The sequence below is a fragment of the Haliotis rubra genome, unplaced genomic scaffold (genome assembly GCF_003918875.1).
Source record: "Haliotis rubra isolate DU_JTF1 unplaced genomic scaffold, ASM391887v1 Scf910, whole genome shotgun sequence".
Lineage (NCBI taxonomy): Eukaryota > Metazoa > Mollusca > Gastropoda > Lepetellida > Haliotidae > Haliotis > Haliotis rubra.
Genome location: NW_025767647.1, coordinates 14,771 through 84,662, shown reverse-complemented (window position 1 = coordinate 84,662; position 69,892 = coordinate 14,771). Strand labels below are relative to the sequence as shown.

Here is a 69,892-nt window from a genome sequence, read left to right as displayed (position 1 = left end):
TATCTGTCTGTTTCAGATAAGTTTCCTGCAGACAGAATGCTGATGGTGCCAGATCCTGGACTAATAACTGTAATTCATTAAAATTAGTCCTTAATCCTCTACAATTCCACTGTACTATATTTTTAGAATACATTAACTTTTTGGTGGGTTGATTGGGGATCTACCCCGCACTTTTCTTGAGGGCGACAAGCTATGTGCCCTAGTTTGGATGTTTTCGGACACATCAATGTCCTCTAAGGATCCGAACTTATTAAATTGTTGGATTTTGTTATTAGACCCCTTTGAGGCTCTGCCACTTTGATTCTTTTGTGAAGATTCACATCTAGATTTAGGCTTGTTTTTACCAGTTTCTTTCATATTTGATTGAGAAGTAAATTTTGCATTGACTGAGATGATTTCTCCGTAGTACAAGGTGCATCATGAACACATGTGGCCTCTGGAATGACTTCAGCAGTTTGAGTGGATGTTTCGGGTGGCAAAATCTGAGGAGTGTCAGTATAAACCCATGTTAAGTTGGTTTGACAGCATGCACAAGATTTGACTACGGTCAAGGTTGGTTCAGGTGATGTTCTGGTGACGGAAGCATAAGTTTCTGTTAGGTCCGATCTTTGGACAAGTTTTTTTTCGCATCTGCAAAACTAATGTTTTGAATAAATTTAATTCTGTTGATTTCCATGTTCCGTTTCCAAATTGGACAGTCCTTTGAGAAAGTTGAGTGATTTCCAGGGCAGTTAGTGCAATGTTTAAAGTTGTTGGTACAATCTTCTGTTGTATGTGTCTGCTCACCACAATGGGCGCACGTGACAGACAATGTACAAGTGTTCACTCCATGACCGAATTTTTGGCACTTGAAGCACCTTAATGGGTTAGGAACATAGGTATCATCAGTGATATTACAGTAGTTCCAGCTTTTAATGATTTCGGAGCAATTGGAGATGAAAAGGAAAACAAATACGTGTTGGATGGAACAGTTTCTTTGTTTTTCCGTCTTATCATGAGTCTCGATCACTATAAAGCGTGGCCAGTAATCAATTGATTAGGGCGGTCTGTGTTCATCATCTTCACGATCAATGTCTAGTGGACGTTTCGTTTTCTTAAGGGGGGTTTCGTAGCCATGGTTAATGTAAAATGAATCATCATCCGAGCTCCCCACCCACCACGGAGTATCACAACGACAATGCTAAAAACAAGAGGATCGCCGACTTGCAGCACCAAGGATACCCGGATGACATACTCCAGCCGAAAAATTAAAACATTAATGATTCCACCAGATTGGCCCATGAGCCACCGCCTTCTGAGCATACGACTCTAGGCAAAAACAATCATGAAATTGTGCAGTTGAAATTCAAAAATTCAAAGTTCAAATATTGCCAAGACTTAAAAATATCACCGAATAATTCTCAAATTTTGTGCAACATTTTACAGTTGTAGCACAGGGCTTGGCGTAACCAGCCGATTGATAGAACCGGGCCAGTTCTACCACCCGTCTAGGTGAAGTAAGGGGCAAAGTGGTGTGTTGGGCAAAGGAACGCTGTTCCTGGAACCAGTGCCCTCAACCACCAGACTCCCGTCCTCCACCGACACAGGGGCGCCACCCACGGCAAACGGGTTGGCGGACCAAATATACCCCCGGGTCCACAACGGGGGGTTGAAGAGCGCTTAGCGTTACCCAGCACATACCACGAGGAGGTGGCTCTTCACGGCTGCCTCATTAGAAATAAGTTTATCATAAAAAATCCTGCAGCCTTTCGATGTTTTTACTAAATAGATCTGGCATTGGTTAATATTTAAATCCCTGACTGGTATTAAATGACAGTGGTTAAGAGTATTTTCCCAAGAGTCAGGTAATACGTACATGTATGGAAAAGATACAGATTATGGAAAATAACTAGTTAAAATTCAGTAAGCTTTAAATTAGTAAGCTAAATTATGTCTAATCTATTCGAGCTTGTATAATTATTTGTGTTTATACATTATGTTTCATTATATGAAACATGACAACGTAATAATACCTGAAAAGTAAATTCAAACTATTCTATTGTGTTTGAATTCTTTGTATGTCCTTGAAATTTCGTATATTGTTACCTATTTATTAGGAAGTTGAAGAAAATATAATCTTCAGTAACCTCTAAACCATTACATCTAATTCAATCAATGTGCAAAAGAAAATGTTTAGTATCCATTCCCAATGAAGAGTACCAGACACTTACCTCTGTAAAAACATCATAACCCCCTTTCTTGCCGACATGTGTTCATTTGCCAAACGCTGTATAAGCCTATGATAGTGAATAGCAATTGCTATCAAAACGCTTTAAATATTTCTTCTGATTGACACTAAAGGTAGCATCTCTCGTAAGAAAGGCTAATATTTGCTCAGTACTACTAAATTGGTTGAAATAATAGCTACAGTGCGATTTTTAAAAGTACGACACACATGTGCGTCTCTCGCTGAATAAGAGGTGCTTTCTGTTGACGAATATATGTGGCTCTCGCTGTGAGAAACTGCCAGTTACCTGCCCCATAAACACGTCTCTCGCTGTGAGGAGCTGATTAATTTGCCATATATATGCGGCTCTCGGCCTTAATGAGTTAAAAGAATTGACAGGTCGTACGTTCTTACCGTTCACTAATAGCTGCACTTTGCTCTGTTCTTCCTGTGAGGACCTGTGAGGACCTGTGATGCGTCTATGTAGGCTGTGATCTGTGTTGTATATACCTCTGTTTGATACAAGTTTTTATTATACAGCTATGGTGGGGCGTGGCTGAGGGGGCGTATTTTCGATAATAATTCCAACCATTTAGAGGCATTCGACCACGTGACGTCACGAAAGACGCGATGCCATAATAGATCCGATTATTTTTTTATCTACTCGGAGCGAAATGGATAGCGTCCCTTTTACCGAATGAAAAATCGATACATATGGTTTTCGATCATAATTCCACCAAAGGAGAACAATAGAATAATAAAAGACTATAGCGTCCCCACGCCATCATCATTAGCGATATAAACGTTTGAAACATCGTTCGTCGGTCGCACGAAAATCAAATATTCAATCGAGGTAAGAAGTGAAGTAACTGAGTAACTATGACTTTACCATACAACGCGATTGTAACACGCACTTAAAGATCAACCATTAAGGATCAGGAAGAAATATCAAAGGAAACCCAAACCTTTAATAAAAAAAACCAAAAACGATTTAAAAAATGAAAACTGCACACAAACTAATCATGATTCTCTGTTAAATTAATATGATTTTCCAAAACTAAATGCCGCATCTTTAGAGGGAAAACTAACATATGGAAAAACACTAGAAGCACTGAAAACAATACAAAATGAAAAAAGGCCAGGACCAGATGGTTTTAATTTTTTTAATTCTTTTGGATTGATTTAAATGTATTCTTGATAAATTCTTTAAATTATGCTTATCAAAATGGAAATCTATCAGTTACCCAGATACAAGGATTAATTACATGCCTACTAAAAGAAAACAAACTAAAACCAGTTTTGAAAAATTGGCGGCTAATTTCTCCTTTTAACACATCATATAAAATGCCATCAGCTGTTATAGCCAATAGACTGAAAATGATACTACCGCTAATAATAAATGAAGACAAAAAAGGTTTTGTACCAGGAACATATACTAGGCACATAAAGAAACTGTGCATACAAAAGTTTAAATCTAAATTTATCAAACCTGTGTAGACACATAAGGATTCAAACTCAGAGATTAGTGACATGTATCCAACATGCGTTCCGTGACGTCAGTGGGTTCGTCCTTGAGACGTGCAATACGTTGTTGCACGTGCATTCCGGGAAAGAGAAACAGAGCAAATGAATGCCACACAATACTGTCACTTTGGAAAGCTCAACCCCTGCCCTTGCGATCGTTCAAAAATTAAACGGCTATTGAAACGCATAGCATGTCAAGGCTCACGTCTGCACAATGTCATGAGGCCATTGGGATGGTCCGTGGGGGAATGTCAACGACAAGTGGCTGCACATTTCCACTGCCACCGGAACACCATTTCTGCACTGGTGAGACGCTACCAGAACACAAATGACGTCATCGATCGGCCACGTTCTGGACGTCCACGTGTAACAACGCCAAGACAGGACAGATGGATAAGGGTGACCCATCTTCGCTACAGGTTTCAAACTGCAGTGATGACTGCCCGAACCATCCCAGGACTTCGCCGTATCCACCCGAACACAGTTCGACTACGTTTACGTCATCACGGGATCAGACCACGACGTCCCGCCATACGGCCTATCCTGACACAACGTCATCGACAAGCTCGCCGAATGTGGTGCCGAAATCATGTCCGCAGACCCTTGTTTTGGTGGAGAAATGTTGTTTTTACAGATGAGTCAGGTTTAACATTTCCCATAGTGATGGACGTCAACGTGCCTATAGACGCGTGGGAGAACGTTATGCACAGGCCTGTGTCTTGAAGAGGAATCGCTTTGGTGGTGGTTCCGTGATGATTTTGGGTGGAATAACAGCACGCCAAAGAACTCCTTTGGTGATTGTTCAGGGCAACTAAACTGGTGTGGGCTACAGGGATCAGATTCTTCGACCTGTGACAATTCCTTTTCTGCAACGTGATAGGCCTGGGTTAACATTCCAACAGGACAATGCCCGCCCTCATACGGCAAGGGTTGCTATGAATTTCTTGCAACACCACAACGTTGACTTACTGCCATGGCCTGCAAATTCATCGGATCTCTCCCCGATAGAGCATGTTTGGGACGAGATGGATCGACGTCTACGCCGTCTTCCTCATCCGCCAGATAACGTCCTTGACCTTGCAACAGAACTTGAGAGAATCTGGCGTGACATCCCACAAGCCTTCCTTGCACGTTTGATAGGCTCTATGCGTCGTCGATGCACTGCTGTTCTCAATGCCGATGGTGGACATACCCGTTATTGAGATTGTGACATGGTCGTTCGACCCCTGTCCCGCTTGTGGACTCGTGACGTCATTGTGATTGACTTTTCAATTGAAATTCTCCCGACTTGTTATGGTCTCATGATACCTCTATTAAAGTTTATTTGTACCTTTGACATTGTTATCGTACTTATCAACTGGGATAATATTTTGACAATGCACAGTTTCTTTATGTGGCTAGTATATATAGGCTGATATATACAGTAGCTGATCTAATGGAGTATACAGATCTTTTCAAATACCAGGACTATTAGTTCTCATTGATTTTGAAAAGACTTTTGATTCATACTAAATGTGTTAAGAGTATTATATTTCGGACCTATTTTTCAGAAATGGACAGACACTTTTTTAAATATGAAATCAAGTGTACTTGTAAATGGGTTTGTAAGCACCTTTTTTCCTATAGCCAGATGTTGTCGTCAAGGAAATCCTGTATGACTATGTATATTTATATTATGTGCAGAAATTTTGGCTATACGTATAATAAATACTAAAAATATAAAAGGCATTAAAAAAAGGAAATATTCAGTATGTTCTTGCACAATTTGCAGATGATACTTCCCTACCTCTAGATGGCACTGAGAGTAGTTTATATGCCTTGCTGTATACTTTATTTTTTACAAGGTTTTCTTGCTTGAAAATTAATGCAAGACAAAATTGATTTGGATAGGCTCTAAAATATGTGGATATAAGCTCACATTCGGAGAGGACAACAACACCAGACAGCCTAGCAGACAACACACAGATGCCAACAACGAGAACATTCGCAACACCTAGCATCCCGGCCGAGGCCTCGACACATCAAGATCGGAACAACAACAGACCACAACAACAGACCACAACCACAGATTTCATCATATCATGCTGGAACATAAACGGACCTTACAACAAACTAACTGCTTCATTCCAGGAAATATCATCTTTTGTTGCTAAATCACACGAAAGTGCATTTATTGAAACATGGGCAAAAAACGAAACAGACTTTGAGTGAGTGAGTGAGTTTCGTTTTACGCCGCACTCAGCAATATTGCAGCTATATTGCGGCGGTCTGTAAATAATCGAGTATGGACCAGACAATCCAGTGATCAACAGCATGAGCATCGATCTGCGCAATTGGGAACCGATGACATGTGTCAACCAAGTCAGCGAGCCTGACCACCCGATCCCTTTAGTCGCCTCTTACGACAAGCATAGTCGCCTTTTGTAGCAAGCGTGGGTTGCTGAAGACCTATTCTACCCCGGATCTTCACGGGCGGAAATAGACTTTGAACATATATTCGATAACTATACATCATACCAGTGTGTAAGAAACAAAACAAAGCCCCGAGGTCGATATAGTGGTGGCATCTTAGTTAATATAAGATCTGATCTTACGGCTTACTTCCAGAGAATATACCCCGAATGGGAGGACAGTGTGTTCTTTATAGTGACTGATGTTCCATGTGTAGGTACTAAAACGATACTAAGTTTTGCGTACATACAACCTGAGAAACCTAATGTTCCTTCCAATTTTGAAATTCTAGAAGATCGTTTGTGTTTATTGTCTTTTCGTTTCCCACAATGTAGGTTTATATTACAAGGTGATTTTAACGCCCGGACTGGTTCTATGCAAGATTACATTTTCGAAGACAGTCATGACTATGTACCTGTTGACAAAGATACCTACAACATTGATAACTTTAGTTCTACACGTTTGTCGAAAGATACGGTCTTAAATAATTTTGGTCAACAATTACTCAGTGTGTGTTGTAACCATGATATTCATTTGGTACATGGTCGTTATCCAGGAGATTATCTTGGTGAGTTTACGTTTATTGGCACACAAGGTAATAGTGTTGTCGACTATTGTATTTTTTCTTCTGATATATTCCATGCTGTAAATAATTTCATTGTATCTCTAGAACCGCTGTCAGACCACATGCCCATCTTCTCGCGGCAATCTGAAATTGACAACTCCTGCCAGTCACATGACACTACACGTGCGCCGGGAACATGTATTCATAATTTACACAGATACAGTCTCGATGTTGATAGTCAACCGTCCCTTGTTTCTAACTTAAGAAATTCTCTTATAGACAGTTTTGATGACTTCAAGCAACTTGTCAATACGTGTAACATTTCTGCAGGATGTCTTTTATAAATCTCTGGCATCTCTTCCCGCAAACACATATATTAAGATGAAGAGTAGCACCATCACTCAACCCCCCTGGTTTGATAAAGACTGTAAACTGGCTAAACAGATGAAATATAGAAAACTAAATGTTTTCAGGAGAACAAGTGCTAAACACCATCATAACAACTACATTGTATATCAAAGAGAAGGAATCTTTTAAGAAACTTTGTAATGTAAAGAAGGCGGCCTACGAACACAAGATAACCGAAAACATAACTAAGGCAGCTCGTGATAAAGACTGTAGATCTTTTTGGAAATTAGTTTAAAACTTTGGCAATGGTGGATCATAAAAGGTAAATAGTATCTCGCCTGACACGTGGTTTAGATATTTTAACGATCTTCTCAATGCAGTTGTATCCAACAAATAGAGTTTAACCATGAAGTTAAATCATTTTTAGCCATCCATAACATACATACATGTGAAACTTGTGGTGATTGTGATGACATTCTAGGAAGTGAGATAACGCCGGATGAAACTACAAGTGCACTTAATAAACTCAAAACAAATTAATCTCCAGGCTTAGATGAGATACCTCCGGATGCTATTAAAGCCGTATCGGACGCCTTGTTGCCTTATTTGACATTATTGCTTAACAACATTTTAGAGACGGGTAAATTCCCGGACGAATGGAAAACTACTTTAATTGTTCCAATATATGAGACAGGAAGCCATGCTGACCCTGACAATTATCGTGGTATTAGTCTCTGGAACATCATGGTAAAATTATTTACAACTACTATCGATTCGCGTCTCAAACTATGGCTCGAGCTGCAGCATGTTTTATCTGAATCTCAAGCTGGATTTCGTGAACATTATTCCACAACAGATAATATGTTCATTCTTTACAGTTTAGTAATTAAATATTTAAGGAAGAAAGGCGGAAAATTCTACTGTATGTTTGTCGACTTTAAAAAAGCTTTCGACTTGTTTGATAGAGTGAAATTAATGTACATTCTTCTGCGTAATGAGTGAGTGAGTTAAAATTTAAAGTCACTTTGGCAATATTTCAGCCATATCGTGACTAAAACAACATATATATTAACAATAATTAAAGATAGAGTATAAAATGCTGTCAACGAAGGACAGTAAAACAACTAGAATATCAAAGATATAAATGTAAAACTAGTAATTAAATCTAAAACATTTTACCTATAGAGTACAACACAATATAAAAATAGGCTATAGATCACCAGCAACTGAAGGTAGTTCACCATACTAGGGACCATGGGGACTTACAGTACTTTACTACCTGCATGGACCCTAGCTGGATTTACACCATCCCTTCAGCCTCTGGCGATTGTAGAAAAAGTTAGCCGGGAGTTAAAAGAACAAAAATTCTACGATTAAAATGTGGTAAATTTACATTTTACTTTGAAAGTTCTGGGACTTACGTACCCTCTCAGGAGGACAATAATTGTACAGTACTTTAACCTCCTTTGAGGGTACAGCCACTAACAATCTAAGTTACTCATCTAAACTACCAATAATAAAATACATATCTATTTACAAACTATTCATCAAAATTTATCTTGCAATTCTACTCCTTTTTAAAAATTCAATGATTAAATAATAATTAACACTTAAAAGATCTTTCACTGTTTTGACATTAAAATATTTATCCCTTGTGATGGCAAAATCTATACAGTCAAGCAAGACATGTTTGGAATAGGGACAACAATGGCATTACCCCACGAAGGTGGGAAGTTCCCTGTAGTCCATATTGTGTCAAAAATATTTAGAAGTGTTTCCAAACATGATTCAGGTAAATGCTTCTAGAGCTGATAGTATATATTATCAGCTCCTGTTGCTGTATCATGAGCTTGCTCAGGGGCGGTATGTAGCTCATGTGGTGAAAACAATTCGTTATAGTCTTCACCATTGTCTGATTTAAAGTTAATTCTTTTCTTCTCCCGTTGTTTCTGGAATTAAGGAACATAATTGGATGAAGATGAATGTTTGGCGAGAATTTCGCCAAGTTTGTTCGCAATGTCGGTTTTCTTAGTTAAGTGTGTATATATAGAGATGTTGGGTTTTGTAAATAAATGCTCATTTTTTGTGTACAACATTTTGCAATCAACAGACATCATAACATGTCATGTGTTCAAGTATCACACCTGCCTGTCTGTGTAATTACATAATGTAACAGAGACCGAACTCGGGCCATAAATCCATGCATTTTGTTTATAGTGTATAGCCTGATTGGTGTTAAGTTCAAATTGCATGTGGTCAGTGATAGCAGCTGTGTATTGAATATTGTCATTAGCAGACAGGCAGACACACAGGTGTCAATAAAACAATACATTGAGTTTTGTCTGTTGCAACGACATATCTATATCACAGTTAGACATTCTGTCAACCCTAAATAATGACATTGCTTTTAAGTATCGAACTGAGAAAGTGACTCGGTAAGAAGAACGAGTGGTGAAATAGACAAATGAACTTATATAAACAGTTACTTTACTGTCATAACATATAAAAGCTCGCGCCAGTGAGATATCAACAAAACATATATTATCACCATCCTTCAGATGGTGAACAGTAGATTTGGAACCTTGCCCTTAATTCTTTGAATCATGTTCCACACCTTTGAAATCGGTGTGCGTGAATTTATTTTAGAAACATATTTCCTCCAAGACTGACGCTTATTCTGTTTAAATGCACGTCGAGCCTTGGCATTTAAAATTTTAACTTTGTTTAAATTATGAACAGTAGGATGTCGCCATAAATATTTTTCAGCTTTCTTCCTTCTCTTTCTGGTCTGTTTACATTCATTATCAAACCATGGCTTACGAATATGTGGAACTGCAGAGGACTTGGGTATAGTTTGGTCAGCAATGTCATTAAGCATATATGAAAACAACTGTATGGGATCTTCACTGTTCGCAAATGCATTATGTTTTAAGTTATCAGTACATAGTGTCTCATATAATGACCAATCAGCCCTGGCAAAGTTCCTTCTTGATAAAGGTGGATCATCACCAGGTTTGATTGTTTTGAGAATGATGGGGAAGTGATCACTCCCACATAGGTCATCGTGGACCATCCATTCAAATTCATTATATAAGTTCGATGAGCGACAGATCCAGGGAAGAATATGTTCCCGTAGCAGGATGTAAATAAGTGGCTGAATCATCATTAAATATACATAAATTATTATCGGAAATGAATTCCTCAAGGATTTTACCTTTAGTATTGATATGAACACTTCCTCAAAGCGGGTTGTGTCCGTTAAGATCGCCCATGATAACACATGGCTTAGGAAGTTGATCGTACAGATTTTGAAGATCCGCCTCACGGATATTAGAAGAGGGGGGAATATACAAGCTGCACAATGTCAGGGCAATATGCAGAGTCAGGCAAACAGCAACAGTTTGAAGATTCGTATTTAGAGGGATAGGGCTATGTATGACGCTCTGATGAACCAAAATAGAAGCGCTTCCAGTTGCTCGATCTCCCGGAGGAGAAAAAGAATAATAATCACTATAGTGTCTCAGATTAAAGTTATCTGTATTTTTAAGATATGTCTCTTGGAGACAGAATGCTGACGGGTGGTGATCTTGTATCAGTAATTGTATCTCATTAAAGTTATTCTTCAATCCTCTGCAATTCTACTGCAATAAAGTAGACAATTGAGTCATGGTGGCTCAATTGGCGATCGTTCACGTGAATGTGAGGAGGAAAAGCTCTCTGCCTGTCCTGAGAGGACAGAGTGACCTCCATATCAAGAGGTCCAAATTAATTTTGGAGAGGAACCTCCGGAGGTGAAGGGGCAGAATGTTGGTTTCTATTTAATTTGTTTCCTTTCTTTTCCTTCTTTTTGGATTGATCAGCTGATTGGGAATTTGCTGGTTGTGAAGCAGAAGTTTGTGAAGTCTCAGGCTGAAGTTCAGTCTGAGACCCTGACGTAGACTGACTGACTGGGGAAGTAGATTTTAAAGAAGTAGTTTTTGTGGCTGAAGAGACAGGTTTTTCTGACTTGACCCATGTCAAGTCAGTTTGACAAGCAGTAGAGGACACTGCTACAGAACGGGCAACTGCGGCGGAATATGTTATATTTGGTACAGATGAAGACTGACTTGTAAACATTCTTTTGGCCTCAAGGTACGAAACGTTTTTATCACACTTAAGTTTCTTGATTTTTGATTCCCTCTGGAACACAGGGCAAGACCTTGATGAAGCTGGATGTTGGCCGTCACAATTTGCACATTTGTAGTCATTTGTACAATCTGTACTTTCATGGTGATCACCACAACGATGGCACGTAACAGGATTTCAACAGGAGTGAGAACCATGACCGAAATGTTGACATTTATAACAACAGAGTGGATTGGGGACATACACATCCACCCCGATGTTGAGATAACCAGCTTTGATCGACTGAGGAAGGGACGATCTAGCAAAAGTCAGTAAGTAAGTATTGGTATTGGTGATTTTGCCATCTTTCTTGAATGTAAAACGTTTCACCGCCGTAACGGCCTCATCATCAAGCTCTGTAGCTATGGCCTCCTCTGACATGTCAGAGAGACAACGAGCCCTGTCTCGTATAATGCCATGGCAGGAATTGAGAGTCCTGTGCACGGACACAGCAATCTCAACATAAGCAAATGTTCTGATGAACAAAAGATAAAGAAATTGCTGTCTCTTCCCCACATATCCCATGGATAGCTGGTGAAATAGCAAATGGGTTTAGTTTAATGGGTAAGTAGTCAGAAGCTTCGATCACTAGAAATCTAGGCCAGGAATCAACGTTTGAAGAATTTGATTCAGTTGGACAAACAAGTTCTTCCAAACGTCTCCTTTTTTTCATAGCGAGATGAACCGGCTGGTTGGGGTAATTTGTTGAAAGGAAAATGATTCATCACCCCTGTTCCCCACCCACCATGGAGTGTCAACAAGGACAGTGTCAAATGGCACCGGATATCCAAGATGCCGACACCAGTGATACAGGGGTGTTATACTCCAGCTAAAACGACACAAATAGCTGCATGTATCTACCAATCTAATGTCCGACTGGTTCGGCCCATAACAATAAATTGGAGGTCATTTGGAGGTCATTATCACCAGATTGGCCCATGAGCCACTGCCTTCTGGCATAGGACTCTAGGCAATTTAATATAATAATAATTTGTACATTCAGGATAAAAATTAACCAAGGCCCCAAAATTAAGTAAATGTGCAAATAATATATTCACCATGCACAGGGCTTGGCGTGATCAGCCGATTGATAGAACCGGGCAAGTTCTACCACCCGTCTAGGTGAAGTAAGGGGCGAAGTGGTGTGTTGGGCAAAATGAACACGATTCCAGGCTTCCAGTGCCCTCAACCACCAGACTCCCGTCCTCCACCGACACAGGGGCGCCACCTACGGCAAACGGGTTGGTGGACCAAATATACCCCCGGGTCCACAACGGGGGGTTGAAGAGCGCTTAGCGTTACCCAGCACCCACCATGAGGAGGTGGCTCTTCACGGGTGCCTCTTCTGCGTAAACAAATTCATAGACGAATGTATTCTGTTATCAACAATATATATGAAAACGTGAAAGCGTGTGTAAGAACTGACACGTGTACCTATACTGATGTCTTCACGTCGCCAGCTGGTGTCCGTCAGGGCTGCATGTTGTCCCCAGTATTGTTTCTCGTGTATATCGATGAGCTAGTCCACACTATTATTTCCGAAGACACACATGGAATATATATTGATAGTGATATAGAAGAGATTTTCCTACTACTGTTTGCTGACGATATTGCAATGTTTGCTGACTCCGTTATTAATCTACAACGTAAAATTGATATCTTATCAAGTTATTGTGTTAATTGTATACCTAACTACGAAAGACGTTGGTTAGCTGATCCCGAATATATGTAAAAACACATAGAACCTTACATAAAAAATCCTTTTTGGAGAAATGTGATCTCTGCATGGGGATCATATTTACAAAAGCAATAGAAGACATTAAACTGAAATGACATGTTAAACCAATGTATTTGGTTAATTATATCTTTAACATAGGTAGCGAGACAAGTTTCATAAACAGTTGGTACAATGCAGGTATACACTTTATTTATGATCTAATGAATCAATTATATACTTATAAAGAACTAAAATTAATATATCAGATCAAAACTAACATCCTAATATATCAAAGTATCAAATCTTCCATAATTGCCTGCTTAATGAGAAGACAAATCATTCTTCCCCAAACTCCACCATTTTCTCCAATATTTGCATTCAATATATCCAAACTTAGCCTAAGTGATACAGGCTACAAAACTTGCTAGACCCCAGTTACAATAAATCCTATGCCCATATAAAGTGGGAAAGAGTCTTTGAAACACAGTATGATAACAATGTTAAGAAACTTATATTGGATGACAAATCGATGTACAAAACGTAGTAATTTGAAATGGTTACAGATAAGGATCTTATACGATATTACACCTAGAAACATTTTCCTAAACAAAATCAGCCTAAAAGACACTCTTATATGTACATTATGTTCAAAAGAATTAGAAACAATTGTGCATCTATTATGTAATTGTTGTCATGTCAAAAAGATTTGGGAGAGTTTGACCAGATGGTTAATGACTGTAACTGAAGGCAACATTGATTTTACATCAGAAAACATCTTACTTGGATTTAAAGGGGAAAATAATAAATCTTTAAATGCAATATTTCTTGTTGTGAAACAAGTAATGTATACACAGGAAATAAAGCAACAAGTTCCCAATTTCCAGCATGTAGTAAGGGAGATATAAAAATACTATGAAATATATTGCTTACTCTACATGCAGTAACAGCGAGTTCTTTACCTTTTGGTCATCCTTCCACAATCTACATACTGAAAATATTATGTCAGAAAACATATTGTAAAGTTTATTTAATCACTATTACCACAATTGGATATACCGAGATAAGGTATTCAAAACATATTCAAAGATATTTATCTATTGTATGAACAGGGATTTGTGAATGTATATTGATGTGAATGTATTCTATATATATATATTACACTGTAGAAATAAGATGCTAAAAACATGCCTAAGGTCTCAAGCAATACAGAGCGAATGTGGTGGGAAACGCATTTCTGAAAACCCAAACTCCTGGTAATATTAGCATTCGTATTTTGGGAAATAAATATATAGATCTGGGCAAGCAGATTTCCTTCATTTAAAACACTCTGCTCTGCTGATCACAGCTGATGGCTTCATATTGTCTGTTGGAACCATGCTGCTGACTACAGTCTACTTGGTAGTGTTCATCTAGGTGAGAAGTGTCAAGTTTGAAAGACAACGTAGTCATGCGACATACTGGCATCTGGAAATGAACGACAGTTGGTCTTTTAGGCGAGGTCACCCACTAATGTCAATATTTTACGACTGGCGTTGTATTGTTGATGTTCATCAGCGACAGTTGGTCTTTTAGGCGAGGTCACCCACTAATGTCAATATTTTACGACTGGCGTTGTATTGTTGATGTTCATCAGCTGATGAAGATAGTGATTCATGTGAGCCAATCCAATTATGCTTGAAACATTGTCAACACCTTAACACAGTGCTTGAAGGACAACGTAGTCATGCGACATACTGAAATCTTGAAATGAACGACAGTTGGTCTTTATGTATCTATTTAGGCGAGGTCACCCACTAATGTCAATTTGTTTTTACTGGTGTTCTATTGTTGACGTTCATCAGCTGATGACGATAGCGATTCACGTGAGCGAATCCCATTATGCGCTACGTCAATACGTTAACTCTCTGCTTGAAGGACAACGTAGTCATGCGACATACTGAAATCTGGAAATGAACGACAGTTGGTCTTGGCGGCGTCACCCAAAACTGTTAATATGTGTATACGATTTCAAGGTTTTCCGCGCAAAACCAAATTCTATAAGTGTAACTCTTTTGTGTATATCATAAGATATTACTGAAATTGAGGCTGGCATATTTTTATGAAAGATTTAGTAGAAGCAAAATGTTTATATAAATCGTCTCTAGGAATATTTTTGAGTTGTCCATAAAAGTAGGCACTTAATATTTGGTATTTAAATCAATACGTTTCTGTCCTAACATATCTTCATCTTCGTCCTCTGTGACAAAGCTGCACAATAAGTTTAGACTAAATCGTCCCCGTGGACCTTCTTCAGCTTCATATCTGTGCAAGTAAAAGTCAATGTACAGGGAGGTGAAACTGTAAGATGTTGAACCTGTTGTGTACTTCAACACAATAGGCCAGTCAAATTAGCAAAAAGGTCGGAAAAAATACGAAGAAATGAAACTTGGCAGATATGTTCTACAAACCTTCCTACATATCCTACTTGAGCTAAATCCGTAGTGCACGTGCAAACATGCCTTCCCTATGCAACATTTTGCTAACCTAGAAGACCAATAATGCTGGATAAAATAGTCACTTCTTTATTTCTGTACATAAGTACATAAATGTATGACTACTGAGTGAACATATCTCAAGATCGTTGACTTACATTTCAGAAAGAAAAAAAATCACATTTCGGAGTTGTGGCCCTTTTTTGTGCTAAAAATAGAATTTTTATATGTTTTTACCCCTAGGTGACACAACGACCTATAGGTGTAATGATAAGGCTTAGATATGTCCAAAAGACCTTGAAGTCTATTGTTCAATGTCTTTTTCACAGCAAACCACCAAATATAACTTAATAAAATCATATTTTTACATTTTGACTGAAACTGAAAATTCTTAGAATTTTTAGTTTTAGAAGTCCATGAAAACTCAATAAATGTCCCAACAATTGCTATAATTTGATTTTACACCCAAAAACTCAAACAAGTGAAATTTTACAATTTCATAAAAACACATTTAAGTGGCCATTTCCATGCTTTAAAAGGAGTTATCGCCCTTGGATACTCACAATTTCAAGAAAATATCTTAACTCAACCTGACAGTACTTCCGTGACAATATCCACATAGACGCGAACATTTCATCCTGCCTTTCTGCACCCACACATACGCTCACACCATGTTTTACAATTGCATTTGATCATGTTGATCAATGTCTCTGGTGCTGGGGGGTCACCGGTTGTTACTGGCTTGAGCTGGCCACAAACTGTTTGCCATCCCCATTCATTTGGTGGAAGACTTCTTCCAAGTCGTTGCTGCATTTGCAGATAAACCCTCAGACAATGTTCTCTCGCCGCTGCCGATGTAGGCGGCAAGGCAGATAACTGCATTTGTGTGTGAATGGGACACTTGGCAATGGCTCTTGTGAAACAATGATATCTGTGCTTATTCAGGGATTTAACAGACTTAGGTGCTCCATACAATGCCAGTAAGAACTGCTCTCCTAAAAACGCAACCATATCCTTTGTGGATAATTGATTATGGAACGCTTTGACAAGTGGTTGCAAGTCCTGTCGTTTTGTGAACAACATGACAGCTTTTCTCTTTCCCTGTCTGTACAAGGCTGATGTAGTGTCACAACCAGTCATGGCATGGAGAAAGAGCAACCCAGATATGAAGTTCTCTGGCAATACTTGCCGTAACAACGAAATATTATACCGCTCCCAGTTTTAAGGAAGTACAATCTTTCTGAAGCACACAAATGGATGAGGGGCACAAGAAGATCAACATCAGTCCAAACAACACTGGCTTTGTGCCCAGTATCAGCACAATCAATACCTGTTTGTACAATGAGAAGGTCAGCATCTTCACTGGCTTGTTTCACTGGGATATTAAATTCATGAAATTATTGTATCAGAGCCTTTATCAAATGTGACTTGCTTTTACCTTTGGACAGGAATTTATCCTGTTTGATCGTCAATGGTGTTTCAGAATTGAAGACAATGTCAGTGTTCAGATATCTGGATGCTCTCCGACTCTGTTCAACACCTTTTGTGGACACAGACTCGCCATACCCATCAAAGACAATGATGCAATTGTTTCCAAAGTGCCTATTGACATATGCGATATGAGCATCATACACATCATTGTATGTTCTGCTTTGGGGCCATATCACGTTTCTCAGCAAGTATCCACCATCAACTATGTACATAGCATCTGGAGGAACTTCCTCATCATGTGGAAGGCTTTGTTTGCCTGACAAAGAATCAATGACAGAGTACATGACAGATTTTTCTGTTTTCTCATTGAGTACTCATCGAATAGTGATAGTGGACATGGAGAAAGTTCATATTTCAAACAGGATAAGAAGTCATCATCTGTTTTCATGAGGCACAGGATGCGATGAAAAAGCTGCATGGTATTGACAGGTATAACCTCATTCTGTATTTTGATTGAGTTGTTCATGACAAACGGGGGGAGTACTTTGTTTTTTCTTGGAATATGCAGATCTCCAAAGCTTTTGCCAACTATATTCTTCATAGTAGAATCTCCAATTGCAAGTACAGAATCGCAAGTAATGCATTCTTTCTCTACTATCCCACTACTAAAGGAGACCAGTTCCTGTCCTTGTTCAAATGGAGAATGAAGTGATAGCCATTCAATCAGCTTGTTAACGTCACTGGTGTCCCTCAATTCTAGACGTCCTCAGTTCTACGTGCTGGTCAACACTACAAAATCTGGTCCCACATAATTCCTCGAAGTTCTGAATCTTTTCAGTACAACCAGGCATTGCCAAGATCCATTGCGCCAACATACTGTCTGTCAGTCCTCGTCCACGAGTGAGACCACCGGATGTCTTCATCGCCCGCATGAGTCTGTCTGTCCAGATGCCACCCACATCTTGTCACTTCGCCTGACAGTAAAACCACCAAACCTGGTAAAAGCTTCAAATTCATCCTTGGGCATAATATCTCCCAGTTGTGACATCTGTTGAACATACAAATGGGCACTTTTGGCATAAGCAATATGTCCTGCAGCATGAAAATATGGTATCATCTTGCAGGCAGCATCAAGATGAAGATCCCAGTCTCCGATCCTTTCAGCTCGAATGAACTGGTGTATCAAGGAAACTTGCTCAAAATATTGACACCACAACTTGGCAGTTCTGCTTTGAGAGGATTCAAATTCCATAACTGCAGTCAGTTTTTCGACAAGGTTTGTGACAATGGCAATTACTGGAAGTTCATCAGGGATCACATGGTTGGTTTGAACATCCTGTATGTACAAAGTCTTCAGACAAGCTTTACTTGTTTCATCCAGGCTGACCTTCTGCAAGGCAAAAACAGCTATTGCTTACTGTGTCAGAGTATCAGCCCTCAATGCTCTTGCATAAGCGTGACCTGTCAACTTTTTTTCAGTAGAGTCAAAGGCATAGATCAGTAACCATAGCTCTTTCAATCTACTGCCATCCATTATATAACCGGCCGAACCCATGAAAGACACAAGGAGATGGAACCACCAAGTCTGACAACAACTGAAGCTACAGTACTTTTGTTCTGGTGGGAAGCTACAATATCAACACCGGTACCTTTCTCATATAGAGGTTGGTCAAATGTCACAAAACATGTTTTCTGTCCATGTTTCCTGCATTTGTCAGCAGAATATGCCAGCACAGAATATATTGCGTCTGGATCCGATGCCTGCAAGTTGACAAATGGCAATGGGATCACTTTGGATACTTCATAATTGTCAACACTTCTGGCACACTCCATGCATCCACTCCAGCAGGGAGTGTCCTCCAATTTCAACCATACTCCACTCATCCAAAGCGTATCCAAAAGAATATGCACAAAGCTAGAAGAGGTCAGCTTTCTGACATTGGAAATGTTATCAACAGTCAAACCAAGCAAACCTTTCTTGCTCTAAAATGAACAAGTCAAAATATCAATTGACTTGGACCAGACATTGTCTGCTGAAACAGCTTTGTTAAGCTTGATAACATCAGATATACAGACAGAACTGCCTGGTGTGACACACATGATTCCACCCATACTATGAAATGTGCCATATCCATCAAGTGTGCGAACATTAAAATCTGCATTGTCAAAGACACATTGCATGAAGGCATTTTCACCAATCTCATGATCTGCAGCCATTACAGAATGTTACTAGGAAATAGCCTCATTATATGATGAACACACTCCCAAAGCTGACATAACATCCAGAAGGTGCTTAGAATTTCTTATAACATGTATGGTGATACCTGGCTTCGGCGGCCACTTAATCTATGGCGCTTGATATCCGTTCAATAAAAGCTCGACCCCACACATCACCACGATATTCAGCCATGTCAAAAATGGACTCTTTGGAACTAATCGTTCGAACTTCGAAAACATCCCTCTTGTCTTTAGGTGTTTAGTCTCTGAAACGATATCACAATTTTCTCCACAGAACAAGCAGTTCATTTTGAAATTGAAAGTTGACAGTGATGATCTTAAGGAAACCGTCTTTCGAGGTGAGGGATTCACAGCTGCCACAATAGAACATTCACGAGTGTAATCTTTGCGGCAGTTTACATGAGCTGAAACTGAAGATAATTTTTCAGCAATTCCATCTTTGCGGCTTATTCTACTTTGCAGTAAGGTAGTTAGACCTCTTGTGACGGTGACAATATCAACAGGAAATAAACTTTTGCTGCATATGATACAACACTCTGTTGGATCCATCGTGAAATAAAACTTTCCGTAGAACTAGCAGGTTAAAATGTGGATATGCTTCAGTATGTCATTGCTAAAGACCCTCTCAAAACTATCTTGAAGAGAAAAGATGGAAGGAAGCAAGGATAGAAATGTTGTGAAACATGTAATCGATTTCTGACAAACCATCAAATCAAATTGGCCCATCAAACTAGAAACTTAATAAAACTGTTACTGAATTTGCTCCAGTGAATGGTAATACAAGAGGCCTTCTCAAATCACTTGGCAGAGAAAGGTTTTTGGCAAGATATTTATTTCTTACCAACCATGTAAGCTAAACAGAATGGAAGCTGTTCATCTAAATTGCTAACTGTTCATGTTAACTTATTCGCTGACAAAGAGTCAAACACTTGATCAATGCTATGCATCTTAGGACCCCATAAGTGGAAGATGATAGTTGATGAGCAATTATGGAAGAAAGGAGCAAGTGGTAGTTTACCGTCTCAGGGAATTGTTTCAGCCATTCGTGGGTTTTTGTGAAATAATTGTTGGTTATGTATCAGTGCTTTTATAATTGTTGAATTATAAGTATAGTTATTGCATTAAAACTTTCAGATAATGTTCAATTTGCCATGAAAGTATTAAAATGTTTACTTATCAGTAACTTTGATGAATATTATTGTGATAAGACTCATGCATACTGGTTATTACAAAGCAAGGGGATGGGGGTTGGGGGCAACACAGTTTTCTGGCTGGTATGCAAATCAATGAAATTTCGCGTTTTGACAGTTTCCATTTAAATGGTTAAATAATGTCTTCCAACTATTTGGTACCATTAGATAGATAAATTATAGGGCAATATATTCATGTCTGTATAAGACCAATTAAAGTTCATATAAAAATACTTCAGGCCAAAATTCAGACCCAGGGTCACAATTTCCTAGAAATCTATTTCTAGAACAAAACGGGATGTGCACGTGAGGCTAAGAATTTTTTTCTACTTTTTAAAGTATTGTCATATACGTGCACTATAATCCATTATATCTGTACAAATTGGATGAGATTATATTCATTAATATAGATTTTATCAGCATTTCTGTTTTTAAAGCAGGATTTTCTTAGAAAGATCATTATCGTAGGTATGCATGTTTGCACGTGCACTGTGGATTTAACTCAAGTGGGATTTTAGGGGACTTTTAGTATGTTATGCAAGGAGGTCCATGGAATATATATGCCAAGTTTCGTTTCTTAATTTTTTTCCGACTTTGGCCCAAAAATGGCTAATTTGACTGGCCTACTATAACTATTAAGAACAATAAATACGAATTGATATGAAGGAAATGTTGCTTGCATTATGATGACATGACTGACACATCATACTTTGATGAGGAAAGAAAGACATCTTTAATAATTGAATTATACATTTAAGAGCTTTCTGCTATGTTGTAGGACCGCCTCCGTGGTGTGGTGTTAGAGCGTCCGCTTAGAGAGCGTAAGGTCCCGGGTTCGATCCCGGGCGCATCATACCGAAAGACGTTTACATATGGCGCTCAGCTCGGAGTCAGTATAATGTGTCTGGGTGGGGTATTCATGCTTAACTGCGGCATGGTATCTCAGTGAGCAAGCACTATAAAACCAGCTTCAGTCTGGGTTAGTACAAGCAGCCGCACATACACACACATGCACGTTGTCATATGAGCGAAATATTCTTAAGTGCGACGTTAAACCCCATTTCACCTCGCCACCTCACCTGTTATGCTGTGTGACTGTAATGATAGTCCAACAGTATATGCAACATATTTGGTATCATTGATGTTACTGTTGAGGTGAGGTGAGGTGAGGTGAGGTGAGGTGAGGTGAAGCTGATATCAAGAGCATCGCGATGACCCTACCTCCGTCTATTAGAGACTTGCTTCTGTTAGAGATCGGTACTCGCATCGCAAATACGGTATTCTCATACTCTCATTCCCATTATTTGACATTTCATATCTCATCTCTAATCATATGCATGTCCGGAAATGAAACAGAGAGAGATAGAGAAATATTTTATTCTGGTGTCACACATCTGTAACGTACGAAATGTAGAACATATTAAAATGTACATAGCAAAAAGTACATAAAAATGCGAACAGAGGTCCGGCCCCTTGGCCTATGAGACACTTTTACATATAAAACAATAAATAGTGATAAAAGACATTGTCACATTAAAAACAATACGAAAGATATATTGGAAATAGGGTAGGTAGACGGCATATGTATGTATTCATATGACTGCTTGACGTCCCTTGAACACTGTTGTCAGAGTAATTGCTAGAAGCTGCTGTAAAATGTCACACTGCAGCAAGAAAATAAACTTCATTTCTTCATTACAATCTACAAAAGATGCATTTATTGTCCCGGCTCCATTCCACAGGGTAAACTTCAGGTCTGAATAGAATTCATAATTTACTAAAAATAAGTCCTTCATCTTCAATGGTATTTGTATTATTGCAATATCTGCAAATTCTGTTTTCCAGCGGAATAGGGGGCTTGGTGCAACGGGCAGTCTCTATAGCTAAAGGGAGACAACCACTCCGGAACTTGGCTAGAATACTTCTTTCTTCTCTTTTCCAAACACGTTTTACATTAGGGCCAACAACAGGGTCATATTTAAAACATCTATAAGTTCTTAGTTTATTACCATTCATTTTCCCGGTGTCATCCCACACTTTCTGAGACCACTCCAAGCTATCTGGGTAAGTTAAAAATTCTTTTGAACTGTATTTTTGTACACTTCAGTTTTCAGTAATAATCCACTGAGCATTCAATCTGTGAAGGGACCTGGATAGTTTTGTTAAGGGCGTCCGTATTTAATTCTGTGTTTCTCATCTCCCGCCGCCCGTAAAAATCCCACCCGCCCATACAATAAAAACCTTTTTTTTCTAAACTTTGCGTCGACCATTCTCAACTGTACACCACCCATTGAAAAAAAAGTATTACTACAAGAAAAGAAAAAAATTGAGTTAAAAATGCATTAAATTTCATTGGAAAATGAAAAACGAATCTTCAGCAGGTATTTAAAAGGAAGCAACTCTTGCATCTCTACTCCCTGTCACGATTTAGGATTCACATCCGCTAATATTTACGATCCGGCAATGTAAGGAGTTCGCGATTTTCACGCGCAAATATGGCGGTCAACTCCACAATATCATGCATCATTGGTTGGGAACTTGGTTACAGTAAGAGTGGAGTCTTTGTGATTTTTGCGACAGAAACTTTATGATTTGTCACAGAGTCTTTGTGATTTTAGCATCTGTAAGGCAAGGGTAAGGTACAATAAATGTCCTGTTGGCATAGTTTTCTCTATGCTTAGATTTATTTCAATTTTCCGGAAATATATAGTTCAATAAAAATCAATGTAATGAATCCACTCATGGGATTAAAACAGCCATAAATCGCCACTTGAGCAGGGATGTAACACTACAGTCTGTTCCTCAAGCTTGTAGTGTTTATTCACACATTGCGTTACATGACACAACACTTTACATTTTGAAGTCTATTTATGATTGACATAATTTATAGTCATCACCTTGTCTACAACAAAGTGTAGATCACAATCATCATGAACATTAACTAAATTTTTTTCTTCTGAAAATAACTGTTTCTGTACAGACTTCGTGAGTTAAGCATTGTAAATGAGGCTTTGTACTATCTATACTAAAACAGCAAAAGAAACGCAAGTTTCGAAAAAAATGAAATCTCATAAAAGTAAGCATTCATGTTTATGGAACGTTCATGATAAAGTGACGTAATGATCCCAGGTGAGATGATGTCATGCAATTTGACGTCCATACGAAACTTTCGCACAAACACACCCACAGTGCAGCAAAACCATAATTTTAGCACGTGCGTCGACGGTTCTGGATAGAAAGCATGCATTTCACTCTGCGGTATCCTTAATAAAGGTTTGTGTCAAAAAATAGTTGAGTATTGACGCTAGGAGGTGCACACGCCACACTAACGACTGAGCAGAGGGAATGGCCATTGGAAAGTTGCACGGAGGTAGCTCTGCAACCGCTGTAGCTAGACAATTGGGCTGTCATCTTACCACCATTATATGGCCATGTCATCAGCAAATCGGGGCTGCTGCTGATCGTCCCCGTACGGCACGGCCACGAGTGACAACTCATGCGCAAGATCAGTTCATCCGGGTAACTCTAAGGAAGCGAACTCAAGCAGCAACAGTAACAGCAGCCTTACTTTATTGGTCAATGGGAGCACTGTGCAGCGAAACGATTAGGCGTCGTCTTCGAGCTGCTGGAATCCACTGCCAACGGTCAAAAGCGGGACCAATTTAAACGTTTACAGCCCTCACACAGCAAGGGTGTCGATGGATTATCTGGCTCAGGCATTTTTTCAGACTCTAGTGAACTCAATGAGGCGATGTTGCACGGCCTGTGTGCAAGCTCAAGGTGGCTATAAGCGCCAGTGAAGAGATTGTCACTTTTCGCGTTCAGGGGTATCTCCATTTGACAGCCTGTGATCAATTTGAAATTAATGCAAGACTTGCGCTTCTTTTGCTGTTCAGTATATTTGTATGGGTTCCATTTCGAGAGGTAATGATATTGTGACTTGCAATCACTTGCAGGTAATATAGAATGGAGAAATGTACATGATGTGACAAATCACAAAGACTGTCAGAAATCATAAAGTTTCTGTCGCAAAAATCATAAAGACTCCACTGTAGCCAAGTTCCCTACCAGTGAACATACACACACTGGTAGGGAAAAAAGGCGTCTACGCAAAAGGTGAGTATACATTCATATTGATTATTGAATAGTATTTTTATTTTTTTGCCCTTTTTTTCGCCTGCCCGTCCGCCCCAATCTTGGAACAGTCAGGCGATGAGAAACACAGAATTAAGTACAAATTAATCCAAGACTTGTTAATTTTACAAGACCAGTCATATATCTTGCGCGTTGTACGTGATTCAGACACATGTTTAACCCTTGTAATACAAACCAATAATAGCGATTTTAAACTATCATCGTTTGTCAAACAACTTTTATCCTAAGTTGAATACAATTCTGTGATTTTAATGTACAGTCGGCAAGGTAAAATTATGAGGATTCGCAATCTTAATTTCACTTCATTCGATTTACCTTTTTGTTTAAAGTGAAATTCATCTGTACGTTTTCACTGCAAACAGACTATAGTCTATGCTCTTGTTCAGGGTTGTTGACATCCAGGCACTCAGCGGGGTGTAATACACCAACTGAATCCACTTCACTTCTGAAAAAGTCCTCACTGAAGTTGGCGTAAGAAGAATTATACAAGTTGCTAAAGGAATCATACCATGAATGGAGTACAGTGTTGTGATCAGTAATGATTTCCCCAAGCGCACCGTTCACTTCCATAGGTTTCTGAAGCTCAGGCTGGTTTCAGAAAAGGATATTCGCCAACAGACCATATTTTCAGTTTATTTCACCTTTCGGAACTATTAAAAGGTCGCAAAAAGAAAATATTGCGCATTTATCGATTTCCAAAGAGCATTTGATACCGTCTGTAGATCAGGGCTCTGGAAAAACCTTTACAAAATAACATATCTGGGAAATGCTTTAAGGTCATTTTTAACATGTATTTAAATATAAAATCATGTGTTTGTAATTATTCTAATTTCTTTTTATGTAAACTAGGTGTCCGCCAAGGAGAGAATTTGTCTCCAGTTCTGTTTTCATTATTTCTTAATGATCTTGATGGTTTAGCTTCAGATTCATGTTGTGATACCGTCTTTATGTCCTCTGATCCTTGTGATTTGCAATATTTTCTTGCATGTATATTAGATTCTTTTCATAATTATTGCAAAAATGGAAACTTAAAATTAACACATCCAAATCCAAAATTCTTATTTTCCGTGGATCCGTAAAAGAATATAAAATAAAGAAGTTTCAATATTGGAGATACTATCCTGCAAAATGTAGATTATTATCCCTATCTTGGCATTACACTACAAAAGAATAGTAAATTTACTAAAACCAAACGTATACTTGTGGAAAAGGCAACAAAAGCAATGTTCTTTGTATTAAGGGGCGGTGGGGTAGCCTAGTGGTTAAAGTGTTGGCTCATCACGCCGAAGACCCGGGTTCGAATCCCCACATGGGTACAATGTGTGAAGCCCATTTCTGGTGTTCCCCCGCCTTGATGTAGCTGGAATATTGCTAAAAGCGGCATAAAACCAAACTCAGTCAGTCAGTCTTTTTATTAAGCCAAGGCAGAGAATTTAAACTTTCCATTGATTGTCATTTGAAATTGTTTGATTGTATGGTCAGCCCGATTCTTTTATATGGATGTGAGGTCTGGGGTTTTGAAAATACTTCTTGCTTTGAAAATGTCCATCTACGCTTTCTCAAATATTTAGTATCACTCAGAAAATGTACACCTAACTTTATGTTCTATGGCGAGTTTGGTAGATTCCCACTTGTAAATGTTATCAAAAGCAGAATGGTATGTTTTTGGGCTAAACTTTTAACCGGAAAATCATCAAAATTATGCCTCTTAATATATAAATTAATATTCAACGATTATATATTTGGCAAGTGTGAACATAAATGGATAATCTATCTCGAGAGAATTTTCGACAATCTTGGGCTGATTTTTATCTTGAAATCCCAAAATTTTAAAAGTATATTTTGGCTTAAAACTGTTATCAAAAGTAAATTAAAAGATATTTATCAGCAAACATGGATGTCAACAATTGAAACCTCCTCCAAAGCAAGCACTTATAGCATTTCAAAAATCCATCTCTCAACTTTGAACCATACCTAAATTTTCTGCATTACAACAACTTGTTAAAATTTCGAACTTCAAATCATTTTCTTCCAATCGAGACAGGTAGATGGCGACGAATCCCAGTAAATGATAGAAGGTGTACTATGTGTAACCTAAATGATATTGGTGACGAATTTCATTATTTATTTATATGTCCCAAATTAGAATTAGAAACTGAAAAATATATCCAGAAGTATTATTATATTAGACCAAATATGTATAAAATGAATACATTAAAAGCTCCCGACTGAAGATGCTGTACATTTACACTTTGATTGACACCACAATACAAAGGCGTGGATGACAAGTGAGCTGTTTTGTGATTGGTTAATGACTGTACTTTGACAGACAGATGCGGTCACGTGGACTTAAAGTGATTTTGCTTCTCGACAACGCTGCAAGTCACAAGTGTGCTTCGCTAACTTTGCGAAATGTGACCAAATACCACATCTCAAATTCAACCGATGGGTGCAGGAATAATTCGGACATTCAAGGCATACTATACTGAAAGCCATTAAAAACGCAATTGGTATTTGTTGTCCTGAAACTTACAAAAGTTCTATTGAAGATTGTTTCCTGCGATACAGGGGATGTAGGGATAAATGGCTGTTATTCTGGCCCATTTCGAGTTCGAGTCCCGGAGCATTCCTCTCACATGAACTTTGATACTTAAAACTGAACCTTTGACATTTCTCGGAAACACAACCACATTCATGAAACACGTTTTGCACATGCATTACCTGCACCCAGGCCCTGTAATCCATCCACTGTAAGTCGACTCAGACAACGTTTTCGGGCTACCGGAAGTGTTGCTGATCGTCCGCGACCTGTGATAACAGCTCGACAAAACCGCAATATCCGAGTTTCACACTTGCGAAATCGGTTCCAAACAGCTGATGATTAGGCAAGGAGGACAATTGGGACAAGTCAACGTCATTTCAGCGCCCAAAAGGTGCAAGGACGCCTTGCTGCCTTCAACATCCGGTGTCGTCACCCGTACCGTGGTCCAACCTTATTGCATCGCCACAGACTTGCCAGACAGCGATGGGCAGCAAATGGGGCCAATCTTGGCAACAGGACATGGCCAGATGTAATTTTTTCAGATGAATCCAGGTTTAACTTATCCTTTGCAGATGGACGTCAACAGATTTATCGACGTAAAGGAGAAAGGCTTGCGCCAAACTGTGTCCTTGAACATGATCGTTTTGGAGGGGGTGGTGTCATGATCAGACCACAGACCATCAGAGGCAGACCATCCAACAGCTGTTCCTGCGTAATGTGTGTCTTTCAATGCCCCAAAGACTGCGAGCATGTCTTGCAGCGCACGGTCGACACACACGATATTGACTGCAAGTGACCCCTCCTTTGTGTGATGTCGTTGTTCCACTGATGTTGTTGTTGACTGGACATTTTCAAATGAAATTATTCACAGATGTTCACTTAAAACATATCTGCCAGTTAGGTTTATATATGTTGAAATTAGTGTGAGTAAAGAAAGGATGAATGTCAAATTGCATTTTTAATGGCTTTCAGTATACAATAGATCGCTTGTTAGACATTACCTCACCTGTGCTGAGGAAGGACGTGATCAGACACGTCGGATCAACATTCGGATACCACTCGGTAAAATTATTGATGTGATGAATTCAATGAGGATGGTTAAACGAACACAGACAACAATGAAAGACTTTTTGCTATGATTATAGATTATTGTTGTACTTGCTATTCATCGTTTTATCAGCTTTACATTAAATATTTATTTGTTTTATCCAGATTCCTGTCGTTTTTGTAATAGTAAGGGAATCAACTCTTGCTTGAACTTGGGTCTTGATTCAGTAGTCCGGAAGATTCGCAATCCGGACGAATTTGCTGACAAACGCAACCGTCCGGATTAACGAGGCTTCACTGTATCCTATTTAACACCAAGAAACTAGGAACTTTAAGAAAACTCTCGCTCGATGTACATTGCTCCTATCATACCGTTTGTATATACTTTTTATGGTGTATATAAATGTAAATATTATTTATGTACCTCTTATGCTGCAGTTTGCAGCCTGAGTGAATAAAAGATCAGTTCAGTTCAGACAACTCATTATTTTCTTGTGTGTTGACAACTTTGTGCTGTCAGAAGTGATGACACAGCACATACCTATAGACAGTTGCTGTCCAAGTAACAATACTTTCTATTCAATACAAACTTATACATATATTTAACTTACACATATATTTAACTTACACATATATTAAACTTGCACATATATTGAACAGAGGTTCGCAACATGTTCTATCATACTCGCATGTTATTCAGGATGACCAGTGTATGGTAAACTTTACATGCAAAAGTAAAAGTATCGTTGAGGCCAAGTTTTGAATGCACACATCAAGACATCCAAGCAAGTGGGACACAATTGCGTTTTGTTATTGTATGTGAAGCCATACGTAGAAATGCAGTTGCCAATTACTTGGTATAGGGACGTTGCATTGAGCTAAGATAAAAGGGGCTAAGTAGAACATGTTTCCTATATCAACGTCGTCATTAAATTTGACCTATAGATCAGTGTATACAGTCACGCCTACAAAAGCGTGTTGTTTTAAGCTTTAATTGAATCACCGCTGACTTGGCCTCAGTCACTCAACCCGTCACCTCACTGTGAAATAAGCTCACACTAATCCAATCAAGAGGACATCTCTGGCTTCATTAAGAAACAGCTTATAAGCAAGCGGGGTCGGGAGATTGATCATTACATCCAGCGTTTATCTACTAGTTGCATTGATTTTTATTCTCCATTCCTCCAATACAAGTAGTATGTCTTCCCCGTGTTTTACAATGGCTCATATAGCCGAGGCTGATATCAGCTTTACTGACCTAAAGACCTTGCTCTTTGACAGCCCATGTGCCTGGAGAAACAGCGACTCCGAATCAAGTGACAGTGGTTTGGGATCGCCCGACTCATTATCAGAGGTTGGTAATCCTGCTCTTTAATAGTTGAATGCATTCTAGCTAGTTCCTGGCATACATAAATCGATGTCACAAATCCAAAACGATTCTGCCTATGTGTCTTTTCATCTTGTCTGGTAAATTGTGTGCCTTTGCTGAATATTCATTTATTCTTTTTCAGTGTTCCTCTGATGGGAGCCCAGTTTCTTTGTGTGGATCCCTTGCCAGACGTTCACTTTTCCCCTCCAAAAGGCAGCGCGAAGACTTGGATGATCATGAAGATTCTCCAATCAAACGTTCAAGACAAGAGCTGATATCCTTGGATTGGGATTCCGATGAAGAAGAAGAGAGAACGCGATCTGCTGTGGAAAAGTTGCAAGCTGCTGACCAAAACCTTATTGGTGATGGCACAAGAGTACACACCCTTCCAACGGTAGAGACGAGAAACCACAGGGATTTGAAGACTGTTACTCCTTCAACGGTATGTGTGTCTCTGCTGTATATTATATTGCGATTCCTTAGAAACGCCCATACATCATACATTATCTAGAAGCAACAATGAATACATATGGAAGTTAAAATACACATAGTGTTAAGTGAATACATTTGGATGTCTTGGTGAGCGTCGAAACCATCTACCCCTTTGTTCTTATGTTTTATCTTCTTGCATATTTTCAGGTTCAGCTACTAATGAAAGGGCGCTTTCCCGAGATTAGCGAGTATCAGATCGTTGACTGCAGGTACCCCTACGAATTTGAGGGAGGACATATCCAAGGTGCCGCCAATATATACACAGAGAAAGGCATTTCAGAGCTTATTATTAAACGCCCTGCTAGCCAACCGACAGTTTTGATATTCCATTGTGAGTTCTCATCCGAAAGAGGTCCTAAAATGTAAGTTGTTTAGCAGTCATATTACATTACTTCTGTTATTGGATATACTATTTTTCGCCTAATGTAAGCTCTTCAAACGTAAGATTTTCCGAGATATACGATATCGTCCCTCAGTCACCATAGACTTTATTCAAATGTTCATGTTCTCTTTCTACAGGATGCGTCACTTGAGAAGCGAAGACAGACAAGCCAACAGTCACCGTTACCCAGAGCTGTATTATCCCGAGGTCTACCTTCTGCAATGTGGATACAAGGCTTTCTTTAGTGAGCACAAGGTAGGGTGTCTGCTTGTATAATATACTACATTCCTATGGACAATGTATTGTAGCCCACTCTTCATATGCTTTCAATTTTGTGCGCAGACTAACACAACTGACTTTCTTCAAGATAGATTTGTAATTTCTCTTGTATGTTTCCTTGCAGGATATGTGTGAACCCCAGACCTACGTTCCCATGCTGCACGCTGATCACGTGGACGATTTGAAGAAGTTTCGGGCACGATCCAAGTCGGGGACAGCAGGCCAGAAAAAGATGGGAAGAAGTAGGCAAAGGATGAGTGTCAGAAGCATGTCTTCTCCATCTTTCGATCAGCAATGTCATACAGAGTCTCATCTTATGGTTTGTCTGCAGTTTTAAACCGAGGTGTTGTGCTCTTTGCTGGATGTTATATTCTTACACGACTGGTGCAGCTGATATGTTTTCTTGTTGATTGTCACTCTTGTGATGTTGTTACAATGTTAGTATGTTACGATGTTTGGGACGATTCATGTATTGTTTTGAATGAAACAAATTGCAAAGCGACATTGTTATTCTTCTGCTCATGCATTTGTATATCAAGTGGTTGTTGACGATTGTTACTGTTATAATACCATTTTCAAAGAATGTTACCCTTATGTATGGCGTTGATATTTATGGCCAGTTTTCAATAAAACAAATTGCAAGACTATTTCGTTTCTATTAATGTTCTGACGTATACTGCGACAACTCATTATTTTCTTGTGTGTTGACAACTTTGTGCTGTCAGAAGTGATGACAGAGCACATACCTACAGACAGTTGCTGTCCAAGTAACACTACTTTCTATTCAATACAAACTTACATATATATTTAACTTAGACATGTATTAAACTTACACATATGTTAAACTTACACATGTAAGGTAATGCGACAACTCATTATTTTCTTGTGTGTTGACAACTTTGTGCTGTCAGAAGTGATAACAGAGCACATACCTATAGACAGTTGCTGTCCAAGTAACAATACTTTCTATTCAATACAAACTTATACATATATTTAACTTACACATATATTTAACTTACACATATATTAAACTTGCACATATATTGAACAGAGGTTCGCAACATGTTCTATCATACTCGCATGTTATTCAGGATGACCAGTGTATGGTAAACTTTACATGCAAAAGTAAGGTATCGTTGAGGCCAAGTTTTGAATGCACACATCAAGACATCCAAGCAAGTGGGACACAATTGCGTTTTGTTATTGTATGTGAAGCCATACGTAGAAATGCAGTTGCCAATTACTTGGTATAGGGACGTTGCATTGAACTAAGATAAAGGGGCTAAGTAGAACATGTTTCCTATATCAACGTCGTCATTAAATTTGACCTATAGATCAGTGTATACAGTCACGCCTACAAAAGCGTGTTGTTTTAAGCTTTAATTGAATCACCGCTGACTTGGCCTCAGTCACTCAACCCGTCACCTCACTGTGAAATAAGCTCACACTAATCCAATCAAGAGGACATCTCTGGCTTCATTAAGAAACAGCTTATAAGCAAGCGAGCTCGGGAGATTGATCATTACATCCAGCGTTTATCTACTAGTTGCATTGATTTTTATTCTCCATTCCTCCAATACAAGTAGTATGTCTTCCCCGTGTTTTACAATGGCTCATATAGCCGAGGCTGATATCAGCTTTACTGACCTAAAGACCTTGCTCTTTGACAGCCCATGTGCCTGGAGAAACAGCGACTCCGAATCAAGTGACAGTGGTTTGGGATCGCCCGACTCATTATCAGAGGTTGGTAATCCTGCTCTTTAATAGTTGAATGCATTCTAGCTAGTTCCTGGCATACATAAATCGATGTCACAAATCCAAAACGATTCTGCCTATGTGTCTTTTCATCTTGTCTGGTAAATTGTGTGCCTTTGCTGAATATTCATTTATTTTTTTCAGTGTTCCTCTGATGGGAGCCCAGTTTCTTTGTGTGGATCCCTTGCCAGACGTTCACTTTTCCCCTCCAAAAGGCAGCGCGAAGACTTGGATGATCAGGAAGATTCTCCAATCAAACGTTCAAGACAAGAGCTGATATCCTTGGATTGGGATTCCGATGAAGAAGAAGAGAGAACGCGATCTGCTGTGGAAAAGTTGCAAGCTGCTGACCAAAACCTTATTGGTGATGGCACAAGAGTACACACCCTTCCAACGGTAGAGACGAGAAACCACAGGGATTTGAAGACTGTTACTCCTTCAACGGTATGTGTGTCTCTGCTGTATATTATATTGCGATTCCTTAGAAACGCCCATACATCATACATTATCTAGAAGCAACAATGAATACATATGGAAGTTAAAATACACATAGTGTTAAGTGAATACATTTGGATGTCTTGGTGAGCGTCGAAACCATCTACCCCTTGTTCTTATGTTTTATCTTCTTGCATATTTTCAGGTTCAGCTACTAATGAAAGGGCGCTTTCCGAGATTAGCGAGTATCAGATCGTTGACTGCAGGTACCCCTACGAATTTGAGGGAGGACATATCCAAGGTGCCGCCAATATATACACAGAGAAAGGCATTTCAGAGCTTATTAAACGCCCTGCTAGCCAACCGACAGTTTTGATATTCCATTGTGAGTTCTCATCCGAAAGAGGTCCTAAAATGTAAGTTGTTTAGCAGTCATATTACATTACTTCTGTTATTGGATATACTATTTTTCGCCTAATGTAAGCTCTTCAAACGTAAGATTTTCCGAGATATACGATATCGTCCCTCAGTCACCATAGACTTTATTCAAATGTTCATGTTCTCTTTCTACAGGATGCGTCACTTGAGAAGCGAAGACAGACAAGCCAACAGTCACCGTTACCCAGAGCTGTATTATCCCCGAGGTCTACCTTCTGCAATCTGGATACAAGGCTTTCTTTAGTGAGCACAAGGTAGGGTGTCTGCTTGTATAATATACTACATTCCCATGGACAATGTATTGTAGCCCACTCTTCATATGCTTTCCATTTTGGGCGGAGACTAACACAACTGACTTTCTTCAAGATAGATTTGTAATTTCTCTTGTATGTTTCCTTGCAGGATATGTGTGAACCCCAGACCTACGTTCCCATGCTGCACGCTGATCACGTGGACGATTTGAAGCAGTTTCGGGCACGATCCAAGTCGGGGACAGCAGGCCAGAAAAAGATGGGAAGAAGTAGGCAAAGGATGAGTGTCAGAAGCATGTCTTCTCCATCTTTCGATCAGCAATGTCATACAGAGTCTCATCTTATGGTTTGTCTGCAGTTTTAAACCGAGGTGTTGTGCTCTTTGCTGGATGTTATATTCTTACACGACTGGTGCAGCTGATATGTTTTCTTGTTGATTGTCACTCTTGTGATGTTGTTACAATGTTAGTATGTTACGATGTTTGGGACGATTCATTTATTGTTTTGAATGAAACAAATTGCAAAGCGACATTGTTATTCTTCTGCTCATGCATTTGTATATCAAGTGGTTGTTGACGATTGTTACTGTTATAATACCATTTTCAAAGAATGTTACCCTTATGTATGGCGTTGATATTTATGGCCAGTTTTCAATAAAACAAATTGCAAGACTATTTCGTTTCTATTAATGTTCTGACGTATACTGCGACAACTCATTATTTTCTTGTGTGTTGACAACTTTGTGCTGTCAGAAGTGATGACAGAGCACATACCTATAGACAGTTGCTGTCCAAGTAACAATACTTTCTATTCAATACAAACTTATACATATATTTAACTTACACATATATTTAACTTACACATATATTTAACTTACACATATGCTAAACTTGCATATATTGAACAGAGGTTCGCAACATGTTCTATCATACTCGCATGTTATTCAGGATGACCAGTGTATGGTCGACTTTACATGCAAAAGTAAGGTATCGTTGAGGCCAAGTTTTGAATGCACACATCAAGACATCCAAGCAAGTGGGACACAATTGCGTTTTGTTATTGTATGTGAAGCCATACGTAGAAATGCAGTTGCCAATTACTTGGTATAGGGACGTTGCATTGAACTAAGATAAAAGGGGCTAAGTAGAACATGTTTCCTATATCAACGTCGTCATTAAATTTGACCTATAGATCAGTGTATACAGTCACGCCTACAAAAGCGTGTTGTTTTAAGCTTTAATTGAATCACCGCTGACTTGGCCTCAGTCACTCAACCCGTCACCTCACTGTGAAATAAGCTCACACTAATCCAATCAAGAGGACATCTCTGGCTTCATTAAGAAACAGCTTATAAGCAAGCGAGCTCGGGAGATTGATCATTACATCCAGCGTTTATCTACTAGTTGCATTGATTTTTATTCTCCATTCCTCCAATACAAGTAGTATGTCTTCCCGTGTTTTACAATGGCTCATATAGCCGAGGCTGATATCAGCTTTACTGACCTAAAGACCTTGCTCTTTGACAGCCCATGTGCCTGGAGAAACAGCGACTCCGAATCAAGTGACAGTGGTTTGGGATCGCCCGACTCATTATCAGAGGTTGGTAATCCTGCTCTTTAATAGTTGAATGCATTCTAGCTAGTTCCTGGCATACATAAATCGATGTCACAAATCCAAAACGATTCTGCCTATGTGTCTTTTCATCTTGTCTGGTAAATTGTGTGCCTTTGCTGAATATTCATTTATTCTTTTTCAGTGTTCCTCTGATGGGAGCCCAGTTTCTTTGTGTGGATCCCTTGCCAGACGTTCACTTTTCCCTCCAAAGGCAGCGCGAAGACTTGGATGATCAGGAAGATTCTCCAATCAAACGTTCAAGACAAGAGCTGATATCCTTGGATTGGGATTCCGATGAAGAAGAAGAGAGAACGCGATCTGCTGTGGAAAAGTTGCAAGCTGCTGACCAAAACCTTATTGGTGATGGCACAAGAGTACACACCCTTCCAACGGTAGAGACGAGAAACCACAGGGATTTGAAGACTGTTACTCCTTCAACGGTATGTGTGTCTCTGCTGTATATTATATTGCGATTCCTTAGAAACGCCCATACATCATACATTATCTAGAAGCAACAATGAATACATATGGAAGTTTAAATACACATAGTGTTAAGTGAATACATTTGGATGTCTTGGTGAGCGTCGAAACCATCTACCCCTTGTTCTTATGTTTTATCTTCTTGCATATTTTCAGGTTCAGCTACTAATGAAAGGGCGCTTTCCGAGATTAGCGAGTATCAGATCGTTGACTGCAGGTACCCCTACGAATTTGAGGGAGGACATATCCAAGGTGCCGCCAATATATACACAGAGGAAGGCATTTCAGAGCTTATTAAACGCCCTGCTAGCCAACCGACAGTTTTGATATTCCATTGTGAGTTCTCATCCGAAAGAGGTCCTAAAATGTAAGTTGTTTAGCAGTCATATTACATTACTTCTGTTATTGGATATACTATTTTTCGCCTAATGTAAGCTCTTCAAACGTAAGATTTTCCGAGATATACGATATCGTCCCTCAGTCACCATAGACTTTATTCAAATGTTCATGTTCTCTTTCTACAGGATGCGTCACTTGAGAAGCGAAGACAGACAAGCCAACAGTCACCGTTACCCAGAGCTGTATTATCCCGAGGTCTACCTTCTGCAATCTGGATACAAGGCTTTCTTTAGTGAGCACAAGGTAGGGTGTCTGCTTGTATAATATACTACATTCCCATGGACAATGTATTGTAGCCCACTCTTCATATGCTTTCCATTTTGGGCGGAGACTAACACAACTGACTTTCTTCAAGATAGATTTGTAATTTCTCTTGTATGTTTCCTTGCAGGATATGTGTGAACCCCAGACCTACGTTCCCATGCTGCACGCTGATCACGTGGACGATTTGAAGCAGTTTCGGGCACGATCCAAGTCGGGGACAGCAGGCCAGAAAAAGATGGGAAGAAGTAGGCAAAGGATGAGTGTCAGAAGCATGTCTTCTCCATCTTTCGATCAGCAATGTCATACAGAGTCTCATCTTATGGTTTGTCTGCAGTTTTAAACCGAGGTGTTGTGCTCTTTGCTGGATGTTATATTCTTACACGACTGGTGCAGCTGATATGTTTTCTTGTTGATTGTCACTCTTGTGATGTTGTTACAATGTTAGTATGTTACGATGTTTGGGACGATTCATTTATTGTTTTGAATGAAACAAATTGCAAAGCGACATTGTTATTCTTCTGCTCATGCATTTGTATATCAAGTGGTTGTTGACGATTGTTACTGTTATAATACCATTTTCAAAGAATGTTACCCTTATGTATGGCGTTGATATTTATGGCCAGTTTTCAATAAAACAAATTGCAAGACTATTTCGTTTCTATTAATGTTCTGACGTATACTGCGACAACTCATTATTTTCTTGTGTGTTGACAACTTTGTGCTGTCAGAAGTGATGACAGAGCACATACCTATAGACAGTTGCTGTCCAAGTAACACTACTTTCTATTCAATACAAACTTACACATATATTTAACTTAGACATGTATTAAACTTACACATATGTTAAACTTACACATGTAAGGTAATGCGACAACTCATTATTTTCTTGTGTGTTGACAACTTTGTGCTGTCAGAAGTGATGACAGAGCACATACCTATAGACAGTTGCTGTCCAAGTAACAATACTTTCTATTCAATACAAACTTATACATATATTTAACTTACACATATATTTAACTTACACATATATTAAACTTGCACATATATTGAACAGAGGTTCGCAACATGTTCTATCATACTCGCATGTTATTCAGGATGACCAGTGTATGGTCGACTTTACATGCAAAAGTAAGGTATCGTTGAGGCCAAGTTTTGAATGCACACATCAAGACATCCAAGCAAGTGGGACACAATTGCGTTTTGTTATTGTATGTGAAGCCATACGTAGAAATGCAGTTGCCAATTACTTGGTATAGGGACGTTGCATTGAACTAAGATAAAAGGGGCTAAGTAGAACATGTTTCCTATATCAACGTCGTCATTAAATTTGACCTATAGATCAGTGTATACAGTCACGCCTACAAAAGCGTGTTGTTTTAAGCTTTAATTGAATCACCGCTGACTTGGCCTCAGTCACTCAACCCGTCACCTCACTGTGAAATAAGCTCACACTAATCCAATCAAGAGGACATCTCTGGCTTCATTAAGAAACAGCTTATAAGCAAGCGAGCTCGGAGATTGATCATTACATCCAGCGTTTATCTACTAGTTGCATTGATTTTTATTCTCCATTCCTCCAATACAAGTAGTATGTCTTCCCCGTGTTTTACAATGGCTCATATAGCCGAGGCTGATATCAGCTTTACTGACCTAAAGACCTTGCTCTTTGACAGCCCATGTGCCTGGAGAAACAGCGACTCCGAATCAAGTGACAGTGGTTTGGGATCGCCCGACTCATTATCAGAGGTTGGTAATCCTGCTCTTTAATAGTTGAATGCATTCTAGCTAGTTCCTGGCATACATAAATCGATGTCACAAATCCAAAACGATTCTGCCTATGTGTCTTTTCATCTTGTCTGGTAAATTGTGTGCCTTTGCTGAATATTCATTTATTCTTTTTCAGTGTTCCTCTGATGGGAGCCCAGTTTCTTTGTGTGGATCCCTTGCCAGACGTTCACTTTTCCCCTCCAAAAGGCAGCGCGAAGACTTGGATGATCAGGAAGATTCTCCAATCAAACGTTCAAGACAAGAGCTGATATCCTTGGATTGGGATTCCGATGAAGAAGAAGAGAGAACGCGATCTGCTGTGGAAAAGTTGCAAGCTGCTGACCAAAACCTTATTGGTGATGGCACAAGAGTACACACCCTTCCAACGGTAGAGACGAGAAACCACAGGGATTTGAAGACTGTTACTCCTTCAACGGTATGTGTGTCTCTGCTGTATATTATATTGCGATTCCTTAGAAACGCCCATACATCATACATTATCTAGAAGCAACAATGAATACATATGGAAGTTTAAATACACATAGTGTTAAGTGAATACATTTGGATGTCTTGGTGAGCGTCGAAACCATCTACCCCTTTGTTCTTATGTTTTATCTTCTTGCATATTTTCAGGTTCAGCTACTAATGAAAGGGCGCTTTCCCGAGATTAGCGAGTATCAGATCGTTGACTGCAGGTACCCCTACGAATTTGAGGGAGGACATATCCAAGGTGCCGCCAATATATACACAGAGGAAGGCATTTCAGAGCTTATTAAACGCCCTGCTAGCCAACCGACAGTTTTGATATTCCATTGTGAGTTCTCATCCGAAAGAGGTCCTAAAATGTAAGTTGTTTAGCAGTCATATTACATTACTTCTGTTATTGGATATACTATTTTTCGCCTAATGTAAGCTCTTCAAACGTAAGATTTTCCGAGATATACGATATCGTCCCTCAGTCACCATAGACTTTATTCAAATGTTCATGTTCTCTTTCTACAGGATGCGTCACTTGAGAAGCGAAGACAGACAAGCCAACAGTCACCGTTACCCAGAGCTGTATTATCCCGAGGTCTACCTTCTGCAATCTGGATACAAGGCTTTCTTTAGTGAGCACAAGGTAGGGTGTCTGCTTGTATAATATACTACATTCCCATGGACAATGTATTGTAGCCCACTCTTCATATGCTTTCCATTTTGGGCGGAGACTAACACAACTGACTTTCTTCAAGATAGATTTGTAATTTCTCTTGTATGTTTCCTTGCAGGATATGTGTGAACCCCAGACCTACGTTCCCATGCTGCACGCTGATCACGTGGACGATTTGAAGCAGTTTCGGGCACGATCCAAGTCGGGGACAGCAGGCCAGAAAAAGATGGGAAGAAGTAGGCAAAGGATGAGTGTCAGAAGCATGTCTTCTCCATCTTTCGATCAGCAATGTCATACAGAGTCTCATCTTATGGTTTGTCTGCAGTTTTAAACCGAGGTGTTGTGCTCTTTGCTGGATGTTATATTCTTACACGACTGGTGCAGCTGATATGTTTTCTTGTTGATTGTCACTCTTGTGATGTTGTTACAATGTTAGTATGTTACGATGTTTGGGACGATTCATTTATTGTTTTGAATGAAACAAATTGCAAAGCGACATTGTTATTCTTCTGCTCATGCATTTGTATATCAAGTGGTTGTTGACGATTGTTACTGTTATAATACCATTTTCAAAGAATGTTACCCTTATGTATGGCGTTGATATTTATGGCCAGTTTTCAATAAAACAAATTGCAAGACTATTTCGTTTCTATTAATGTTCTGACGTATACTGCGACAACTCATTATTTTCTTGTGTGTTGTTGACAACTTTGTGCTGTCAGAAGTGATGACAGAGCACATACCTATAGACAGTTGCTGTCCAAGTAACACTACTTTCTATTCAATACAAACTTACACATATATTTAACTTAGACATGTATTAAACTTACACATATGTTAAACTTACACATGTAAGGTAATGCGACAACTCATTATTTTCTTGTGTGTTGACAACTTTGTGCTGTCAGAAGTGATGACAGAGCACATACCTATAGACAGTTGCTGTCCAAGTAACAATACTTTCTATTCAATACAAACTTATACATATATTTAACTTACACATATATTTAACTTACACATATATTAAACTTGCACATATATTGAACAGAGGTTCGCAACATGTTCTATCATACTCGCATGTTATTCAGGATGACCAGTGTATGGTCGACTTTACATGCAAAAGTAAGGTATCGTTGAGGCCAAGTTTTGAATGCACACATCAAGACATCCAAGCAAGTGGGACACAATTGCGTTTTGTTATTGTATGTGAAGCCATACGTAGAAATGCAGTTGCCAATTACTTGGTATAGGGACGTTGCATTGAACTAAGATAAAAGGGGCTAAGTAGAACATGTTTCCTATATCAACGTCGTCATTAAATTTGACCTATAGATCAGTGTATACAGTCACGCCTACAAAAGCGTGTTGTTTTAAGCTTTAATTGAATCACCGCTGACTTGGCCTCAGTCACTCAACCCGTCACCTCACTGTGAAATAAGCTCACACTAATCCAATCAAGAGGACATCTCTGGCTTCATTAAGAAACAGCTTATAAGCAAGCGAGCTCGGGAGATTGATCATTACATCCAGCGTTTATCTACTAGTTGCATTGATTTTATTCTCCATTCCTCCAATACAAGTAGTATGTCTTCCCCGTGTTTTACAATGGCTCATATAGCCGAGGCTGATATCAGCTTTACTGACCTAAAGACCTTGCTCTTTGACAGCCCATGTGCCTGGAGAAACAGCGACTCCGAATCAAGTGACAGTGGTTTGGGATCGCCCGACTCATTATCAGAGGTTGGTAATCCTGCTCTTTAATAGTTGAATGCATTCTAGCTAGTTCCTGGCATACATAAATCGATGTCACAAATCCAAAACGATTCTGCCTATGTGTCTTTTCATCTTGTCTGGTAAATTGTGTGCCTTTGCTGAATATTCATTTATTCTTTTTCAGTGTTCCTCTGATGGGAGCCCAGTTTCTTTGTGTGGATCCCTTGCCAGACGTTCACTTTTCCCCTCCAAAAGGCAGCGCGAAGACTTGGATGATCAGGAAGATTCTCCAATCAAACGTTCAAGACAAGAGCTGATATCCTTGGATTGGGATTCCGATGAAGAAGAAGAGAGAACGCGATCTGCTGTGGAAAAGTTGCAAGCTGCTGACCAAAACCTTATTGGTGATGGCACAAGAGTACACACCCTTCCAACGGTAGAGACGAGAAACCACAGGGATTTGAAGACTGTTACTCCTTCAACGGTATGTGTGTCTCTGCTGTATATTATATTGCGATTCCTTAGAAACGCCCATACATCATACATTATCTAGAAGCAACAATGAATACATATGGAAGTTTAAATACACATAGTGTTAAGTGAATACATTTGGATGTCTTGGTGAGCGTCGAAACCATCTACCCCTTGTTCTTATGTTTTATCTTCTTGCATATTTTCAGGTTCAGCTACTAATGAAAGGGCGCTTTCCCGAGATTAGCGAGTATCAGATCGTTGACTGCAGGTACCCCTACGAATTTGAGGGAGGACATATCCAAGGTGCCGCCAATATATACACAGAGGAAGGCATTTCAGAGCTTATTAAACGCCCTGCTAGCCAACCGACAGTTTTGATATTCCATTGTGAGTTCTCATCCGAAAGAGGTCCTAAAATGTAAGTTGTTTAGCAGTCATATTACATTACTTCTGTTATTGGATATACTATTTTTCGCCTAATGTAAGCTCTTCAAACGTAAGATTTTCCGAGATATACGATATCGTCCCTCAGTCACCATAGACTTTATTCAAATGTTCATGTTCTCTTTCTACAGGATGCGTCACTTGAGAAGCGAAGACAGACAAGCCAACAGTCACCGTTACCCAGAGCTGTATTATCCCGAGGTCTACCTTCTGCAATCTGGATACAAGGCTTTCTTTAGTGAGCACAAGGTAGGGTGTCTGCTTGTATAATATACTACATTCCCATGGACAATGTATTGTAGCCCACTCTTCATATGCTTTCCATTTTGGGCGGAGACTAACACAACTGACTTTCTTCAAGATAGATTTGTAATTTCTCTTGTATGTTTCCTTGCAGGATATGTGTGAACCCCAGACCTACGTTCCCATGCTGCACGCTGATCACGTGGACGATTTGAAGCAGTTTCGGGCACGATCCAAGTCGGGGACAGCAGGCCAGAAAAAGATGGGAAGAAGTAGGCAAAGGATGAGTGTCAGAAGCATGTCTTCTCCATCTTTCGATCAGCAATGTCATACAGAGTCTCATCTTATGGTTTGTCTGCAGTTTTAAACCGAGGTGTTGTGCTCTTTGCTGGATGTTATATTCTTACACGACTGGTGCAGCTGATATGTTTTCTTGTTGATTGTCACTCTTGTGATGTTGTTACAATGTTAGTATGTTACGATGTTTGGGACGATTCATTTATTGTTTTGAATGAAACAAATTGCAAAGCGACATTGTTATTCTTCTGCTCATGCATTTGTATATCAAGTGGTTGTTGACGATTGTTACTGTTATAATACCATTTTCAAAGAATGTTACCCTTATGTATGGCGTTGATATTTATGGCCAGTTTTCAATAAAACAAATTGCAAGACTATTTCGTTTCTATTAATGTTCTGACGTATACTGCGACAACTCATTATTTTCTTGTGTGTTGACAACTTTGTGCTGTCAGAAGTGATGACAGAGCACATACCTATAGACAGTTGCTGTCCAAGTAACACTACTTTCTATTCAATACAAACTTACACATATATTTAACTTAGACATGTATTAAACTTACACATATGTTAAACTTACACATGTAAGGTAATGCGACAACTCATTATTTTCTTGTGTGTTGACAACTTTGTGCTGTCAGAAGTGATGACAGAGCACATACCTATAGACAGTTGCTGTCCAAGTAACAATACTTTCTATTCAATACAAACTTATACATATATTTAACTTACACATATATTTAACTTACACATATATTAAACTTGCACATATATTGAACAGAGGTTCGCAACATGTTCTATCATACTCGCATGTTATTCAGGATGACCAGTGTATGGTCGACTTTACATGCAAAAGTAAGGTATCGTTGAGGCCAAGTTTTGAATGCACACATCAAGACATCCAAGCAAGTGGGACACAATTGCGTTTTGTTATTGTATGTGAAGCCATACGTAGAAATGCAGTTGCCAATTACTTGGTATAGGGACGTTGCATTGAACTAAGATAAAAGGGGCTAAGTAGAACATGTTTCCTATATCAACGTCGTCATTAAATTTGACCTATAGATCAGTGTATACAGTCACGCCTACAAAAGCGTGTTGTTTTAAGCTTTAATTGAATCACCGCTGACTTGGCCTCAGTCACTCAACCCGTCACCTCACTGTGAAATAAGCTCACACTAATCCAATCAAGAGGACATCTCTGGCTTCATTAAGAAACAGCTTATAAGCAAGCGAGCTCGGGAGATTGATCATTACATCCAGCGTTTATCTACTAGTTGCATTGATTTTTATTCTCCATTCCTCCAATACAAGTAGTATGTCTTCCCCGTGTTTTACAATGGCTCATATAGCCGAGGCTGATATCAGCTTTACTGACCTAAAGACCTTGCTCTTTGACAGCCCATGTGCCTGGAGAAACAGCGACTCCGAATCAAGTGACAGTGGTTTGGGATCGCCCGACTCATTATCAGAGGTTGGTAATCCTGCTCTTTAATAGTTGAATGCATTCTAGCTAGTTCCTGGCATACATAAATCGATGTCACAAATCCAAAACGATTCTGCCTATGTGTCTTTTCATCTTGTCTGGTAAATTGTGTGCCTTTGCTGAATATTCATTTATTCTTTTTCAGTGTTCCTCTGATGGGAGCCCAGTTTCTTTGTGTGGATCCCTTGCCAGACGTTCACTTTTCCTCTCAAAAGGCAGCGCGAAGACTTGGATGATCAGGAAGATTCTCCAATCAAACGTTCAAGACAAGAGCTGATATCCTTGGATTGGGATTCCGATGAAGAAGAAGAGAGAACGCGATCTGCTGTGGAAAAGTTGCAAGCTGCTGACCAAAACCTTATTGGTGATGGCACAAGAGTACACACCCTTCCAACGGTAGAGACGAGAAACCACAGGGATTTGAAGACTGTTACTCCTTCAACGGTATGTGTGTCTCTGCTGTATATTATATTGCGATTCCTTAGAAACGCCCATACATCATACATTATCTAGAAGCAACAATGAATACATATGGAAGTTTAAATACACATAGTGTTAAGTGAATACATTTGGATGTCTTGGTGAGCGTCGAAACCATCTACCCTTTGTTCTTATGTTTTATCTTCTTGCATATTTTCAGGTTCAGCTACTAATGAAAGGGCGCTTTCCCGAGATTAGCGAGTATCAGATCGTTGACTGCAGGTACCCCTACGAATTTGAGGGAGGACATATCCAAGGTGCCGCCAATATATACACAGAGGAAGGCATTTCAGAGCTTATTAAACGCCCTGCTAGCCAACCGACAGTTTTGATATTCCATTGTGAGTTCTCATCCGAAAGAGGTCCTAAAATGTAAGTTGTTTAGCAGTCATATTACATTACTTCTGTTATTGGATATACTATTTTTCGCCTAATGTAAGCTCTTCAAACGTAAGATTTTCCGAGATATACGATATCGTCCCTCAGTCACCATAGACTTTATTCAAATGTTCATGTTCTCTTTCTACAGGATGCGTCACTTGAGAAGCGAAGACAGACAAGCCAACAGTCACCGTTACCCAGAGCTGTATTATCCCGAGGTCTACCTTCTGCAATCTGGATACAAGGCTTTCTTTAGTGAGCACAAGGTAGGGTGTCTGCTTGTATAATATACTACATTCCCATGGACAATGTATTGTAGCCCACTCTTCATATGCTTTCCATTTTGGGCGGAGACTAACACAACTGACTTTCTTCAAGATAGATTTGTAATTTCTCTTGTATGTTTCCTTGCAGGATATGTGTGAACCCCAGACCTACGTTCCCATGCTGCACGCTGATCACGTGGACGATTTGAAGCAGTTTCGGGCACGATCCAAGTCGGGGACAGCAGGCCAGAAAAAGATGGGAAGAAGTAGGCAAAGGATGAGTGTCAGAAGCATGTCTTCTCCATCTTTCGATCAGCAATGTCATACAGAGTCTCATCTTATGGTTTGTCTGCAGTTTTAAACCGAGGTGTTGTGCTCTTTGCTGGATGTTATATTCTTACACGACTGGTGCAGCTGATATGTTTTCTTGTTGATTGTCACTCTTGTGATGTTGTTACAATGTTAGTATGTTACGATGTTTGGGACGATTCATTTATTGTTTTGAATGAAACAAATTGCAAAGCGACATTGTTATTCTTCTGCTCATGCATTTGTATATCAAGTGGTTGTTGACGATTGTTACTGTTATAATACCATTTTCAAAGAATGTTACCCTTATGTATGGCGTTGATATTTATGGCCAGTTTTCAATAAAACAAATTGCAAGACTATTTCGTTTCTATTAATGTTCTGACGTATACTGCGACAACTCATTATTTTCTTGTGTGTTGACAACTTTGTGCTGTCAGAAGTGATGACAGAGCACATACCTATAGACAGTTGCTGTCCAAGTAACACTACTTTCTATTCAATACAAACTTACACATATATTTAACTTAGACATGTATTAAACTTACACATATGTTAAACTTACACATGTAAGGTAATGCGACAACTCATTATTTTCTTGTGTGTTGACAACTTTGTGCTGTCAGAAGTGATGACAGAGCACATACCTATAGACAGTTGCTGTCCAAGTAACAATACTTTCTATTCAATACAAACTTATACATATATTTAACTTACACATATATTTAACTTACACATATATTAAACTTGCACATATATTGAACAGAGGTTCGCAACATGTTCTATCATACTCGCATGTTATTCAGGATGACCAGTGTATGGTCGACTTTACATGCAAAAGTAAGGTATCGTTGAGGCCAAGTTTTGAATGCACACATCAAGACATCCAAGCAAGTGGGACACAATTGCGTTTTGTTATTGTATGTGAAGCCATACGTAGAAATGCAGTTGCCAATTACTTGGTATAGGGACGTTGCATTGAACTAAGATAAAAGGGGCTAAGTAGAACATGTTTCCTATATCAACGTCGTCATTAAATTTGACCTATAGATCAGTGTATACAGTCACGCCTACAAAAGCGTGTTGTTTTAAGCTTTAATTGAATCACCGCTGACTTGGCCTCAGTCACTCAACCCGTCACCTCACTGTGAAATAAGCTCACACTAATCCAATCAAGAGGACATCTCTGGCTTCATTAAGAAACAGCTTATAAGCAAGCGAGCTCGGGAGATTGATCATTACATCCAGCGTTTATCTACTAGTTGCATTGATTTTTATTCTCCATTCCTCCAATACAAGTAGTATGTCTTCCCCGTGTTTTACAATGGCTCATATAGCCGAGGCTGATATCAGCTTTACTGACCTAAAGACCTTGCTCTTTGACAGCCCATGTGCCTGGAGAAACAGCGACTCCGAATCAAGTGACAGTGGTTTGGGATCGCCCGACTCATTATCAGAGGTTGGTAATCCTGCTCTTTAATAGTTGAATGCATTCTAGCTAGTTCCTGGCATACATAAATCGATGTCACAAATCCAAAACGATTCTGCCTATGTGTCTTTTCATCTTGTCTGGTAAATTGTGTGCCTTTGCTGAATATTCATTTATTCTTTTTCAGTGTTCCTCTGATGGGAGCCCAGTTTCTTTGTGTGGATCCCTTGCCAGACGTTCACTTTTCCCTCAAAAGGCAGCGCGAAGACTTGGATGATCAGGAAGATTCTCCAATCAAACGTTCAAGACAAGAGCTGATATCCTTGGATTGGGATTCCGATGAAGAAGAAGAGAGAACGCGATCTGCTGTGGAAAAGTTGCAAGCTGCTGACCAAAACCTTATTGGTGATGGCACAAGAGTACACACCCTTCCAACGGTAGAGACGAGAAACCACAGGGATTTGAAGACTGTTACTCCTTCAACGGTATGTGTGTCTCTGCTGTATATTATATTGCGATTCCTTAGAAACGCCCACACATCATACATTATCTAGAAGCAACAATGAATACATATGGAAGTTTAAATACACATAGTGTTAAGTGAATACATTTGGATGTCTTGGTGAGCGTCGAAACCATCTACCCCTTGTTCTTATGTTTTATCTTCTTGCATATTTTCAGGTTCAGCTACTAATGAAAGGGCGCTTTCCCGAGATTAGCGAGTATCAGATCGTTGACTGCAGGTACCCCTACGAATTTGAGGGAGGACATATCCAAGGTGCCGCCAATATATACACAGAGGAAGGCATTTCAGAGCTTATTAAACGCCCTGCTAGCCAACCGACAGTTTTGATATTCCATTGTGAGTTCTCATCCGAAAGAGGTCCTAAAATGTAAGTTGTTTAGCAGTCATATTACATTACTTCTGTTATTGGATATACTATTTTTCGCCTAATGTAAGCTCTTCAAACGTAAGATTTTCCGAGATATACGATATCGTCCCTCAGTCACCATAGACTTTATTCAAATGTTCATGTTCTCTTTCTACAGGATGCGTCACTTGAGAAGCGAAGACAGACAAGCCAACAGTCACCGTTACCCAGAGCTGTATTATCCCGAGGTCTACCTTCTGCAATCTGGATACAAGGCTTTCTTTAGTGAGCACAAGGTAGGGTGTCTGCTTGTATAATATACTACATTCCCATGGACAATGTATTGTAGCCCACTCTTCATATGCTTTCCATTTTGGGCGGAGACTAACACAACTGACTTTCTTCAAGATAGATTTGTAATTTCTCTTGTATGTTTCCTTGCAGGATATGTGTGAACCCCAGACCTACGTTCCCATGCTGCACGCTGATCACGTGGACGATTTGAAGCAGTTTCGGGCACGATCCAAGTCGGGGACAGCAGGCCAGAAAAAGATGGGAAGAAGTAGGCAAAGGATGAGTGTCAGAAGCATGTCTTCTCCATCTTTCGATCAGCAATGTCATACAGAGTCTCATCTTATGGTTTGTCTGCAGTTTTAAACCGAGGTGTTGTGCTCTTTGCTGGATGTTATATTCTTACACGACTGGTGCAGCTGATATGTTTTCTTGTTGATTGTCACTCTTGTGATGTTGTTACAATGTTAGTATGTTACGATGTTTGGGACGATTCATTTATTGTTTTGAATGAAACAAATTGCAAAGCGACATTGTTATTCTTCTGCTCATGCATTTGTATATCAAGTGGTTGTTGACGATTGTTACTGTTATAATACCATTTTCAAAGAATGTTACCCTTATGTATGGCGTTGATATTTATGGCCAGTTTTCAATAAAACAAATTGCAAGACTATTTCGTTTCTATTAATGTTCTGACGTATACTGCGACAACTCATTATTTTCTTGTGTGTTGACAACTTTGTGCTGTCAGAAGTGATGACAGAGCACATACCTATAGACAGTTGCTGTCCAAGTAACACTACTTTCTATTCAATACAAACTTACACATATATTTAACTTAGACATGTATTAAACTTACACATATGTTAAACTTACACATGTAAGGTAATGCGACAACTCATTATTTTCTTGTGTGTTGACAACTTTGTGCTGTCAGAAGTGATGACAGAGCACATACCTATAGACAGTTGCTGTCCAAGTAACAATACTTTCTATTCAATACAAACTTATACATATATTTAACTTACACATATATTTAACTTACACATATATTAAACTTGCACATATATTGAACAGAGGTTCGCAACATGTTCTATCATACTCGCATGTTATTCAGGATGACCAGTGTATGGTCGACTTTACATGCAAAAGTAAGGTATCGTTGAGGCCAAGTTTTGAATGCACACATCAAGACATCCAAGCAAGTGGGACACAATTGCGTTTTGTTATTGTATGTGAAGCCATACGTAGAAATGCAGTTGCCAATTACTTGGTATAGGGACGTTGCATTGAACTAAGATAAAAGGGGCTAAGTAGAACATGTTTCCTATATCAACGTCGTCATTAAATTTGACCTATAGATCAGTGTATACAGTCACGCCTACAAAAGCGTGTTGTTTTAAGCTTTAATTGAATCACCGCTGACTTGGCCTCAGTCACTCAACCCGTCACCTCACTGTGAAATAAGCTCACACTAATCCAATCAAGAGGACATCTCTGGCTTCATTAAGAAACAGCTTATAAGCAAGCGAGCTCGGGAGATTGATCATTACATCCAGCGTTTATCTACTAGTTGCATTGATTTTTATTCTCCATTCCTCCAATACAAGTAGTATGTCTTCCCCGTGTTTTACAATGGCTCATATAGCCGAGGCTGATATCAGCTTTACTGACCTAAAGACCTTGCTCTTTGACAGCCCATGTGCCTGGAGAAACAGCGACTCCGAATCAAGTGACAGTGGTTTGGGATCGCCCGACTCATTATCAGAGGTTGGTAATCCTGCTCTTTAATAGTTGAATGCATTCTAGCTAGTTCCTGGCATACATAAATCGATGTCACAAATCCAAAACGATTCTGCCTATGTGTCTTTTCATCTTGTCTGGTAAATTGTGTGCCTTTGCTGAATATTCATTTATTCTTTTTCAGTGTTCCTCTGATGGGAGCCCAGTTTCTTTGTGTGGATCCCTTGCCAGACGTTCACTTTTCCCCTCCAAAAGGCAGCGCGAAGACTTGGATGATCAGGAAGATTCTCCAATCAAACGTTCAAGACAAGAGCTGATATCCTTGGATTGGGATTCCGATGAAGAAGAAGAGAGAACGCGATCTGCTGTGGAAAAGTTGCAAGCTGCTGACCAAAACCTTATTGGTGATGGCACAAGAGTACACACCCTTCCAACGGTAGAGACGAGAAACCACAGGGATTTGAAGACTGTTACTCCTTCAACGGTATGTGTGTCTCTGCTGTATATTATATTGCGATTCCTTAGAAACGCCCATACATCATACATTATCTAGAAGCAACAATGAATACATATGGAAGTTTAAATACACATAGTGTTAAGTGAATACATTTGGATGTCTTGGTGAGCGTCGAAACCATCTACCCCTTGTTCTTATGTTTTATCTTCTTGCATATTTTCAGGTTCAGCTACTAATGAAAGGGCGCTTTCCCGAGATTAGCGAGTATCAGATCGTTGACTGCAGGTACCCCTACGAATTTGAGGGAGGACATATCCAAGGTGCCGCCAATATATACACAGAGGAAGGCATTTCAGAGCTTATTAAACGCCCTGCTAGCCAACCGACAGTTTTGATATTCCATTGTGAGTTCTCATCCGAAAGAGGTCCTAAAATGTAAGTTGTTTAGCAGTCATATTACATTACTTCTGTTATTGGATATACTATTTTTCGCCTAATGTAAGCTCTTCAAACGTAAGATTTTCCGAGATATACGATATCGTCCCTCAGTCACCATAGACTTTATTCAAATGTTCATGTTCTCTTTCTACAGGATGCGTCACTTGAGAAGCGAAGACAGACAAGCCAACAGTCACCGTTACCCAGAGCTGTATTATCCCGAGGTCTACCTTCTGCAATCTGGATACAAGGCTTTCTTTAGTGAGCACAAGGTAGGGTGTCTGCTTGTATAATATACTACATTCCCATGGACAATGTATTGTAGCCCACTCTTCATATGCTTTCCATTTTGGGCGGAGACTAACACAACTGACTTTCTTCAAGATAGATTTGTAATTTCTCTTGTATGTTTCCTTGCAGGATATGTGTGAACCCCAGACCTACGTTCCCATGCTGCACGCTGATCACGTGGACGATTTGAAGCAGTTTCGGGCACGATCCAAGTCGGGGACAGCAGGCCAGAAAAAGATGGGAAGAAGTAGGCAAAGGATGAGTGTCAGAAGCATGTCTTCTCCATCTTTCGATCAGCAATGTCATACAGAGTCTCATCTTATGGTTTGTCTGCAGTTTTAAACCGAGGTGTTGTGCTCTTTGCTGGATGTTATATTCTTACACGACTGGTGCAGCTGATATGTTTTCTTGTTGATTGTCACTCTTGTGATGTTGTTACAATGTTAGTATGTTACGATGTTTGGGACGATTCATTTATTGTTTTGAATGAAACAAATTGCAAAGCGACATTGTTATTCTTCTGCTCATGCATTTGTATATCAAGTGGTTGTTGACGATTGTTACTGTTATAATACCATTTTCAAAGAATGTTACCCTTATGTATGGCGTTGATATTTATGGCCAGTTTTCAATAAAACAAATTGCAAGACTATTTCGTTTCTATTAATGTTCTGACGTATACTGCGACAACTCATTATTTTCTTGTGTGTTGACAACTTTGTGCTGTCAGAAGTGATGACAGAGCACATACCTATAGACAGTTGCTGTCCAAGTAACACTACTTTCTATTCAATACAAACTTACACATATATTTAACTTAGACATGTATTAAACTTACACATATGTTAAACTTACACATGTAAGGTAATGCGACAACTCATTATTTTCTTGTGTGTTGACAACTTTGTGCTGTCAGAAGTGATGACAGAGCACATACCTATAGACAGTTGCTGTCCAAGTAACAATACTTTCTATTCAATACAAACTTATACATATATTTAACTTACACATATATTTAACTTACACATATATTAAACTTGCACATATATTGAACAGAGGTTCGCAACATGTTCTATCATACTCGCATGTTATTCAGGATGACCAGTGTATGGTCGACTTTACATGCAAAAGTAAGGTATCGTTGAGGCCAAGTTTTGAATGCACACATCAAGACATCCAAGCAAGTGGGACACAATTGCGTTTTGTTATTGTATGTGAAGCCATACGTAGAAATGCAGTTGCCAATTACTTGGTATAGGGACGTTGCATTGAACTAAGATAAAAGGGGCTAAGTAGAACATGTTTCCTATATCAACGTCGTCATTAAATTTGACCTATAGATCAGTGTATACAGTCACGCCTACAAAAGCGTGTTGTTTTAAGCTTTAATTGAATCACCGCTGACTTGGCCTCAGTCACTCAACCCGTCACCTCACTGTGAAATAAGCTCACACTAATCCAATCAAGAGGACATCTCTGGCTTCATTAAGAAACAGCTTATAAGCAAGCGAGCTCGGGAGATTGATCATTACATCCAGCGTTTATCTACTAGTTGCATTGATTTTTATTCTCCATTCCTCCAATACAAGTAGTATGTCTTCCCCGTGTTTTACAATGGCTCATATAGCCGAGGCTGATATCAGCTTTACTGACCTAAAGACCTTGCTCTTTGACAGCCCATGTGCCTGGAGAAACAGCGACTCCGAATCAAGTGACAGTGGTTTGGGATCGCCCGACTCATTATCAGAGGTTGGTAATCCTGCTCTTTAATAGTTGAATGCATTCTAGCTAGTTCCTGGCATACATAAATCGATGTCACAAATCCAAAACGATTCTGCCTATGTGTCTTTTCATCTTGTCTGGTAAATTGTGTGCCTTTGCTGAATATTCATTTATTCTTTTTCAGTGTTCCTCTGATGGGAGCCCAGTTTCTTTGTGTGGATCCCTTGCCAGACGTTCACTTTTCCCCTCCAAAAGGCAGCGCGAAGACTTGGATGATCAGGAAGATTCTCCAATCAAACGTTCAAGACAAGAGCTGATATCCTTGGATTGGGATTCCGATGAAGAAGAAGAGAGAACGCGATCTGCTGTGGAAAAGTTGCAAGCTGCTGACCAAAACCTTATTGGTGATGGCACAAGAGTACACACCCTTCCAACGGTAGAGACGAGAAACCACAGGGATTTGAAGACTGTTACTCCTTCAACGGTATGTGTGTCTCTGCTGTATATTATATTGCGATTCCTTAGAAACGCCCATACATCATACATTATCTAGAAGCAACAATGAATACATATGGAAGTTTAAATACACATAGTGTTAAGTGAATACATTTGGATGTCTTGGTGAGCGTCGAAACCATCTACCCCTTGTTCTTATGTTTTATCTTCTTGCATATTTTCAGGTTCAGCTACTAATGAAAGGGCGCTTTCCCGAGATTAGCGAGTATCAGATCGTTGACTGCAGGTACCCTACGAATTTGAGGGAGGACATATCCAAGGTGCCGCCAATATATACACAGAGGAAGGCATTTCAGAGCTTATTAAACGCCCTGCTAGCCAACCGACAGTTTTGATATTCCATTGTGAGTTCTCATCCGAAAGAGGTCCTAAAATGTAAGTTGTTTAGCAGTCATATTACATTACTTCTGTTATTGGATATACTATTTTTCGCCTAATGTAAGCTCTTCAAACGTAAGATTTTCCGAGATATACGATATCGTCCCTCAGTCACCATAGACTTTATTCAAATGTTCATGTTCTCTTTCTACAGGATGCGTCACTTGAGAAGCGAAGACAGACAAGCCAACAGTCACCGTTACCCAGAGCTGTATTATCCCGAGGTCTACCTTCTGCAATCTGGATACAAGGCTTTCTTTAGTGAGCACAAGGTAGGGTGTCTGCTTGTATAATATACTACATTCCCATGGACAATGTATTGTAGCCCACTCTTCATATGCTTTCCATTTTGGGCGGAGACTAACACAACTGACTTTCTTCAAGATAGATTTGTAATTTCTCTTGTATGTTTCCTTGCAGGATATGTGTGAACCCCAGACCTACGTTCCCATGCTGCACGCTGATCACGTGGACGATTTGAAGCAGTTTCGGGCACGATCCAAGTCGGGGACAGCAGGCCAGAAAAAGATGGGAAGAAGTAGGCAAAGGATGAGTGTCAGAAGCATGTCTTCTCCATCTTTCGATCAGCAATGTCATACAGAGTCTCATCTTATGGTTTGTCTGCAGTTTTAAACCGAGGTGTTGTGCTCTTTGCTGGATGTTATATTCTTACACGACTGGTGCAGCTGATATGTTTTCTTGTTGATTGTCACTCTTGTGATGTTGTTACAATGTTAGTATGTTACGATGTTTGGGACGATTCATTTATTGTTTTGAATGAAACAAATTGCAAAGCGACATTGTTATTCTTCTGCTCATGCATTTGTATATCAAGTGGTTGTTGACGATTGTTACTGTTATAATACCATTTTCAAAGAATGTTACCCTTATGTATGGCGTTGATATTTATGGCCAGTTTTCAATAAAACAAATTGCAAGACTATTTCGTTTCTATTAATGTTCTGACGTATACTGCGACAACTCATTATTTTCTTGTGTGTTGACAACTTTGTGCTGTCAGAAGTGATGACAGAGCACATACCTATAGACAGTTGCTGTCCAAGTAACACTACTTTCTATTCAATACAAACTTACACATATATTTAACTTAGACATGTATTAAACTTACACATATGTTAAACTTACACATGTAAGGTAATGCGACAACTCATTATTTTCTTGTGTGTTGACAACTTTGTGCTGTCAGAAGTGATGACAGAGCACATACCTATAGACAGTTGCTGTCCAAGTAACAATACTTTCTATTCAATACAAACTTATACATATATTTAACTTACACATATATTTAACTTACACATATATTAAACTTGCACATATATTGAACAGAGGTTCGCAACATGTGTTCTATCATACTCGCATGTTATTCAGGATGACCAGTGTATGGTCGACTTTACATGCAAAAGTAAGGTATCGTTGAGGCCAAGTTTTGAATGCACACATCAAGACATCCAAGCAAGTGGGACACAATTGCGTTTTGTTATTGTATGTGAAGCCATACGTAGAAATGCAGTTGCCAATTACTTGGTATAGGGACGTTGCATTGAACTAAGATAAAAGGGGCTAAGTAGAACATGTTTCCTATATCAACGTCGTCATTAAATTTGACCTATAGATCAGTGTATACAGTCACGCCTACAAAAGCGTGTTGTTTTAAGCTTTAATTGAATCACCGCTGACTTGGCCTCAGTCACTCAACCCGTCACCTCACTGTGAAATAAGCTCACACTAATCCAATCAAGAGGACATCTCTGGCTTCATTAAGAAACAGCTTATAAGCAAGCGAGCTCGGGAGATTGATCATTACATCCAGCGTTTATCTACTAGTTGCATTGATTTTTATTCTCCATTCCTCCAATACAAGTAGTATGTCTTCCCCGTGTTTTACAATGGCTCATATAGCCGAGGCTGATATCAGCTTTACTGACCTAAAGACCTTGCTCTTTGACAGCCCATGTGCCTGGAGAAACAGCGACTCCGAATCAAGTGACAGTGGTTTGGGATCGCCCGACTCATTATCAGAGGTTGGTAATCCTGCTCTTTAATAGTTGAATGCATTCTAGCTAGTTCCTGGCATACATAAATCGATGTCACAAATCCAAAACGATTCTGCCTATGTGTCTTTTCATCTTGTCTGGTAAATTGTGTGCCTTTGCTGAATATTCATTTATTCTTTTTCAGTGTTCCTCTGATGGGAGCCCAGTTTCTTTGTGTGGATCCCTTGCCAGACGTTCACTTTTCCCCTCCAAAAGGCAGCGCGAAGACTTGGATGATCAGGAAGATTCTCCAATCAAACGTTCAAGACAAGAGCTGATATCCTTGGATTGGGATTCCGATGAAGAAGAAGAGAGAACGCGATCTGCTGTGGAAAAGTTGCAAGCTGCTGACCAAAACCTTATTGGTGATGGCACAAGAGTACACACCCTTCCAACGGTAGAGACGAGAAACCACAGGGATTTGAAGACTGTTACTCCTTCAACGGTATGTGTGTCTCTGCTGTATATTATATTGCGATTCCTTAGAAACGCCCATACATCATACATTATCTAGAAGCAACAATGAATACATATGGAAGTTTAAATACACATAGTGTTAAGTGAATACATTTGGATGTCTTGGTGAGCGTCGAAACCATCTACCCCTTGTTCTTATGTTTTATCTTCTTGCATATTTTCAGGTTCAGCTACTAATGAAAGGGCGCTTTCCCGAGATTAGCGAGTATCAGATCGTTGACTGCAGGTACCCCTACGAATTTGAGGGAGGACATATCCAAGGTGCCGCCAATATATACACAGAGGAAGGCATTTCAGAGCTTATTAAACGCCCTGCTAGCCAACCGACAGTTTTGATATTCCATTGTGAGTTCTCATCCGAAAGAGGTCCTAAAATGTAAGTTGTTTAGCAGTCATATTACATTACTTCTGTTATTGGATATACTATTTTTCGCCTAATGTAAGCTCTTCAAACGTAAGATTTTCCGAGATATACGATATCGTCCCTCAGTCACCATAGACTTTATTCAAATGTTCATGTTCTCTTTCTACAGGATGCGTCACTTGAGAAGCGAAGACAGACAAGCCAACAGTCACCGTTACCCAGAGCTGTATTATCCCGAGGTCTACCTTCTGCAATCTGGATACAAGGCTTTCTTTAGTGAGCACAAGGTAGGGTGTCTGCTTGTATAATATACTACATTCCCATGGACAATGTATTGTAGCCCACTCTTCATATGCTTTCCATTTTGGGCGGAGACTAACACAACTGACTTTCTTCAAGATAGATTTGTAATTTCTCTTGTATGTTTCCTTGCAGGATATGTGTGAACCCCAGACCTACGTTCCCATGCTGCACGCTGATCACGTGGACGATTTGAAGCAGTTTCGGGCACGATCCAAGTCGGGGACAGCAGGCCAGAAAAAGATGGGAAGAAGTAGGCAAAGGATGAGTGTCAGAAGCATGTCTTCTCCATCTTTCGATCAGCAATGTCATACAGAGTCTCATCTTATGGTTTGTCTGCAGTTTTAAACCGAGGTGTTGTGCTCTTTGCTGGATGTTATATTCTTACACGACTGGTGCAGCTGATATGTTTTCTTGTTGATTGTCACTCTTGTGATGTTGTTACAATGTTAGTATGTTACGATGTTTGGGACGATTCATTTATTGTTTTGAATGAAACAAATTGCAAAGCGACATTGTTATTCTTCTGCTCATGCATTTGTATATCAAGTGGTTGTTGACGATTGTTACTGTTATAATACCATTTTCAAAGAATGTTACCCTTATGTATGGCGTTGATATTTATGGCCAGTTTTCAATAAAACAAATTGCAAGACTATTTCGTTTCTATTAATGTTCTGACGTATACTGCGACAACTCATTATTTTCTTGTGTGTTGACAACTTTGTGCTGTCAGAAGTGATGACAGAGCACATACCTATAGACAGTTGCTGTCCAAGTAACACTACTTTCTATTCAATACAAACTTACACATATATTTAACTTAGACATGTATTAAACTTACACATATGTTAAACTTACACATGTAAGGTAATGCGACAACTCATTATTTTCTTGTGTGTTGACAACTTTGTGCTGTCAGAAGTGATGACAGAGCACATACCTATAGACAGTTGCTGTCCAAGTAACAATACTTTCTATTCAATACAAACTTATACATATATTTAACTTACACATATATTTAACTTACACATATATTAAACTTGCACATATATTGAACAGAGGTTCGCAACATGTTCTATCATACTCGCATGTTATTCAGGATGACCAGTGTATGGTCGACTTTACATGCAAAAGTAAGGTATCGTTGAGGCCAAGTTTTGAATGCACACATCAAGACATCCAAGCAAGTGGGACACAATTGCGTTTTGTTATTGTATGTGAAGCCATACGTAGAAATGCAGTTGCCAATTACTTGGTATAGGGACGTTGCATTGAACTAAGATAAAAGGGGCTAAGTAGAACATGTTTCCTATATCAACGTCGTCATTAAATTTGACCTATAGATCAGTGTATACAGTCACGCCTACAAAAGCGTGTTGTTTTAAGCTTTAATTGAATCACCGCTGACTTGGCCTCAGTCACTCAACCCGTCACCTCACTGTGAAATAAGCTCACACTAATCCAATCAAGAGGACATCTCTGGCTTCATTAAGAAACAGCTTATAAGCAAGCGAGCTCGGGAGATTGATCATTACATCCAGCGTTTATCTACTAGTTGCATTGATTTTTATTCTCCATTCCTCCAATACAAGTAGTATGTCTTCCCCGTGTTTTACAATGGCTCATATAGCCGAGGCTGATATCAGCTTTACTGACCTAAAGACCTTGCTCTTTGACAGCCCATGTGCCTGGAGAAACAGCGACTCCGAATCAAGTGACAGTGGTTTGGGATCGCCCGACTCATTATCAGAGGTTGGTAATCCTGCTCTTTAATAGTTGAATGCATTCTAGCTAGTTCCTGGCATACATAAATCGATGTCACAAATCCAAAACGATTCTGCCTATGTGTCTTTTCATCTTGTCTGGTAAATTGTGTGCCTTTGCTGAATATTCATTTATTCTTTTTCAGTGTTCCTCTGATGGGAGCCCAGTTTCTTTGTGTGGATCCCTTGCCAGACGTTCACTTTTCCCCTCCAAAAGGCAGCGCGAAGACTTGGATGATCAGGAAGATTCTCCAATCAAACGTTCAAGACAAGAGCTGATATCCTTGGATTGGGATTCCGATGAAGAAGAAGAGAGAACGCGATCTGCTGTGGAAAAGTTGCAAGCTGCTGACCAAAACCTTATTGGTGATGGCACAAGAGTACACACCCTTCCAACGGTAGAGACGAGAAACCACAGGGATTTGAAGACTGTTACTCCTTCAACGGTATGTGTGTCTCTGCTGTATATTATATTGCGATTCCTTAGAAACGCCCACACATCATACATTATCTAGAAGCAACAATGAATACATATGGAAGTTTAAATACACATAGTGTTAAGTGAATACATTTGGATGTCTTGGTGAGCGTCGAAACCATCTACCCCTTGTTCTTATGTTTTATCTTCTTGCATATTTTCAGGTTCAGCTACTAATGAAAGGGCGCTTTCCCGAGATTAGCGAGTATCAGATCGTTGACTGCAGGTACCCCTACGAATTTGAGGGAGGACATATCCAAGGTGCCGCCAATATATACACAGAGGAAGGCATTTCAGAGCTTATTAAACGCCCTGCTAGCCAACCGACAGTTTTGATATTCCATTGTGAGTTCTCATCCGAAAGAGGTCCTAAAATGTAAGTTGTTTAGCAGTCATATTACATTACTTCTGTTATTGGATATACTATTTTTCGCCTAATGTAAGCTCTTCAAACGTAAGATTTTCCGAGATATACGATATCGTCCCTCAGTCACCATAGACTTTATTCAAATGTTCATGTTCTCTTTCTACAGGATGCGTCACTTGAGAAGCGAAGACAGACAAGCCAACAGTCACCGTTACCCAGAGCTGTATTATCCCGAGGTCTACCTTCTGCAATCTGGATACAAGGCTTTCTTTAGTGAGCACAAGGTAGGGTGTCTGCTTGTATAATATACTACATTCCCATGGACAATGTATTGTAGCCCACTCTTCATATGCTTTCCATTTTGGGCGGAGACTAACACAACTGACTTTCTTCAAGATAGATTTGTAATTTCTCTTGTATGTTTCCTTGCAGGATATGTGTGAACCCCAGACCTACGTTCCCATGCTGCACGCTGATCACGTGGACGATTTGAAGCAGTTTCGGGCACGATCCAAGTCGGGGACAGCAGGCCAGAAAAAGATGGGAAGAAGTAGGCAAAGGATGAGTGTCAGAAGCATGTCTTCTCCATCTTTCGATCAGCAATGTCATACAGAGTCTCATCTTATGGTTTGTCTGCAGTTTTAAACCGAGGTGTTGTGCTCTTTGCTGGATGTTATATTCTTACACGACTGGTGCAGCTGATATGTTTTCTTGTTGATTGTCACTCTTGTGATGTTGTTACAATGTTAGTATGTTACGATGTTTGGGACGATTCATTTATTGTTTTGAATGAAACAAATTGCAAAGCGACATTGTTATTCTTCTGCTCATGCATTTGTATATCAAGTGGTTGTTGACGATTGTTACTGTTATAATACCATTTTCAAAGAATGTTACCCTTATGTATGGCGTTGATATTTATGGCCAGTTTTCAATAAAACAAATTGCAAGACTATTTCGTTTCTATTAATGTTCTGACGTATACTGCGACAACTCATTATTTTCTTGTGTGTTGACAACTTTGTGCTGTCAGAAGTGATGACAGAGCACATACCTATAGACAGTTGCTGTCCAAGTAACACTACTTTCTATTCAATACAAACTTATACATATATTTAACTTACACATATATTTAACTTACACATATATTAAACTTGCACATATATTGAACAGAGGTTCGCAACATGTTCTATCATACTCGCATGTTATTCAGGATGACCAGTGTATGGTCGACTTTACATGCAAAAGTAAGGTATCGTTGAGGCCAAGTTTTGAATGCACACATCAAGACATCCAAGCAAGTGGGACACAATTGCGTTTTGTTATTGTATGTGAAGCCATACGTAGAAATGCAGTTGCCAATTACTTGGTATAGGGACGTTGCATTGAACTAAGATAAAAGGGGCTAAGTAGAACATGTTTCCTATATCAACGTCGTCATTAAATTTGACCTATAGATCAGTGTATACAGTCACGCCTACAAAAGCGTGTTGTTTTAAGCTTTAATTGAATCACCGCTGACTTGGCCTCAGTCACTCAACCCGTCACCTCACTGTGAAATAAGCTCACACTAATCCAATCAAGAGGACATCTCTGGCTTCATTAAGAAACAGCTTATAAGCAAGCGAGCTCGGGAGATTGATCATTACATCCAGCGTTTATCTACTAGTTGCATTGATTTTTATTCTCCATTCCTCCAATACAAGTAGTATGTCTTCCCCGTGTTTTACAATGGCTCATATAGCCGAGGCTGATATCAGCTTTACTGACCTAAAGACCTTGCTCTTTGACAGCCCATGTGCCTGGAGAAACAGCGACTCCGAATCAAGTGACAGTGGTTTGGGATCGCCCGACTCATTATCAGAGGTTGGTAATCCTGCTCTTTAATAGTTGAATGCATTCTAGCTAGTTCCTGGCATACATAAATCGATGTCACAAATCCAAAACGATTCTGCCTATGTGTCTTTTCATCTTGTCTGGTAAATTGTGTGCCTTTGCTGAATATTCATTTATTCTTTTTCAGTGTTCCTCTGATGGGAGCCCAGTTTCTTTGTGTGGATCCCTTGCCAGACGTTCACTTTTCCCTCCAAAAGGCAGCGCGAAGACTTGGATGATCAGGAAGATTCTCCAATCAAACGTTCAAGACAAGAGCTGATATCCTTGGATTGGGATTCCGATGAAGAAGAAGAGAGAACGCGATCTGCTGTGGAAAAGTTGCAAGCTGCTGACCAAAACCTTATTGGTGATGGCACAAGAGTACACACCCTTCCAACGGTAGAGACGAGAAACCACAGGGATTTGAAGACTGTTACTCCTTCAACGGTATGTGTGTCTCTGCTGTATATTATATTGCGATTCCTTAGAAACGCCCATACATCATACATTATCTAGAAGCAACAATGAATACATATGGAAGTTTAAATACACATAGTGTTAAGTGAATACATTTGGATGTCTTGGTGAGCGTCGAAACCATCTACCCCTTGTTCTTATGTTTTATCTTCTTGCATATTTTCAGGTTCAGCTACTAATGAAAGGGCGCTTTCCCGAGATTAGCGAGTATCAGATCGTTGACTGCAGGTACCCCTACGAATTTGAGGGAGGACATATCCAAGGTGCCGCCAATATATACACAGAGGAAGGCATTTCAGAGCTTATTAAACGCCCTGCTAGCCAACCGACAGTTTTGATATTCCATTGTGAGTTCTCATCCGAAAGAGGTCCTAAAATGTAAGTTGTTTAGCAGTCATATTACATTACTTCTGTTATTGGATATACTATTTTTCGCCTAATGTAAGCTCTTCAAACGTAAGATTTTCCGAGATATACGATATCGTCCCTCAGTCACCATAGACTTTATTCAAATGTTCATGTTCTCTTTCTACAGGATGCGTCACTTGAGAAGCGAAGACAGACAAGCCAACAGTCACCGTTACCCAGAGCTGTATTATCCCGAGGTCTACCTTCTGCAATCTGGATACAAGGCTTTCTTTAGTGAGCACAAGGTAGGGTGTCTGCTTGTATAATATACTACATTCCCATGGACAATGTATTGTAGCCCACTCTTCATATGCTTTCCATTTTGGGCGGAGACTAACACAACTGACTTTCTTCAAGATAGATTTGTAATTTCTCTTGTATGTTTCCTTGCAGGATATGTGTGAACCCCAGACCTACGTTCCCATGCTGCACGCTGATCACGTGGACGATTTGAAGCAGTTTCGGGCACGATCCAAGTCGGGGACAGCAGGCCAGAAAAAGATGGGAAGAAGTAGGCAAAGGATGAGTGTCAGAAGCATGTCTTCTCCATCTTTCGATCAGCAATGTCATACAGAGTCTCATCTTATGGTTTGTCTGCAGTTTTAAACCGAGGTGTTGTGCTCTTTGCTGGATGTTATATTCTTACACGACTGGTGCAGCTGATATGTTTTCTTGTTGATTGTCACTCTTGTGATGTTGTTACAATGTTAGTATGTTACGATGTTTGGGACGATTCATTTATTGTTTTGAATGAAACAAATTGCAAAGCGACATTGTTATTCTTCTGCTCATGCATTTGTATATCAAGTGGTTGTTGACGATTGTTACTGTTATAATACCATTTTCAAAGAATGTTACCCTTATGTATGGCGTTGATATTTATGGCCAGTTTTCAATAAAACAAATTGCAAGACTATTTCGTTTCTATTAATGTTCTGACGTATACTGCGACAACTCATTATTTTCTTGTGTGTTGACAACTTTGTGCTGTCAGAAGTGATGACAGAGCACATACCTATAGACAGTTGCTGTCCAAGTAACACTACTTTCTATTCAATACAAACTTACACATATATTTAACTTAGACATGTATTAAACTTACACATATGTTAAACTTACACATGTAAGGTAATGCGACAACTCATTATTTTCTTGTGTGTTGACAACTTTGTGCTGTCAGAAGTGATGACAGAGCACATACCTATAGACAGTTGCTGTCCAAGTAACAATACTTTCTATTCAATACAAACTTATACATATATTTAACTTACACATATATTTAACTTACACATATATTTAACTTACACATATATTAAACTTGCACATATATTGAACAGAGGTTCGCAACATGTTCTATCATACTCGCATGTTATTCAGGATGACCAGTGTATGGTCGACTTTACATGCAAAAGTAAGGTATCGTTGAGGCCAAGTTTTGAATGCACACATCAAGACATCCAAGCAAGTGGGACACAATTGCGTTTTGTTATTGTATGTGAAGCCATACGTAGAAATGCAGTTGCCAATTACTTGGTATAGGGACGTTGCATTGAACTAAGATAAAAGGGGCTAAGTAGAACATGTTTCCTATATCAACGTCGTCATTAAATTTGACCTATAGATCAGTGTATACAGTCACGCCTACAAAAGCGTGTTGTTTTAAGCTTTAATTGAATCACCGCTGACTTGGCCTCAGTCACTCAACCCGTCACCTCACTGTGAAATAAGCTCACACTAATCCAATCAAGAGGACATCTCTGGCTTCATTAAGAAACAGCTTATAAGCAAGCGAGCTCGGGAGATTGATCATTACATCCAGCGTTTATCTACTAGTTGCATTGATTTTTATTCTCCATTCCTCCAATACAAGTAGTATGTCTTCCCCGTGTTTTACAATGGCTCATATAGCCGAGGCTGATATCAGCTTTACTGACCTAAAGACCTTGCTCTTTGACAGCCCATGTGCCTGGAGAAACAGCGACTCCGAATCAAGTGACAGTGGTTTGGGATCGCCCGACTCATTATCAGAGGTTGGTAATCCTGCTCTTTAATAGTTGAATGCATTCTAGCTAGTTCCTGGCATACATAAATCGATGTCACAAATCCAAAACGATTCTGCCTATGTGTCTTTTCATCTTGTCTGGTAAATTGTGTGCCTTTGCTGAATATTCATTTATTCTTTTTCAGTGTTCCTCTGATGGGAGCCCAGTTTCTTTGTGTGGATCCCTTGCCAGACGTTCACTTTTCCCCTCCAAAAGGCAGCGCGAAGACTTGGATGATCAGAAGATCAGGAAGATTCTCCAATCAAACGTTCAAGACAAGAGCTGATATCCTTGGATTGGGATTCCGATGAAGAAGAAGAGAGAACGCGATCTGCTGTGGAAAAGTTGCAAGCTGCTGACCAAAACCTTATTGGTGATGGCACAAGAGTACACACCCTTCCAACGGTAGAGACGAGAAACCACAGGGATTTGAAGACTGTTACTCCTTCAACGGTATGTGTGTCTCTGCTGTATATTATATTGCGATTCCTTAGAAACGCCCATACATCATACATTATCTAGAAGCAACAATGAATACATATGGAAGTTTAAATACACATAGTGTTAAGTGAATACATTTGGATGTCTTGGTGAGCGTCGAAACCATCTACCCCTTGTTCTTATGTTTTATCTTCTTGCATATTTTCAGGTTCAGCTACTAATGAAAGGGCGCTTTCCCGAGATTAGCGAGTATCAGATCGTTGACTGCAGGTACCCCTACGAATTTGAGGGAGGACATATCCAAGGTGCCGCCAATATATACACAGAGGAAGGCATTTCAGAGCTTATTAAACGCCCTGCTAGCCAACCGACAGTTTTGATATTCCATTGTGAGTTCTCATCCGAAAGAGGTCCTAAAATGTAAGTTGTTTAGCAGTCATATTACATTACTTCTGTTATTGGATATACTATTTTTCGCCTAATGTAAGCTCTTCAAACGTAAGATTTTCCGAGATATACGATATCGTCCCTCAGTCACCATAGACTTTATTCAAATGTTCATGTTCTCTTTCTACAGGATGCGTCACTTGAGAAGCGAAGACAGACAAGCCAACAGTCACCGTTACCCAGAGCTGTATTATCCCGAGGTCTACCTTCTGCAATCTGGATACAAGGCTTTCTTTAGTGAGCACAAGGTAGGGTGTCTGCTTGTATAATATACTACATTCCCATGGACAATGTATTGTAGCCCACTCTTCATATGCTTTCCATTTTGGGCGGAGACTAACACAACTGACTTTCTTCAAGATAGATTTGTAATTTCTCTTGTATGTTTCCTTGCAGGATATGTGTGAACCCCAGACCTACGTTCCCATGCTGCACGCTGATCACGTGGACGATTTGAAGCAGTTTCGGGCACGATCCAAGTCGGGGACAGCAGGCCAGAAAAAGATGGGAAGAAGTAGGCAAAGGATGAGTGTCAGAAGCATGTCTTCTCCATCTTTCGATCAGCAATGTCATACAGAGTCTCATCTTATGGTTTGTCTGCAGTTTTAAACCGAGGTGTTGTGCTCTTTGCTGGATGTTATATTCTTACACGACTGGTGCAGCTGATATGTTTTCTTGTTGATTGTCACTCTTGTGATGTTGTTACAATGTTAGTATGTTACGATGTTTGGGACGATTCATTTATTGTTTTGAATGAAACAAATTGCAAAGCGACATTGTTATTCTTCTGCTCATGCATTTGTATATCAAGTGGTTGTTGACGATTGTTACTGTTATAATACCATTTTCAAAGAATGTTACCCTTATGTATGGCGTTGATATTTATGGCCAGTTTTCAATAAAACAAATTGCAAGACTATTTCGTTTCTATTAATGTTCTGACGTATACTGCGACAACTCATTATTTTCTTGTGTGTTGACAACTTTGTGCTGTCAGAAGTGATGACAGAGCACATACCTATAGACAGTTGCTGTCCAAGTAACACTACTTTCTATTCAATACAAACTTACACATATATTTAACTTAGACATGTATTAAACTTACACATATGTTAAACTTACACATGTAAGGTAATGCGACAACTCATTATTTTCTTGTGTGTTGACAACTTTGTGCTGTCAGAAGTGATGACAGAGCACATACCTATAGACAGTTGCTGTCCAAGTAACAATACTTTCTATTCAATACAAACTTATACATATATTTAACTTACACATATATTTAACTTACACATATATTAAACTTGCACATATATTGAACAGAGGTTCGCAACATGTTCTATCATACTCGCATGTTATTCAGGATGACCAGTGTATGGTCGACTTTACATGCAAAAGTAAGGTATCGTTGAGGCCAAGTTTTGAATGCACACATCAAGACATCCAAGCAAGTGGGACACAATTGCGTTTTGTTATTGTATGTGAAGCCATACGTAGAAATGCAGTTGCCAATTACTTGGTATAGGGACGTTGCATTGAACTAAGATAAAAGGGGCTAAGTAGAACATGTTTCCTATATCAACGTCGTCATTAAATTTGACCTATAGATCAGTGTATACAGTCACGCCTACAAAAGCGTGTTGTTTTAAGCTTTAATTGAATCACCGCTGACTTGGCCTCAGTCACTCAACCCGTCACCTCACTGTGAAATAAGCTCACACTAATCCAATCAAGAGGACATCTCTGGCTTCATTAAGAAACAGCTTATAAGCAAGCGAGCTCGGGAGATTGATCATTACATCCAGCGTTTATCTACTAGTTGCATTGATTTTTATTCTCCATTCCTCCAATACAAGTAGTATGTCTTCCCCGTGTTTTACAATGGCTCATATAGCCGAGGCTGATATCAGCTTTACTGACCTAAAGACCTTGCTCTTTGACAGCCCATGTGCCTGGAGAAACAGCGACTCCGAATCAAGTGACAGTGGTTTGGGATCGCCCGACTCATTATCAGAGGTTGGTAATCCTGCTCTTTAATAGTTGAATGCATTCTAGCTAGTTCCTGGCATACATAAATCGATGTCACAAATCCAAAACGATTCTGCCTATGTGTCTTTTCATCTTGTCTGGTAAATTGTGTGCCTTTGCTGAATATTCATTTATTCTTTTTCAGTGTTCCTCTGATGGGAGCCCAGTTTCTTTGTGTGGATCCCTTGCCAGACGTTCACTTTTCCTCCAAAAGGCAGCGCGAAGACTTGGATGATCAGGAAGATTCTCCAATCAAACGTTCAAGACAAGAGCTGATATCCTTGGATTGGGATTCCGATGAAGAAGAAGAGAGAACGCGATCTGCTGTGGAAAAGTTGCAAGCTGCTGACCAAAACCTTATTGGTGATGGCACAAGAGTACACACCCTTCCAACGGTAGAGACGAGAAACCACAGGGATTTGAAGACTGTTACTCCTTCAACGGTATGTGTGTCTCTGCTGTATATTATATTGCGATTCCTTAGAAACGCCCATACATCATACATTATCTAGAAGCAACAATGAATACATATGGAAGTTTAAATACACATAGTGTTAAGTGAATACATTTGGATGTCTTGGTGAGCGTCGAAACCATCTACCCCTTGTTCTTATGTTTTATCTTCTTGCATATTTTCAGGTTCAGCTACTAATGAAAGGGCGCTTTCCCGAGATTAGCGAGTATCAGATCGTTGACTGCAGGTACCCTACGAATTTGAGGGAGGACATATCCAAGGTGCCGCCAATATATACACAGAGGAAGGCATTTCAGAGCTTATTAAACGCCCTGCTAGCCAACCGACAGTTTTGATATTCCATTGTGAGTTCTCATCCGAAAGAGGTCCTAAAATGTAAGTTGTTTAGCAGTCATATTACATTACTTCTGTTATTGGATATACTATTTTTCGCCTAATGTAAGCTCTTCAAACGTAAGATTTTCCGAGATATACGATATCGTCCCTCAGTCACCATAGACTTTATTCAAATGTTCATGTTCTCTTTCTACAGGATGCGTCACTTGAGAAGCGAAGACAGACAAGCCAACAGTCACCGTTACCCAGAGCTGTATTATCCCGAGGTCTACCTTCTGCAATCTGGATACAAGGCTTTCTTTAGTGAGCACAAGGTAGGGTGTCTGCTTGTATAATATACTACATTCCCATGGACAATGTATTGTAGCCCACTCTTCATATGCTTTCCATTTTGGGCGGAGACTAACACAACTGACTTTCTTCAAGATAGATTTGTAATTTCTCTTGTATGTTTCCTTGCAGGATATGTGTGAACCCCAGACCTACGTTCCCATGCTGCACGCTGATCACGTGGACGATTTGAAGCAGTTTCGGGCACGATCCAAGTCGGGGACAGCAGGCCAGAAAAAAGATGGGAAGAAGTAGGCAAAGGATGAGTGTCAGAAGCATGTCTTCTCCATCTTTCGATCAGCAATGTCATACAGAGTCTCATCTTATGGTTTGTCTGCAGTTTTAAACCGAGGTGTTGTGCTCTTTGCTGGATGTTATATTCTTACACGACTGGTGCAGCTGATATGTTTTCTTGTTGATTGTCACTCTTGTGATGTTGTTACAATGTTAGTATGTTACGATGTTTGGGACGATTCATTTATTGTTTTGAATGAAACAAATTGCAAAGCGACATTGTTATTCTTCTGCTCATGCATTTGTATATCAAGTGGTTGTTGACGATTGTTACTGTTATAATACCATTTTCAAAGAATGTTACCCTTATGTATGGCGTTGATATTTATGGCCAGTTTTCAATAAAACAAATTGCAAGACTATTTCGTTTCTATTAATGTTCTGACGTATACTGCGACAACTCATTATTTTCTTGTGTGTTGACAACTTTGTGCTGTCAGAAGTGATGACAGAGCACATACCTATAGACAGTTGCTGTCCAAGTAACACTACTTTCTATTCAATACAAACTTACACATATATTTAACTTAGACATGTATTAAACTTACACATATGTTAAACTTACACATGTAAGGTAATGCGACAACTCATTATTTTCTTGTGTGTTGACAACTTTGTGCTGTCAGAAGTGATGACAGAGCACATACCTATAGACAGTTGCTGTCCAAGTAACAATACTTTCTATTCAATACAAACTTATACATATATTTAACTTACACATATATTTAACTTACACATATATTAAACTTGCACATATATTGAACAGAGGTTCGCAACATGTTCTATCATACTCGCATGTTATTCAGGATGACCAGTGTATGGTCGACTTTACATGCAAAAGTAAGGTATCGTTGAGGCCAAGTTTTGAATGCACACATCAAGACATCCAAGCAAGTGGGACACAATTGCGTTTTGTTATTGTATGTGAAGCCATACGTAGAAATGCAGTTGCCAATTACTTGGTATAGGGACGTTGCATTGAACTAAGATAAAAGGGGCTAAGTAGAACATGTTTCCTATATCAACGTCGTCATTAAATTTGACCTATAGATCAGTGTATACAGTCACGCCTACAAAAGCGTGTTGTTTTAAGCTTTAATTGAATCACCGCTGACTTGGCCTCAGTCACTCAACCCGTCACCTCACTGTGAAATAAGCTCACACTAATCCAATCAAGAGGACATCTCTGGCTTCATTAAGAAACAGCTTATAAGCAAGCGAGCTCGGGAGATTGATCATTACATCCAGCGTTTATCTACTAGTTGCATTGATTTTTATTCTCCATTCCTCCAATACAAGTAGTATGTCTTCCCCGTGTTTTACAATGGCTCATATAGCCGAGGCTGATATCAGCTTTACTGACCTAAAGACCTTGCTCTTTGACAGCCCATGTGCCTGGAGAAACAGCGACTCCGAATCAAGTGACAGTGGTTTGGGATCGCCCGACTCATTATCAGAGGTTGGTAATCCTGCTCTTTGATAGTTGAATGCATTCTAGCTAGTTCCTGGCATACATAAATCGATGTCACAAATCCAAAACGATTCTGCCTATGTGTCTTTTCATCTTGTCTGG

At 39.5% G+C, this 69,892-nt stretch overlaps 4 protein-coding genes across 4 annotated transcripts; all 4 read left to right on the top strand.

Moving 5' to 3' along the window:
• The first annotated feature begins 29,268 nt into the window (after window positions 1-29,268).
• LOC124264154 (M-phase inducer phosphatase 1-like) lies at window positions 29,269-30,443 on the top strand. The gene is made up of 4 exons (XM_046698891.1): window positions 29,269-29,403; window positions 29,561-29,860; window positions 30,058-30,154; window positions 30,430-30,443. Exons 1-4 carry the CDS (start codon window positions 29,269-29,271, stop codon window positions 30,441-30,443), a joined length of 546 nt encoding a protein of 181 aa, XP_046554847.1.
• Window positions 30,444-32,179: 1,736 nt separating this feature from the next.
• On the top strand, window positions 32,180-37,306 carry LOC124264153 (cdc25-like protein phosphatase twine). Its single transcript, XM_046698890.1, has 7 exons — window positions 32,180-32,314; window positions 32,471-32,770; window positions 33,602-33,719; window positions 35,701-35,911; window positions 35,991-36,186; window positions 36,335-36,452; window positions 37,302-37,306. The coding sequence occupies exons 1-7, from the start codon at window positions 32,180-32,182 to the stop codon at window positions 37,304-37,306; spliced, it is 1,083 nt and encodes a 360-aa protein (XP_046554846.1).
• Window positions 37,307-37,818: 512 nt separating this feature from the next.
• Window positions 37,819-40,217, top strand: LOC124264152 (cdc25-like protein phosphatase twine). Its single transcript, XM_046698889.1, has 6 exons — window positions 37,819-37,953; window positions 38,111-38,410; window positions 38,608-38,819; window positions 38,977-39,094; window positions 39,243-39,360; window positions 40,213-40,217. Exons 1-6 carry the CDS (start codon window positions 37,819-37,821, stop codon window positions 40,215-40,217), a joined length of 888 nt encoding a protein of 295 aa, XP_046554845.1.
• A 3,420-nt stretch (window positions 40,218-43,637) lies between these two features.
• LOC124264151 (M-phase inducer phosphatase-like) lies at window positions 43,638-46,645 on the top strand. The gene is made up of 6 exons (XM_046698888.1): window positions 43,638-43,772; window positions 43,977-44,162; window positions 44,425-44,636; window positions 44,794-44,911; window positions 45,060-45,194; window positions 46,607-46,645. The coding sequence occupies exons 1-6, from the start codon at window positions 43,638-43,640 to the stop codon at window positions 46,643-46,645; spliced, it is 825 nt and encodes a 274-aa protein (XP_046554844.1).
• Window positions 46,646-69,892: the final 23,247 nt, after the last annotated feature.

Bases quoted from the DNA above. Each gene is read 5' to 3' on its own strand.
- LOC124264154 (XM_046698891.1), top strand. From the start codon at position 29,269: ATGGCTCATATAGCCGAGGCTGATATCAGCTTTACTGACCTAAAGACC. The intron at 29,404-29,560 runs GTTGGTAATCCT...ATTCTTTTTCAG, and splicing joins CGCCCGACTCATTATCAGAG to TGTTCCTCTGATGGGAGCCC. The intron at 29,861-30,057 runs GTATGTGTGTCT...GCATATTTTCAG, and splicing joins AGACTGTTACTCCTTCAACG to GTTCAGCTACTAATGAAAGG.
- LOC124264153 (XM_046698890.1), top strand. From the start codon at position 32,180: ATGGCTCATATAGCCGAGGCTGATATCAGCTTTACTGACCTAAAGACC. The intron at 32,315-32,470 runs GTTGGTAATCCT...TATTTTTTTCAG, and splicing joins CGCCCGACTCATTATCAGAG to TGTTCCTCTGATGGGAGCCC. The intron at 35,912-35,990 runs GTAAGTTGTTTA...GCTCTTCAAACG, and splicing joins TCCGAAAGAGGTCCTAAAAT to TAAGATTTTCCGAGATATAC.
- LOC124264152 (XM_046698889.1), top strand. From the start codon at position 37,819: ATGGCTCATATAGCCGAGGCTGATATCAGCTTTACTGACCTAAAGACC. The intron at 38,411-38,607 runs GTATGTGTGTCT...GCATATTTTCAG, and splicing joins AGACTGTTACTCCTTCAACG to GTTCAGCTACTAATGAAAGG. The intron at 38,820-38,976 runs GTAAGTTGTTTA...CTCTTTCTACAG, and splicing joins TCCGAAAGAGGTCCTAAAAT to GATGCGTCACTTGAGAAGCG.
- LOC124264151 (XM_046698888.1), top strand. From the start codon at position 43,638: ATGGCTCATATAGCCGAGGCTGATATCAGCTTTACTGACCTAAAGACC. The intron at 44,637-44,793 runs GTAAGTTGTTTA...CTCTTTCTACAG, and splicing joins TCCGAAAGAGGTCCTAAAAT to GATGCGTCACTTGAGAAGCG. The intron at 44,912-45,059 runs GTAGGGTGTCTG...GTTTCCTTGCAG, and splicing joins CTTTCTTTAGTGAGCACAAG to GATATGTGTGAACCCCAGAC.